The 60948-nt window shown below is 33.1% G+C and overlaps 3 long non-coding RNA genes across 5 annotated transcripts; 1 reads left to right on the forward strand and 2 right to left on the reverse strand.

Annotated features, from left to right (window-relative positions):
- Positions 1-7202: 7202 nt before the first annotated feature.
- On the forward strand, positions 7203-12530 carry LOC143223021 (uncharacterized). Its single transcript, XR_013012614.1, has 2 exons — positions 7203-7748; positions 8681-12530. It is a non-coding gene; the product is annotated as an uncharacterized LOC143223021 (long non-coding RNA).
- Positions 11760-17390, reverse strand: LOC143223022 (uncharacterized). Its single transcript, XR_013012615.1, has 3 exons — positions 17140-17390; positions 16717-16895; positions 11760-11979 (listed from the first exon to the last, which is right to left on the reverse strand). It is a non-coding gene; the product is annotated as an uncharacterized LOC143223022 (long non-coding RNA).
- A 17331-nt stretch (positions 17391-34721) lies between these two features.
- On the reverse strand, positions 34722-54764 carry LOC143223023 (uncharacterized). 3 transcript variants are annotated; one of them, XR_013012617.1, is made up of 3 exons: positions 54604-54764; positions 46842-48620; positions 34722-34819 (listed from the first exon to the last, which is right to left on the reverse strand). It is a non-coding gene; the product is annotated as an uncharacterized LOC143223023 (long non-coding RNA). The 3 variants fall into 3 exon arrangements; XR_013012618.1 differs by lacking the exon at positions 34722-34819 and having other exon boundaries at positions 46787-47016; XR_013012616.1 differs by lacking the exon at positions 34722-34819 and having other exon boundaries at positions 46787-48620.
- Positions 54765-60948: the final 6184 nt, after the last annotated feature.

Raw genomic sequence — 60948 nt, forward strand, 5'->3', positions numbered from 1 at the left:
CTAAGTACAACATCTTAACTGTTTAAAAGCAAAGTTCTATCCATAACTAAATTTAAAGAACTTCGATAGAACAGTTCAATGAAAGAAAATATAACGACATATAAAGGAGAGTTCTATCAAAAATTTACATCTCAAGAGTTTAAATAGAACAGTTCTATGAATCATCTAAGGTTCAAAAGTTTATCTAAAACGGTTTTAATGAAGTACAACATCTTAATAGTTTAAATAGAACATTTTTATCAAAGTACTACACCTCAACAATCTATGAGACACAGTTCAATGAAGGTATCATATTGAACGGATTGGGTAGAAAAGGTCTATCATAAAATTACATCTCAACCGTCCAAATACAACAATTCTATAAAAGTAATACATATGAACGGTTTAAATAGAAAACTTCTATAAACGTACAAAACCTCATCTGCTTATTTGAAACACTTCAACGAAAATGGAACACCTGAATATTTTAGAAAAATTGGTTTTAGAAACCTACTACTTAAAAATATTTATGTAGAAAGTAATAAGAAAGTACAACATCTTAACTGTTTAAATAGCACCATACGATCAAAAACTAAATTTGAAGAACTTTAGTAGAACAGTTGAATCAAAGAACATATACCGACTTATAAAGAAGAGTTCTATCAAATATTTACATCTCAAGACTTTAAATAGAACAGTTCTGTGAAATCCTACTGTTCAAATGTTTACCTAGAACAGTTCTATGACAGTACAACATCTTAACGATTTAAACAGAACATATATAAGAAAGCACTACACCTCAACACACTAAATGGAACAGTTCTGTGAGAGTACTACACCTCAACACACTAAATGGAAGGTTGTATCAAATTACCACCTCTTTACGACTTCAATAGATCTGGCCTACAAAACATTACATCTCAATGGTCTAAAGACAACAGTTCTGTAAACGTAATACACCTAAACTGTTTAAACAGAAATTTCTATGAAAGTACCACACCTCAGCTGTTTATTTGGAACACTTCTAAGAAAGTACTGCAACTGAATAGTTTAAAAAAAAAACATTTCTATGAAACTACTACATCGTAACGCTAAAAGAAACAGTTCTTTAGAAGTAATACACCAAAAATATTTAAGTAGAAAACTTCCATCAAAGTACCACGATTCAGCTGTTTATTTGAAAGACTTCTAAGAAAGAACTACACCTGAATAGTTTAAAAAGAAGAGTTCCTCAAGAAATTACATCTCAACAGTTCAAATCGAACAGTTATATGAATCTTCTAAATTTCAAAAGTTTATCTAGAATGGTTCTAAGGAAGTTCAACATCTTAATGGTTTAACTAAAATATTTTTATGAAAATTCTACACCTCAACTGTATAAGACGAACAGTTCTATGAAAATATCATATTTAACGGTTTAAATAAAAAACTTCTATGAAAATACAAAACCTTATTTCCTTATTTAAAACACTTCTATGAAATTACTACACCTAAATAGGTTAAACAGATTGGTTTTATAAAACTACTACATCAAAAGGTTTAAATAGAAAGTTCTAAGTACAACATCTTAACTGTTTAAAAAGCAAAGTTCTATCCATAACTAAATTTAAAGAACTTCGATAGAACAGTTCAATGAAAGAAAATATAACGACATATAAAGGAGAGTTCTATCAAAAATTTACATCTCAAGAGTATAATTGGAACAGTACTTGAGTATATATGGTTCGAATGTTTACCGAAAACAAATCTGTGATTGTCCAACATCTTAACGGTTTAAACAGAACATATTTAGGAAACACTACTCCTCAACACTCTAAATGGAACAGTTCTATCAAAGTACCATATCTTATCTGTTTAAATAGAACTGTCCTATCAAGAAATTACATATCAACAGTATCAAGAATACAGTTTTATAAAAGTAAGACACCTAAACTGTTTAAATAGAAAATTTCTATGAAAGTACCGCACCTCAGCTGTTTATTTGGAACAATTCGAAGAAAGTACTAGAACTGAATAGTTAAAAAGAAGAGTTCCTCAAAAGTACTACATCTTAAACGATTAAATAGAACAGTTCTATCAAAAAATTACACCTCCACAGTTTAAATAGAACAGTTCTATGATTCTTCTAAAAATCAAAAGTTTGTCTAGAACGGTTCTAAGGAAGTACAACATCTTAATGGTTTAACTAGAACATGTTTATCAAAGCACTGCACCTAAAAATCTATGAAGCACATTTCTATGAAAGTACCATATTTAACGGATTGGAAAAAACAGGTCTATGAAGAAATTACTTCTCAACAGTCTTAATACAACAGTTCTATAAAAGTAATACACACAGACGGCTTAAATAGAAAACTTCTAAGAAGGTACAAAATCTCATCTGCTTATTTGAAACACTTCTAAGAAATTACAACACCTGAATAGTTTAAAAAGAATAGTTCTACAAAAGTACTACATCTTAAACGGTTAAATGGAACAGTTCTATCAAAAAATTACATCTTAAAAGTTTAAACAGCATAGTTCTATGAAAGTATAAAGTCTTAACGGTTCAAATGGAACTGTTCTTTGAAAAACTAATATTCAACAAATTGGAAATAAACTTTAAAATAACTTCTTCTCCAGGAGTCATATTTTCATCACCAGGAGATCTGTCTTCTAGATATTTCCGTTCTCTTCAGTGTTTTTCAACCCGGTAGAGACAACAAAAATGAAGCTGCAAAATCATTACAAAAATACGCGTTTCAAAACCAATAAAACACACATTCTTATAAAGTACACTAGGGATAATGGGTAACGCGTTTATTTATAAATTGGATCTAGCTGCAGATATAACTGTAAAAGCACTCTTATGTTTAAGTAATCAAGAATCACATAGTTGAAGGCAGTGACCCCAAATTAATACCTCGGCTAAAATTAGGGGTAATAACACAATATCTCATATGAAGGGAGGTATATGAATATACTCTCTCATATGAAGAAAGATGTTTCTGACAGTATTGTTGGTAAAGAAAGCAAAATTTATTGAAAGTAACATAAATAAGAATCTTGTACAACAAAACGAGAGATAAAAAAAACGTTATTTTCTTCCCTTCAATTTCCTATATAAACACAATGCTGATAACTATTCGTTCTAAATAGCTATATGTTTTGTTGTTTATTCACTTTTAAAGATCCACAAAAATACTTGAAAAAATCATCATATTGATGTTTTGTAAGCAGTAATAACTACAAATACCAACTTGTTTCCTCCTTATTCGTTAGTTTCATTAAATATATTTAACCTTAGTAGGCTCACATTGTTATTTTCACACGTTATATACAAAGGGTGGTCAAATTGTGGCTCTTTTACACATAGTGTGTGGCTCGCGGAAATATGTTTGCTGAGCTCCTTTTTCCATCACAATTAATATAAAAGGTAAATAAAAATTTTCAAGATTTATAATTATGTATCGGGTATAAACCAAGAGCTCGCTGGATTAAAACGTAAGTTTGATATTCATCATGGGTAAATATAGTTAAGAATTTAAATCCTAATTTTAATACTATATTTAAGTCAGACATTAAAGAATTTTTGGATCCGCAAAGATTACAGAGGAATTGTGCTGGAGAATCAGTAATCGTACAAGCCGGTGCTGACAATGTTAGTTTTAGTGGGCGTCATTATGGCGTGTGTGGCTGTGTTGCGAGAAATTAAATTAATAGAGAGTTAATGTGATACTGGTCGCTCTATAGTTTGATTGCGTGGCGCGTATTGGAACTTGTTGTTTTTTTTCACAGGTAAAATGCAAATTATTTTTAAAAATTCCCTTGTTGAAGCTACAGACAGAGAAGACAAACCATGACTGACGATATTTATTCGTTACGTTTCCTCTGATATAACTGTGAAAGAAGACCTCTTGTTGGTCATTTCCTACCCTGTTTAGGACTTCCTTTCGATATGGTCTTCAAATTTTAACCAGCTAGTATTCAGGCTAATTTCATAGTGTTCACATTTGCCCTATTAAATGCTGAAAAAGTTTTAATTTTTACTTTCCCTTTTCTTATTTCTATCTTTCGAAGTTCTACTCAAATAAGCGGTTGAGTCTAACAATGCAAAATGGATATTTTTTTCTTAATGGTCATTGGCCTTAACATTTTGGCCAGCAGTGTATGTGTACTTTATGATTCTTGTAACTAATACAAATTAACAGTTTACAAACTACATACATGAATAAATATTTTTACGGGCATGTTTTTTTTAAATATTTATATTAAATGCATGTAACAAAATGCGCATGTAACAATAAAAACGTGTGTGTAAAATTTGTTCATGTCTGGTGGCTCTCAAACATCTGAAGTTTATCACATATGGTTCCTACGTTAAGCAAGTTTGGCCAATCCTGTTATATATTAAAGGGCCACTCAACAAACATGACATTTTCAAATGTGGTAGCGCTGTAACTGAACACCCAATTCCAATATTCAGTTCAAACATAATTGGGTATTGAGACCAGGTACTCTCCCACCCCAATATGATCAAATGATTAATTCTTGTGTCTGAAGTTTATCACATATGGTTCCTACGTTAAGCAAGTTTGGCCAATCCTGTTATATATTAAAGGGCCACTCAACAAACATGACATTTTCAAATGTGGTAGCGCTGTAACTGAACACCCAATTCCAATATTCAGTTCAAACATAATTGGGTATTGAGACCAGGTACTCTCCCACCCCAATATGATCAAATGATTAATTCTTGTGTTCTACACACATTAATTATAAAAACTGGAAGATAACACAAACTTACCATAAAGCAATAAAACAGATCAAAATGACTGATATGTCTTTCACCCACCCAGGATATTTTGTAACTGCAGGTGTGAAGAAGAGGGGAACGTAAACTCGAGAACCACTTCAGTTTGATCTTGAGAGGGAACGTCGTATGTAAACGAAATTTACATATCGTATCGATTACGCAAGACCGAAAGAAAATTTCTAATGGAAGATAATAATAATGGAAAAGTGGTACAATTCTGTATGTTCAACGATAATTTAGAGTTAATATTTTACGTGAATAAGCATGATATTTCTTACATTTATAATGCAGTTTCATACCTAAAATTGATAATGTTTAAAATTCGCCAATTTATATGTTTTTACAGTTTAAACTGGTGCCTGGAAAAATAACAACTATTACGTTATTTGAGCTCCTCACTAGTAGGATTATTTCAGTGAACAAAAATCTCACTAATTTTTTAACTTACTATACAGTTCAGTATGACACAATTAATTAAATTAACTTCGACTCTAGTCTTAAACTGCATAATTAGGAACGACTAGCATAGATAGCCCTTGTTCAGCTTTGCGAGAAAATCAAAACAAACCATATACTTACAACACCTGTCAGCATTTTTTCTGAATCTTCGAGTGCAGGCGAGGTTCTTCACTGGAGCATACACTGGAAAAAATATCAACAAAGCATTAATCTATATAGCATCTTTACTGTTACCGCTGGAATATAAGGTTTCTCTAGGATAAGTGCAAAAGAAAAAAAAATCTTGAAACAAATGAAAGTTAAATTAAACGTTTTAATTAAAATTTGTTTTGACACACTCAGTCCAATACAGACATAAATCAAAGAGCGTGTAAAATCATTTTAAGAGAAATATGGTAAAAGGACATCCTCGTTTGAAGTGATTTTTTAACTCTTTTGTTAACCAAAGAGCTTTATTGCTTCACCAACTTAAACATTTTGAACCCATACTATATATTTTTACGATGCATAAAAAATATTTTTGGTTGCTAAAGTGAAGCCCTACTGAGAAGTTCTAACATTAAAGAAAACATCAGACCTGAAACGTCATATTCGCACACTACTGATGTAAAGTTCATAAAGAGCTGAGAAAAATAATGCATAAATAACTACAAGCAAGTGTGATTTTAAGCATAATTATTAGACTTCACCAGCCTCTCCATCAAAACTTTATACGAGTAAAGAAACATTCGTTTATGGTAAAAATTAAGTTTAAAATGAAAATATCTCATTTCTATAGATATAAATGTGTGTAGAGCTAACCTAGAGAACAAGACTCGTAAGAAAGTAGTATTAACAGACTGAAACCACATTTATCAATGTTAACCAAAACGCTTCATCAGCTTACAGCATGGCCACGTGGGTTAAGGCGTTTGACTCGTAATCTGAGGTACGCGGATTTGTATCCCGGTCGCACCAAACAAGCTCGCCCTTTCAGCTGTGTGCGCGTTATAAAGTTACAGTCTATCCCACTCTTCGTTGGTAAAAGAGTAGCCCAAGAGTTGGCGGTGGGTTGTGATGACTAGCTGCCTTCTCGCTAGTCTTACACAGCTAAATTAGGGATGGTTAGCACAGATAGCCCTTGTGTAGCTTTGCGCTAAATAAAAACACATACAAACTGTGATGACAAATACTTAAGAGAAAAGTGATACTATTTTCGTAATATTCAAAATCTTTTGTATACATCGGCAATAGGAATTATTTTGTAATAAATACTCATGGTGGGTGAAAATTCAAAGTCAAACAAAAATGTTATGGTTGCAATACATTTAAAAGAGAGTTGGGCAATTTTCATTCAAGCGGTTTTGCTGTTAAATTAATATACTTTAATAAACGAAAATAAGATCTAAAACCAAAAAGTTTGAATTAACCTGTGACATCATGTTTCTGCTCTCCTTCATTGTTTTCACATTTGTATCTTCCAGAATCTTCAAACTGTATATCTGTTAACACTAATTCGCCATCTTACCCTTACATTCGCTTCTCACTGCTAATCACTATTTCACAAAGAGGCGTATACCAAGTAATTTTCATTTGAGCACAAAAGTGTGAGTAGAACCATGTTCAATTTTGTCGATTACTTTATTCCCTGAAACAAGATTGAACTAACGTAAATATGAAAAACTCCGTAAAAATAGCAATAACCAGTCCTTCTTGTCTCCACTGTATATTCTAGGTCAGTTTTTATTCGATTCTAAGTAAAATACCATTGTTACTATGCGCACAAGGTATTGTTGCGTGTGTGACGTCAAGAACTGTTAAAACATTGTTAGGTGAAAAAGACTTACTGACAATAGTGATTATAAATTCAATTGTTTTTTTTATGGTTAAAAGTAGTAATCAAACGTTTCGCAGGGTGCAAGACACGTCACCTGGAAAAATACAAAGTGGGTGGAGTTCCAACTCAAGTGAATTAGATGTAATAAACAATAAGGAAACTGCCTTAAGATTTCAGACTGAAGCTCAGATGAAAACAAATGTAATACTTATTTAGGTTCACTTTACAATTTCTTTCGACAATACTAGTCTTATTAGGTAATGTAGATAGAATATTGTTTATGCAGTACTGTTAGACGACAAAGGTATTGTTGCCTCGATAATACTGGAGCAGCTTGCTTATTTAATTGGTTAAAAAATCACATACTTATAATATAATGGATGTCTTTACAAAACTAGCTTCTCTGGGCTGTATTCCTCGCAGTGGGCAATTCGCAAAGAGCCCACTGTATAACTTTGGACTTAAACTGATAAATCCACACGACAAAATAAAAATAATGGTGTCAAATAGATCAATTACCATAATTTATGAAGTCTCTTAAATACTTTTGACAAAAATTTCGAAATCATTTTATAATAATACGTAGTTGTGTTTGTCCGATCCTACGTTATTCTCTCGTATGCTAACATCGTATCAGGAACTCATTTCTTACTGCAGCGTAATCGTAGTACTAAGAAATAAAGTTGTATAAATTCAAAGGTAAGCGAAAAGGTTTTTTATAATAATTTATTCTTGTTTGTAGGAAGGCTGCTAATTTATAAAAGTTTGAGTAGGTTTTATTAGTGAGGTGTTCCATGATTATTCCAATTTGATGAACATGTTACATTCGGTTAATAACGAAAATTACTAGAATTAGGTTGGGGGTGGTTGAAAAAGCCGAAAATACAACCAGTAGTATACGTTTTACAAGGTTTAGTCTTTTCCCTTTAAAAGAAAAATATAAATAAAGAGCTGCAGGAACCGTATTTTGTGTTAAAATTTAATGATGAAAGGAAGCGGGAAAAACTGATACTCGTGTAGTTATTTGACTATCTTGTTATAAAAAATATATTGTTTTCTTATATTATATACTAAACCTTTTGTTTTCCACATGATAGTTTAGATGTATTAATTTAGAGAGCATTGTGGAAAAGAGTAGATATTTGTAGGTTAGTTTTTGAAAAACTTTTAAAAGGTATTTGATATTAATATTACACACTTTGTAGGAAATCGAATAAATTGCAAAGGAATAACTAGATTCAGAGAGATTGGTAAATAAATGTAAGATGGTTAAAGTTTGAAGTTAAATTTTTAAAGTTTAAATTTTACTTATCCTTCAAATTAAGTTCAGTTCATGCATCGGAATTTTAAGTTTTCGTGTACTGGTAAATCGTAAAACAGGCTTTTATTCTTTAATTAATAACGGGTGTACATCAAAGACTAGTTATTGTCACTACTAATTAAGTTTTATATACTTATAGATAATCTTCATTTACTATGAAGACACACTGGTTAAAAACAACTTATACTTGAATTTTAGGCTTAATAACAACAGTTTTGACAATAAGTCTTCTGTTCGTTATTTATTTTCTACTTTAGTATATGTACTTTTACTGAATCTGGTGATAAAGATGTACAATTTTTATATATAGTTTCTACGTTTGAAGGCTAGAGGATATCACAGTTAAAGGCAACAGATAAAGAGAAGTGAAGACGGTGGGAAATGGAAACAGGATTACAGGAGGAGTTTAAGCTTTTATATACAAGTGATACCTATGTTAACAATGATATTAAGAAGGTAGTACGAGTACCAACAGAGTAAAAGTGGTGAATTTAGTTGTAATTAGCCCATGCTGTTGTGCAACAAATGTCAGCCTTTATCGTCCAGAGAAGAACTACTGGAGTGAAGAAAACCCCAGAGAAGGATGTGGGATGACAAGATTATTTTTGTAAATGATTCTTTGATAAGACGTGTGGATAGACTAATCTGTAGGGCAGATTGGAAGAAAAGAATCAGATTATCCTAAAAAGCACAGTTGAGGATAATAATAACATAATAGGAGGAATAATAATGGAACTAGAAGAGATGTAGTTTTTGTGGTGCATGTATTTGCTGATGATGTTGGGAAAGGTAGTTAAGAGGAGCTTATCACACATGAGTTAGTTAGATAAATGGATTTAAAGAAAAATTCCAAAACTTCATTTTTAGGGGATTCTGCCAAAAGTGTAAGGGTAAAGTTGTTAGTACATCAGTGGGGTTAAATACTGGGATTAGATTAGTTATGTAAGAATGAGTAGATTGGTTTGTTTTGTAGAATTAGTTCAAAGGAAGCCCTTTGATTAATTCAGCTGTAAGGGAAGCTATAAACAAGAGGTGAGGGCAAGGATAAGCTTAATGCAAAAAGAATAAGTCTGAGAAATGTTTAGCAGAAAAAATAAATTTATTAGTAATTATTAGGGTAGGCTTACTTGTTACTGTAGTAATGCTAGAAGTTTGAGATATGGATTTGGTGGCTGGTACACTGGTACGAATGGATTTTTTATGCTATGGAAAAAACTGAAACATCATTAAATATATGCGATTTTAATAACAGAAAATTTTGGGTTAGTGCTATTTAATATGGACACATTATTAAAGGGGGAGGAGAGGTTTTACATGTGCAACGTGAGCTTTGTCTCATGGAAGTTAAGGATATCAAATACAATGGTAAAGAGATTGAATCCATTTGGGTTTCTATAAGTGAATATAAAGGGAAAATGTTCTTATTCAAAATGTGTTACAGACCATTAATTGATACTGATGAAATTAGTGAAAAATTTTACACTGAGATTAAGATTGCAGCTTTTAATGAAGTTAAAATTACAGATAATATTAAGTTCAGGTGTATATATATAGATTTAGAATGTTGAGATTTGAACTGTTAGGAATTAAGGTTTTTGGAAACTTTTTATGATGGTTTTCTTCACCAATTAGTCAAGGAACTTACCAGTAACATTGCTATTTTGGATTTATTCTTAATTTCAAATCAATAAATGATTAGTGGCATGGAAATTGGGGAATATCTGGGTGCATATGAACTTTTTTCTCTTAGGTTTAGTATCGTTTTGCTGCATATGGAAATAATGATATTTTGGTTACAAATTTAATAAAAGCAAATTTTCAAGGTGTACAACAAGAATTGTCTACTGTAAATCTGGCAAATGAGTTATTTGGAGATGCGAGTCCTTATGCTCTCTCTGCTTGTCCAGTAGTAATTTTATGTGCTTGGTGTTACTTTGCTACAGCCTTGTGCTTTCCATGGAAGTGTCCTTCATATTTTGTTTTATTAGCCCTTATTATGGTTTTCACTCAGAAGAAAGTTCCTGATGGTGCTTTCAAAAAAGTCAGTGGTTAGGACTGTAATCAGAAGTTCGTTACAATAAATAATAAAAATGCCTACACGACTAGTAAAAGAAATGTTGAGTTGTTTATATGTAGACTATGGTGGTCAAAATTCCACTATTTATGACATAAAGCAACATGAAAAAATATGTTTGGCTTTTATGCTAAGAGTGAATCAAACAAAGGCACAGATCTTCACATGGCACTGTATCAAGCAAAACTGTTGGATCATTTTGAGGTGTTGTATGAATGGATTTGAGGCCTGCACTGAACATGTTCCCATTTTCATCCAATGATAATTTTACAGCTAAAGTTTGCCACGAAGCATTAAACTTGAGTCAAGAATGTTCATATTCACAATGTTGGAATCAAATATTTAAGATTATACATGGTATGAATATGTGAACAGCTCACAGCGAGAAACTTTCTGCCAATTATAAAGTAGGAAAGACTTATGTTACAGACCCTACTAAGTAAATAACTGATGAAAAGCTCAGTCCAAAACAAATATACAATAAAAATGAGACATGTTTACTGGAAGTGCCAAGGATAGGCTTACACTCCTTATTTATTTAAGTGTGGCTGACATACATAAGTGCATGTTTCTTGTGAAAAGGAAGAGGGCAAAACCTAGCACTATTAAAAGCATAAAAGTTCTTCCTGTGATCATCAAGTGTAACAGACAGACTAGGATCACTGAAGAAAAACCTTAGAAAGGTTTAAACAAAATACTTTACCAGAGGCTTGTGTCCATCGTCATAAGATGGAACCACCAGCTAATTGCCCCAGCCTTTGTTACAATGATTAGTACATCTTACCTGTTGAGCTGATGGATGTAGTTAATATTTTGCTCAAATACTTCCATCCAAACTGTACTTTAACCCATGAATCAGGGAGTCATCAAATATCTTAAGATTATAAGTGTAACAAAAATTTGATTTATCATCTGTTAATTGCTATTGAAGTAGTAAAGAAATAGAGGAATGTAAAAAAAAGTAGTTTACTCTTAAAAATGTGCTGTGGCATCTGTCTGTGATGTATGGAGCAAAATAATAAATATTGAAAAATTGTATTGAACAAACTTTGTCCATCAGTGATATCTAAAGGAGAAAATGACTGAATTGAAAAGTATGAGGGTTTCCACAGCATCCAATAGCGAGCAGTGATAACAGAACTCTTGAATAATAAAAAACTGAATAGGTAACCTGTCTTATCTTTCATCAGTGACTGCAGTTCATATTCCAATAAAGATGTAATTCTTCAGTTGTCACCTACAATGTTGTAGTTTGGAAGCAGAAAGAAATCATTTGTGTGTATTTATTATATTAGGTTGAGGAATAATTCGTGAGCGTTTTTAAATAATTTCATTCAAGCATTACATGCAAGACTATACAATACTTCAATGCATGAACACATCACACCCAAAACATTCATTATGATACTTGATTTCATGTAATACCTAGGTATATAGTATGCATTGTTTTAAACGAAATTGCAAGAAATTAAATGCGAAAAGCAGATGGTGTCGAAAATGCTCGATTTTGTCCACTTGACATTCCATTTAATGAGCTGAAAATGAAAGCAAAAATTAAAGACATATGAAAATCAAACACACCATTTATTAGAGCAAAAAATTATCTACCAAATGACATGAAATATTTTGCGAAAGCGTTTCATTTATGAATATATGTTTTTAACTTGAAAAAACGCTCACGAATTATTCCTCAACCCAATACATATGTTTCTATGATTAAAGGGCTAGATTGAGTTACTATTACATTTAATGTGCTGATTATAATTTTTCTTTCTCTAGCTAAGTTATATGATATACTTTCTACAATTTTTTGAAATTTTATAAAGAAAACACTCAAGTAATTTGTTTCTATAATTAATATATTTTATACCTATTTAACCTGATAGGGATTCTTGCATAATTCTCTAAATAATGTACAAATATTTTCATGTTTAGCATTATAAATTGATTTGTTATGCTAAAGTTTACAGGATATATGTAAATAACTGATAAACCTTTGCTATTGTAGAAAATTATAATTCTTACCTTGTTTTTATATTATCATTTTGGAAGTTAAATAAACTATTAGATACAGATGTTCTCTTCACTTCTAGTTCATGTCATTAATAGTTAATGTAAAGTATGAAAAGGTGTATAGACAACATAACATCAGCAAAGATAGGGACACTTAAACCTAATTGCATGTGTAGGCTGACTTGCCACAGTTCAGGTACATTAGCCTTTCACTGAGAGGTGAGGAGGCTCATAGAATTCAAATTTTAAAACATGAAAAAAGAAAACTTTATGAAAACAAAAGTAAAATAAGTTAGTTATAATACATAGTATAAGTCTCTATGATTATACATTCATTACTAGCACATAAACCTTATACATATATTTATATTGTATTTAATATTGAAAATAAGTTGTTCAAACTACATAAAAATATAGTTTTTACATACGTTATGAAATAGTAGATTTAATGTTTCCCATACTTTCCTTTATCTAGAGATCATCAGTTAATGTATATCACTGATTTTAAAAATCAGTAAAAATCATTTACTCATTCCTTCACCTTACCTAGTGATTTAAAAAAATGAAATTGATATTAACAATAGTTGGCAGAACAAGTACATTTAGTTCTGGCATGGCCAGGTGGGTTAAGGCGTTCGACTCGTAATTTAAGGGTAGCGGATTCGAATCCTGGTCACACCAAACATGCTTACCCTTTCAGCCATGGGAGCATTATAATGTGACCATCAATCCCACTATTCATTGGTAAAAGAGTAGCCCAAGAATTTGTGGTGGGTGGTGATGACTAGCTGCCTTCCCTCTAGTCTTACACTGCTAAATTAGGGACAGCTAGCAGAGATGGCCCTCCAGTAGCTTTGTGCCAAATTCAAAAAACAAACAAACAAAAAAACAAGTGCATTTCATCTTGTGTACAATGTTGTATACATTCAATTGGATTAGACTCTGAAAAATGATTATTCACATTTCTAAGTGCAAGGTTATTTACTGTATTATTTAGGGTAACCCATAGAATTACAACTCTAAAATCATGGCTTTGATTCCCCTTCCTGGACACAGCAGATAGCCTGATATGGCTTTGCTATAAGTAACACACACTCAAATGTGATTCAACAAATAGGCATGATATAATAAGGTTACAGTTTTGATATGTTTACTTTTATATAAGCAGTTCCAGTCCACATTGTTACTTGAATACTTCTATTTATTGTTACTTTCATTAATTGTGTTTGCTGTGCTACTTAATATAGCAAGTGTCATTAATTTATAGTTATCTAAGGTATTTTGCACTGTTAGATTAGTGCATGCATTTAGGACTAACCAAAATCTCATAAGCTGGCCAAATCTTATGAGATATTATAAGTATTATGGTTGAAAATATTCTTAAAAGCAACAGTTATCCAATTAATCAAACAATCACTTACTTTTACGGTTTCCATTAAATCAATTTTCTCTTTAGTTTTACTAAGAAATTTGGCTAATTTTGATCATTGGCTTATATATCAAAAAAAATTTTCTTTGCTAAATTTCTTTGTTATTCACAAGATAAACCATGTGTAAATGATAATACTAAATCTTACTGGTTATAGCTAAATGCTTTTATTAGTTTTTCACAGCTCTGTCAACAATACCATAATTAAATTTTGTTTCTGGTGCAGTATACTTAATTAGTAACTCCTTTGTAATGTTTGTATATTAACAGCATAATTTTAGTATCCTATCTATATAAGAATGAAAAAACAGCACTTTTTTTAGGTTTTTTGTGTGGTACTTTTTATGCTGTGTCATGTTAATAACGTTTTTAATAAATGGTACTTTTCATATTAACTTTGACTCATGACATTCAAGAAATGTAAAGATATTTTTAATATGAAAATTTGATAGAATTGGCAGCTTTTGTGGTAATTAACAAAACAGGTAATTTCTCTTTAATATGCTGCCAAGTAAATAATGTGTCATCAATATATCTTAACCAAACTTCAGTATTTTATCAAATATCTCTAATGGTTGAGTTTCTAAATAAATTTAATAATAATGAAGACAAAAAAGATTCCACAGCTAAACATTTTTTCTGCTTATAAAATATTCATTGGAAAAAAATTCTTTAAAACATACTTATAGAATGTCAATAGTATGGATGTAAAAGTAAATTCTTAATTTCTTTCAGTTTCTTCTTGAAATATAAAATGGCTGTTTTATCAGGCACTTTAATGAACATTGAAATATCAAAAGCTACTAAAATATCTTTGTGATTTAATGTTTAATTCTCCCAACAAATTCATGACTGTGTATTTATTTTTATCCATTAGAAATGAATTTTAGACATTATACATTGAACACTCAATATTTGACACGAAGTATAATATTTTTAAATATCATAAAGAAATAAAAGCAAACTATAGTCTGGTGAAATACTTGCACAAAGTTAAATTTTGCTTTTCACGAGGTGTTAAACTTGTACAATTTTTACCTTTTTCTTTAACCATTGCATGCAGTTTATTTATAGGATTAATGTCAAGATCAAAGATAAATAAAATTAACACTGATTTCAAAACACAGCTCTCTCCAAAGCAGCTGTAAGACATCAAATGCTAATTCTGGTAACAATACAAAATACCATTTACAGGATAAAACTCAGTTTTCTAAGGAAAATACACCTTATGATTTTGTTAACATAATTAATATTCACTTATTTGTACATTTTTTTCTAACTAGGAATGTAAATATATAGGCGATGTTTTGACTGAATGATTGTCAGGAGAATGTAAAACAACTGAGCTTTATTTCAATATTCATGTCATTTTGAGATAAAATCTTGATATATAAGGAAACTAACACATTATTCTACATAAATATTTTAATCAATTTGGCAGCATGTTGTAGCAATTTGGGTTTTGAACTACATATTACCAAAAGTTTAATTTTTCCTTTTGGAAGAGGAAAAAATTAATTTTGTAAGTTTGAGTATAATATCTACAACTAAGCTTAACATTATTACTTGGTTTTGTGAAGAAATAAAAAAAATTTTTGAAGATATATATGAAAGGTTAGGTTATCCATTATTAAAATTCCGTTGCACTTATAAAGGTTTAAGTTAGCACTTTTAGTTCTATATATCTAGGATATGTTTCACTAGACAACTAAAACTTGATCAGATGAGATTGGTGGTTTTGGTACCTGATGAATGCAAGTAAAGCAAGAAAGGGATAAAGTAATTCATACAAGTTTAGTGACATAATAATACTGTGGCCAGTGGAACCTTGAGCCATTACTGATCTGAAAATCACCCAACTCTTGTCCAATCAGCTTACAACATTCATAAATTTAGCATCATAAATCTTCATCTTCACAGTTTTAGCCCATATCAACCCACAACTACATGCATCATACAGTATTCACAGAAGTATCACACGTCAAATACCTTCATACAACACCCCTGATAATGTTCCACCACTGCATTATATTGTCATTATCAGTTTTGATTTATACAACCATGCGACAATTCAGTTGACTGTTTCTCATCATGTGTTGACTATTGATATAATTACTCCAAGTACAGGTCCTTTATAGACCTGGAATTTGCTTATGTTCCTCATTCCAGCATTACTACTTAAAGTTGCACACGTTTCTAGATTCACAAATTTACACAAAAATCAAAGGTAACAAGAAGATAGTGTTTAGCTGTGCATTTTCTTATATCATGAGAATATACTGTGTTTATTAATCAACATAAATTATAAGATGCTGCTTACCTTTCTGGCACAGTGTTCTATTTATAATCATATAACATTTCACATGCTGGTAGAATTTAGTTTGGTTTGAATTTCCCGCAATGCTACTTCAGGGATATGTGCACTAGTCATCTCTAATTTTGCAGTGTAAGAATAGAGAGAAGGCAGCTAGTCATCACCATCCACTGCCAACTCTTAGGCTACTCTTTTACCAACAAATAGTGGGATTGACCATCACATTATAATGCCCCCACAGCTGAAAGGGCAAGCATGTTTGATAGGGAGGGGATTTGAACCTGCAACCCTCAGTTTATGGGTTGAGTGCCTTAAGCACCTGGCCATGTTGATAGAAAGTGTGAAGATCGACAAAACCTTATATTTTCATTATTTGACAGAAACAAAATGTATAAAACCAGTTCCAATGATATTTTAATTCTAACCATTGTACTTGGAATTGTAAAAGATAAGTTGCAATCTAATATAATACTTTTAAACAATCGAAATTAAAATTAATATGCATTTTTTGGTCACCTGTGTAAAATTTTTCCGATCTTTCTCGATTTGTCAGATCATCCTTCACTTCGTTTTTTCTCTTTCTAATCACTGAGCCAATGTGTTTTTTTTTACCAGCTGTTTCCTTTCATAATACTTTTCAATTGGTAATATTAACTTTTCAAGATCAAAAAGTCTCAGAAGACTACATCAAACAACTATAAAAAATATAAATATAAAAGTGTTAACCTTGTCACAACGAGTAAAGTGAGCCTACAGTATTACTTTTATCATACTTAAGCCTAAAGTGAAGACGTGATGTAGGATTGCAATTTACAAAGCCTAGACCAAAGTGCATAGTTTTCCGAAAATAAAATTAGAAATTTTAAAACTAATTTGTTTTGAATTCAGCTTCTTCACTGCTACACGCACAATTCTTTAAAATATTTACATAAAACAAACCTTTTTAACCAACACAGTCAACGCATTTGTTTTCAGTTTCGCTGTGATGATATTTAATTTTACTATTTTTAAAATTTCAGTATATCGAAGAACAATATTAGATAGAGTAATAAACAAATTAAATGGAAAATGAAATTGTAATGTATAAAAATTGTCTAATAGCCTAAAGAGTAAAGACTTCAACCAAAAATCCCCATCCAGTCTCCACCGAGCTTTAAACCGTTATAAGAATAGTTTATAGTCAAAATTAAAAATAGAACATATAGCACGTGACTGGAACATCGAAATCTCGTGATGACGTTTACCCAAAACGAGATAACTAAATTAACGTACAAAACCAAAAATATATTATTTAATTTATGTTTTTTATTGGTGTGAATAAAATATTTTAATAGCAGAAACAAAGGATCTTTTAACACTAATTTATTATTTTTATTTAAATTGATAAAGGGATGTTTCCACTATAAGTCAAACTAAAATCGTCCTATATTTTAGTTCCATTATTTTTTTCTCTCTTTCAAAACCAACCATAGGTTCAGTGGAGCCACACAATTTTCGGTTAATGAATAAAATATTTAAAACCTCGTCTCTGGAATGATAGCTATTACAATTAAAGTAATAACTGTATAATCATTAATCTGCACTGGATATGAGATGTAAAATGACATGAGCCCTTAAAAAAAGTAACAGTATCGTTTAATTTATTTTATGCTATAGAATTAATAGATTCTGTTTTTACAGAGGTCTTAAAGTTCCTGTAAAAGTGGTGTCTTTCATCACACTCATTGCATCTCATTGTTTGCTTAATAAATATTTTTCTGTGCAGTAAAAAACTGGATTCAGTCTCTTTTATCCTTAACAATTTATTCAAGTCCAAAGAATATGTATAATATCCAGCTGTACTATTAAACCTGTTTAATTACTCTAAGTGAAATTAATGTACCTCAGATTAGTGAAAATACTACAGAGTACGTAACTAGCAGAAAAGTTTAGTGCCAAATGCATAGAATTTGTTTGCGTAGGGTTATGTATATTTCTTCTGATAAATGCTCTTTATTCGATTAAGTCTAAGATTTTGTACTTAAGAATAATGTATGTTACACTTGTGACCAGAATAAAGATAGTCACTAAGGGTAAATAACTGTTTGAGAAAGTTGTGGGGCTTCAGAAAGTATTTTCTTGAAAATTAAACTTTTGTTAGTTATTAATGTTCTATGACTTCTTTCTTAGTGTAGCTATAGACTGAGAAAAAAACCTTTTAACAACTGGTATACTCATAACCTTGATCACGTTACTTCCATAAAGATCAACTTAAGTGCACAAGATACGTGGTAAATTGAGAGTCATCTCATAGAACTATGGTCTAATGAGCTTGAGACAGAGCTTTCATACATTTGCTGATCAGTGTATAGTATTGAAGAAAACTGTCAGGACAAGAGAATATTTTATTGTTCTTTCAATTTTATGGGTCGAAATTTTCCATGGCATATACGTAGTTTTGATTATATAATGTTAGTTAAGAAAACAATAAATGTCGTTTCGTCCTAATTATGTCTTATCTCTTGTTGTGGGTCAAACCTACAGTATCATGTGTGTCCTATTACTGAAAAAAATTTCTACAAAAGTAGACTGTGAAGTTTTCCATTCTGAGGTCAGGCGATACCTCAAGGTTATTACTACCAATGATGCTTTGAATGGAATGGCCAACAAAAACGTTGATAATATATGCAAAAGAATAGAATTATGATTTCGTTCATACAATATCCTGTTTCCACACTCTGGAGTGTATTCTTCTTCACATAACTATCTGAAACCTTTACTAAAAATGTTGTTCTACATAAATGTGTCACTAGTGTTTCCAACTTTAACTTATCCTTCTTTATTAGTAACTTACACTATCTATTCTCAAATTTATTTGCAGGCCACATACACAACTTTGAATAAGGTTTATCATTAATTTAATTAATTTGGTGTTAAACATTACATCAGAGACAAAGATTAGGTGGCCCGACATGGCCAAGCGCGTTAAGGCCATGACTCATAATCTGAGGGTCGCGAGTTCGCTTCCCCGTCGCGCCAAACATGCTCACCCTTTCAGCCGTGGGGGCGTTATAATGTGACGTTAAATCCTACTATTTGTTCGTAAAAAAGTAGCCCAAGAGTTGGCGGTGGGTGGTGATGACTAGCTGCCTTCCCTTTAGTCTTACACTGCTAAATTAGGGACGGCTAGCACAGATAGTCCTCGAATAGCTTTGTGCGAAATTCAAAAAACAATGAAACAACAACAAAGATTAGGGTTCGAAAATGTCAATATATATACTCTATCTGTACTTTTGTCGACAGTGACTAAAGACTTATGCCTACAAAATTATTTTATTCCTAGCGATGTGAAAGTATCACAGTCAAATATTTTGTACACATCATAGACTTAAAGACCTGCAGCAAACAACTTAAAAGGAATAGCTATATAAAAGTACGACAATTAACAGTTTAAGTAGAACAGATGCCACACTATTAAAGTACTGTAACTCAAGTTAGATAGAACAGCTGAGGAAGTAGTGGAATTGAACACGTTAAATAGCACAGCTACTTGAAACTATTGTAGCTCAACAGTTTAAATAGAACTGTTGCATGAAAGTACAGCACCTCACGAATTTAAATAGAGAACAATTCTATGAAAGTACTACTTGTCTTCATGTCAAACTTTGATTTGTTTTAAGTAATTCAACAGAATGACGAAATTTTCAAGCTACAACTATCAAACCATTTACTAACTAAGACTTACGTTAACAAATAATGTAGGAGTAGAAAATATTTTATTATTCAACTTATAAAACTGATTCTTAACTTTGATAATTACGAAGCTTATACAAAGAAAAATTTACGTAACATATTATTTTAATTCTTCATTGAATAATAATTTAGAAGAAGGAAAAATTGAAAGTCGTGTTTTTAGAAGATATTGACTCTGGTTGCAGGTAAAGACTGTTGTAGTTTTCAAAATGTAGTTATAGTTTCAAACATTAGTAAACATTAAAACATTCATGACTTCAGTGGAGTTGTGAGAGTTGATATGAATTAGAAGCTCGGTAATACCATCGCACTCAAGTCACAAGTGATAACAATACTTTCTAATTCACTTCCTTTTCTCCTTAATTTATTTATTAAAGCTCTAAAGTATGTGTTTGGTTCATCAGATACCACATGTCAATTTCTCATGCTGCATCGGGTAATAACACACTACATATATACGTCTTTATGTGCACGATATAGGTAGAGCTATTTCTAATTAAGTGTGTGGGGATGTTTCTTCTTGTAGTAAAGCCACATCGGGTTATCTTCTGAGTTCACCGAGAGGAATCCGAAAATTTATCGCTGTTCCAGCGGGGAACTTCTAATTTAGTTTGTGCAGGTAATTATTTATAACGTAGTTTTGCCATTAATAAGATTTAATATACGTTTTTGAAATATTCATAAGAGACAGTTAAAATATTTACCACTTCACGTCTGCAGTGTATGACGCACAATGTACTAGTGATTGTTTGAAAACTACATTTGAAATATAAAAGCTTAAGTGAATCCGTCATAAATTAGTTGAAATATCGTTGGTAAACAAATATTATAAAAAATACCAACATATTTGTTTACAAAGGGTTCTTATTAATAAGGTGTGAAATGAATGAAAGGGAATGCTGTGACCAGAGTTTTGTTTATATTGAGCAATGCAAGGTTTATTATTGTGCTCGTTTATACAGGTATTCATTTTTCTCCCTGTTTCTCTCATGTGGCTTTTTCTACTACACTGATATTTGTATTAATAAACAGCATTACTAACAAAGTTGTTCTGACGGACTCTAGTGATGTAGAAAAGGCCTCGTCGTCATTGATATGGTGGATATTGTGTGGTTGATACATTATGAGATTCCTCTTTACTTTCATCCACAAGTTCCCATACTTGGAATTTATTTGGTAGAACACTGCCCCAGTTTTGTGCCAGGAGTAAATACAAATTTAACATTTATATTAAAACTGTGAATTTTACGTAGACAAAACCATAATATTTCCAATAGATGAAAAATACCGTGAATGTTTGTAAATGTTGGTCATTGTGTTTTTGGTGATAGTTTTAGGAAATATGCATATGCAAAGAAAAAAGCGTTTCAGATGTTGGGTTCCTGAACTCAGAATATCTTAGAAATTACAAATGGCTGTAGCATTAAAAATGATTATTTTTAAATGGATGGATTTGTTTTTTTTAGTTGGGTGAGCTGATTTCCAATGTATGCAGATATCAGTGTGGGTGACCTTTAAAATACTCATGGAAAAGCCTATATATGGCCAATGTATACTGACATTCTTTTACATTGAATATTTTAGAAGGGAGTTGTTTGTTAAGGGTATTAGAAAATTGTTTAACTTTTTATTCTTCGCACAAACGTTAAACGAGTAGTTCTCTAATCCAATATATTGGAGAAATCAAACATTATATATCGTAACCAAATAGGAGAAAATATATAAATTATAATATTTTTCCCCTTAAAATCTCACAATGTCTCTTAATCGAAGATTAAATCGTATACTAAATTATTCTACACTTATTAAACTGTGTTTTTTTTTCTGTTTCTATTTCTTCTTTGCGAATATGCACTCTACTTAAACCAAACACACGCCTATAGGATTTGAATTTAAATGCATTCATAAAAAGTGTAGAAAACAACGCATTTGTAAGTCATTGAACCACGAGAATAAAAAGATAGACGAAAAAGAAAACTAGTTATAACAAATGAAATTTTAATTTAAAGTTTTAATTAAAATCCTTTTTAACCACACAAGATCTTAGGCCGTGTTTCGTCCAATTCAGACTTTAAATAACAGGGTGTGTAAAATCATTTTGAGAGGAATGTAGCCAAAGAACATCTTCATTTGAAGTGATTTTTTTCAACTCTTTTGTTAACTGAGAAGCTTCAATGCTTCACCAACATAAGGATTTAATACCCATGCTATATATATTTTACAATGGATAAAGGAAATATATTTCTGGTTTCTACAGTAAAGCCCTACTCATGGGTTCTGATATTGAAGAAAACGTTAGATCTAAAACACAATTTTCGTAAACCACTGATTTAAAATCCGTAATGAGGTAACTGAGAAAAATGAAGCAGAAATATCTGCGTCTAAATATAATTTTAAGTATAATTATTAGGTTTCACCAGCCTCTGTACTCTTCATCAAAACTTTATACTATGAAAGAATTATCCGTTTATGGTAAAAATTCAAGTTGAAAATAAAAATATCTAATTTTACATGTAAAAGTGTATGTAGAGCTAATCTAGGAAAGAAGACTCGTACGGTATTGGTTTTAACAGACTGGCACCACATTATACAAACTAAGATCGATTGAAAATGAAGTATAATCAGTAAAATATCTTATATGTTTACGTTCACAGTTTTTTTTTTTTTTATCGAAAACTATGGATTCCTGAGGTTGATTTACCAGGGTATAATTTGTTTACCTTGAACCTCGTTAACTCCTGAATCTTCAAACAGAAGAACCAGGAATTCCATAATTTTAACCAACGAATGTGAATTAACTTAAACATAAATATCAGAAATATATGGTTAGATTGATAAAATATTTGTTATCGAATTTTTTGTAACAGTTAAACCATATTTGTAATGCTCTCCAAACAATAAATAATGACAAAATTCATTTTCTTTTTCTTTGTATGTACATCCGGCTTGATTGTTCACAAAAAGTAAAACATCAGCGTAAAATTTTCTATATTGTGAAATAATTAAGATAAAAGTGATACTACTGCCATAATATTGATAACCGAACTTATACATAGGCAATAGAAAATTTTTTTAATCAATACACATGGTGGGTGAAAGGTTAAAGTCAAATAAAAGGTTTATGGCTGCGATACATTTAAAAGCGAGTAGGATGATTTCCATTGAGTGGTTTTGCTGATAAATTACTATACTGTAATAAATGAAAATAAAATCGAAAATAAAACTTTGAATTAACCTGTGACAACATGTTTGTTCTCACCTTCATCATTTTCACATGAGTATATTTCCGCGTCTTCGAATTGCACGTCAGTTATCAATAGTTCACCATCTTTCCTTTGCATTCGCTGCTCTCTACTACTCCCTACTTCACCAAGAGGCGTATACCAAGTAATTGGTTTCCCATTTTTACTATGGTCTTCTGAAGAACACCCAAGTGTGAGAGTGGAACCACGTTTAATATCGTGGACAACTTCATTCCCTGAAACAAGCAGTACACAAATACAAATGCAGAATAATTCGGTATAAATATGAACAAATAATTCTTCTTGTCTTCACTGTACGTTTTATACGTAACTTTTTTATCCGTTTCTAAGTAACATACCATTGTTACTATGTACACAAAGTATTATTATTTGAGTGACGTCATGAACATAGGTGAAAAACATTTTAGTAACAATAGTGATTGTAAATTTCATTTTTTATGTTTAAAAGTAGGAATCAAAATTTTTCCAGTATGTTAGACACCTGGACTTGGAAATTATAACGTGGTTGCAGTATCAATTTAAGTAAATTACACATAATAAACAAAAAGAGAACTTCCATAAGATTTGAGGCTAAGTTCAAATAAAACAAATATAATTGATACGAAGGTTCGCTTTACAACTTCTTTTGACAATACTAGTCTTATTAGGTAATGTAGATAGAATATTGTTTATACATAATTTTGAATGGAAGTTTGGCAATTAGGTTCTTTCTTTGGAGGCCTGGCATGGCCTAGTGGTTAGTGACCTCGTCTCGCTATCTGCAAAACACGGGATCGACTTCCAATCACCAAACATGATCGTCATTTCAGTCGCATGTGGATAATAATGTGACTATATGTTGGTAAAAGAGTAGCCCAAGAGTTATTAGGAACGTTTGACATAGATTGCACTCGTGTAACTTTCCACGAAATCCCAAACAAACCAATCATGATTATGAAAATTCTGGTCTTGATAGCAGCCCTTGTGAATTACATGTGAAAAAAAAAGTCATGAAAATGTTCAAAAAATTTAATTAAAGTGAATGTTATGTGGTCAAACATCTTTTTCTACAGCATAACTTTCATGTGCTGCTTCTCCAAACTGGTTATAGTTTTTACTTATGTTTGATCAGAAAGTATTTCGCATGCTTGGGAAGTTCCTTACATTACACTTTGCAACTGAAGTTAAGAAGATTTGTTTTATTTGTTTCAAATTTCGCGCAAAGCTAAACAAGGTCTGTCTGCGCTAGCCGTATTCCTCGGGGTCTTTTAAGAAATTTGCAACAACAGTTTTACTACACCAAATCTCACCACCGATGGCACGTTGAGAGAGACTTTGCTTTTTCAGGTCGACAATTTTGCCACGTTCAATTTCTGTCAACTTTTTATCCTTTGCCATGTTTTTACCCAATGTAACACAGGAGATGTCAGTGGGAGATATTGACAACACTAATGCTTGGACACAAATGACTAAATTTCGTTACGTGTTTAGCGATTAACGCTTCGTTTCAGTATGGTCTTAAACTTTTGACCAGCTAATAATTAGGCAAATTTCATAGTGTTCACATTTTCCCTATTAAATGCCAAAAAAGTTTTAATTTTTATTTTCCCTTTTCTTATTTCCTCTTTCGAAGCTCTACTGAAATAATTGGTTGAGTCTAACAACGCAAAATGCATATTTTTTCTTCATGTTCATTGGCCTTAAGATTTTGGTCAGCAGTGTATTTTGTTGACGGTTCACGAGATGTATATTACTTTTATGCTGATACAGAGATGCACTTAACTTGATGTGAATGCTAGTTAGGTCTATTCTTCACACGTGAGTTTCTTTTCGATGAAAATATCTAATGTTCTCGTAAGTATACTAACGTGCGAAGAAAATTCACTGATGTTTGTGAAGTTTGAAATCTATAAACGTTCCTGTTCAAATATCTGTAGATTTCCAGTTAATAAGAATTTGTCATAATCATAGCTTCCGAGGCTTATAATATATTGTTCTTTCTTAGCGTGTTGATTTATAATCTTTAGGCGACATTTTCGAAACTTTGCTTGACCCAACAATATTAGAAATACGCTGGTACATCGTAAAATATATATAGTTGTTTCTTATTCTCGAGAATCTTTTACAAATGTACAGAACAGGCACGAAAATATTGAGTACAATAAGTAGCTGTGCTGCTCATAACTATATACATATATATCTTATATAACAAAGATAGGGGTTCGTTTAAACCCCTTGAACCTCCCTGAATACGTGTCTGATATATATATATATATAGTTTTACATTTTGAAAATAATACAGTTTATCACAATTGTAACAAAATTAAGATAACAATGGGAATCGAAATAACACTGATTTGGAAATTTCAACTTGAATGGACTAAATAGCTAGACCAGAGACTAGGATTCAGGTACAACCGTCCCTGATTTTGAACTACTGAACAAAATGGACGCAGCTAGACAGTATCACCTGCTGATACAAGAACTTTATAGACGAGCAGGATTGCCTGTCAGTTTACATATCCAGCTCATGGTGCAGGTCCAGGAGCATCACGTCCTGAACCTTATGTCTATTTGACATCACTAACTAAGATTTGTTTCATTCTAAACTGTTTTACAATTTAGGAAGTACATGTGAAGAGTTTTCCGAGGTCATAAAGTAGCGAAGTATAATTAACGGTTACACATTAAGTATCAATTATATTTGAAACAATGTTATTGGTTTATCATTCTAGGCCACAATCGAAATTAAACAGTCACCATAGTTTTCATTTATGTAATATAGTTCTACAAGATCAGTCATTGCTCCACTGAACACACAGCCCAAAATTAGAATTAACAGCACACACTTTTATATGTAATTTCATCATTTCTAATATAAAATGTTGCTAGTAATCTGCACACTATTGTTAAATGTGATTGTAATTGATGTTATTTCGCTCAAAAAGTTATGAACACATATCCTATTCTCCTATAGTATGTAGTTCATATTACCCAAAAACGTTCAAGAAAATCAAATTATAATAGACTTAATATGTATGATGAATATATTTATATCAAAGGGCAGAGCATGATGAGTTCAAATATTAGTCATTCTACTATTAACCTATCCTGATTTGTACAACATATGTCTGAAGTGGAATGATCCTTTCTTCTTACACATTCTTCAACTGGGGTAGATTCCAGTGCCTAAACTTATGTCTGAAGTATGGCTTATCCCATTTCTACCACATATGTCTGAGGTATAACTTATGTATTTCTTTTCACGTGTCACTCACCTTTCACTGATTCTTTTCTTTTAATGCGTGTCTAACCTGTAGTTTATCCCATTCTCTCAACACTAACTTGAACTTAGAATTATACAATGGTCTTTACACTTGAGTGACGTGTGACTGATCCTAATCTTAACATGTATCTTATCTGTGGCTCATCCTATTTACTGCACATGCAAGTGTCCTGTGGCTATTCCCAGATTCTTCATGTGCGTCTTAACTATGTTTCATCAGATCCTATTAAATAATGTACGTTCCCGTTCTGTTCACACGTGTCTGACCTTTAGTTTTTCCTTTCTTTTCTCGCGTGTTTAACCTGTCGCTAATGCCATATTCTTCTCACTTGTCTGACGTGCACCTTAATGTAATTTATACATAAGTATATCTCACCTCTAGATACTACCATATATTCCATGAGTGTGAACTGTGAATAATATCAAACACTTCACACGTGTGTAACTTGTAGCTAATAACATTATCCCCACCTCTGTCTTAACTGCAATGGAACCTTACATTTTTAGATATATACTGCTCATCCAATTCTCTTTACAGATGTTTGACCTGTAACTCACCACATTCTCTTCAGAAGTGTTGAACCTGTGGCTGTGTATAATGTCTTCATGCATATAAGTCCTTTGACTGATCTGGGCCCGGCATGGCCAAGCGTGTTAAGGTGTGCAATTTGTAATCTGTGGGTCGAGGGTTCGCATCCCCGTCGCGCCAAACATGCTCGCCCTTTCAGCCGTGGTGGCGTTATAATGTGACGGTCAATCCCACTATTCGTTGTAAAAGAGTAGCCCAATAGTTGGCGGTGGGTGGTGATGACTAGCTGCCTTCCCTCTAGTCTTACACTGCTAAATTAGGGACGGCTAGCACAGATAGCCCTCGAGTAGCTTTGTGCGAAATTCAAAAAACAAACAAACAAACTGATCTAATGTGTTGACAAGTACCTTACTTGGGGTTCATTTTAATCTGTTCATAATTGTCTAATATGCGACTTCAGAGGACACTACAGAAGAGAGAAGATATAGAAAAGTTAAGCTCTTACATATTCTGCAAATTTATTTAATATTAATGTTATAATTTGTAGGAATTTGGGTTAAATAGCCCAGGACTAACTAGAAGTGAAAAGATTAGTAAATGAATGTAATACGGTTATAGTTTTAAGTCAGAGTTTGATCATGTAAATTTTACTTGTACTTTAAAAAAACAGTACGTGCATCGGAACTTTAGGCTTATGTCTACTGGTAAATAGTAAAACTTGCCAAATACATTGCACTCTTATTTAACGGCGGGTGTACATCAAAGACTAGTTATTGTCACTTCTAATCACGTTCTATACAACTGAAGGTAAACATTATTTAAAGTGAAAAATTCGTTATAAAAGAAATTGTTTTTAAATGCCACCTTAACAGTAACAGTTTTGACAATAGTCTTCTGGTATTTGCTGGAGTATTTTTTGTCAACTTCAGTGTTAAGTACTTTTACTGAATCTAGTAATGAAGATGTACAATTTGTGTATAGTTTCTACTTTTCAAGATTGGAGGCTATCACAATTATAGTAGAGACAATGTATAAAGATAAGTGCAGGCTGTGGGAAATGGAAGCAGGATTTCAGGTGAAGCTTAAGCTTTTATATACAAGTGATACATTTGCTAACAATGATATTAGAAAGAAAGAGTACTAATGGAGTAAAAATAATTAATTTAGTTGTAATTAACCTATTCTGTTGAGCAACAAATTTCAGCTTTTGGAGAAGAATTTCCAGAGGAAAACCTAGAAGGGTCAGAAAAGAATGTGGGATGATAAGATTACCATTGTAGATGATTCTTTGATAAGAAGTGTGGCTAGAATAATCTGTGGGGTAAATAGAGAGAAAAGAATTAGATTATGTTACTCAAGGGCACAGGTGGAGGATATAAATGACTCAACAGGAGATATAATATAGGGGACTAAAAGAGAACTACAGCATTGGTAAAGCTAGGTGGAATGTTTAAATTATCTACAGACTGGTACCACTACAGCATCGATAAAGCTAGGTGAAATGTTTAAATTGTCTCATACAAAGTTACCAAGAAAGAAATAGGTCAGAACTTTTGTGTAGTATCAATATGAAAAGAGTGTTTAAAGGTGTAAGTAAGAAGGCTGCTGATTTACTGGCTTTATCTGTAACCAATGAACAGTGGTTTGGGTTCTGGTTTTGAGAATTAGGAAATGATCAAAGAAAAACACATTTATGTCAGATGTACAATCAGGTAGTTGTGTACACTACTTGGAAGATCGTAGGAATACCAGAAAACCTTGTATAAAAAACTCATATTTGAAGTTGAAATTCATTTGAAAAGTAAATAAATAAGTTAAATTCACTGTCAGATTAGCCAGTGGAGTCTCTGAAGCCTATAAATCAATAAGATGAGAGAATGCTGACTATTGATTGCAAACAACTATGGATTTGCCAGGCTTTTAAGTGTTATTATCAAATGAAAAACTACTTCCAAACCAATGATGTGAGTTTTTAAATAAAGGAAACTTTCATCTACAACATAAGGAGAGACTACTAACTCTTGACTGTGACTTTCTACAACTATAATAAACATGTTCTGACACTGAATCAAATTTTGACAGCTAAAACACGTTATTTCAGACAGAAGCTTTATAGCCTCTTACGCTAGACGCTCAGTAGTGCAAATATTAATTCCTGCAAAGCACAACACAGTTCACTAACAACTGTGAGACGAATGATACAGAAAAAAAAACATTATTTTACAGATGAGTATATTATAATCCTAGAATCAAATAAACTAATTCAGAGATAACCTGGAACAACGTCATTATTTTTTGTACAGTGATGTTATCCATATACTAGAAGTATGGTAGAGGTAAGAATAAGCATTAGTGGTTGTATTGACATTTACATCCTATGGAATGGTGACAAAAATGCTTCAGAGGAACCACATCCTACAGCCTGTCTTATGTGATATAGCTGGTTTTGATTTTAACTGAGTGATTGATAACACTCACCTTCGCCATCTACACTGATCAGTGCATTCTTTGAAGAGGGAGAGATTAGCAATGAAGTGCATTCTCTCAGACTTCATTCCTATCAGCCATGTATGGGATGTTATCAACTGACTAAGGACACTAAGTATGTTGTGGAAACAGTTCTTTGAGAAACTGACTGAGGATATGTCATAATTTAACTAAAATACTCATTTTTTTATGTTAATGCTCTTGATAACTACACCTCATGTAAAAGTGAAATACCGTGAATCTGTTAAACCATTTCTTAAAAATTATAACAGCTTCCTATCAGAGAAAATTACATACTGGAGCGAAATTCCACACGAATCTGGCCATCAGTGTAAGTTAATTACATATACTATTTTTACGTTTTTACTTGCAAAGTTAGAAGACATTGTTTCATTAATTGAATATCGTTGTTTTTAAGGATATTTTCGACCGTAATCCCAATAATATCTTTTGAGGTTTGGGCATCTTACGAGATTTACGTTAGTTCTAAATACATGTATTAAGCTAACAATCCAAAATAATTTAGATAATAATAATAATCAGTTAATGACACTTGCTATATTAATTTGCATAGCAAACGCAATGAAAGAAAGTGACAATAAATAAAAGTACTTAAATAACCCTGTCGACTGAAACTATTTAAAAAAAGAAAACGTGTCGAAACCATAACCTTATTACATCATGCATATTTTTTCTCCCTAGATATGTTTGTGTTGTTTTGCTTATAACAAAACCACAACGGGCTATGTACTGTGTCCACCTAGAGGAATCTAACCCCTGATTTTACAGCTGTAAATCTATACACTAACCCTTGGACTTTCCATAAATTATATACTAAATCATCCCTATAGTAAAACGTCAAACGTTAATTACATATGTGACAATTTAAAACACACATTATAGTTAAAAATGTGTCGACTTATTAAGAGTAATTTTAACATAGTAAAAATGTTTATGAATATACAGAATAATAAGTAAATGATAAAATAACGCCTAAACTGTTCTTGAAAACATAACAATGTCAAATGTAGTGCAGAAAACAATGATAAAAAAATAAAACATGCTAAACATAACACGTAGTATGTCTGAAATCTTTAGCATTCTCACTATAACTGTCAACTGTTTAAGTCCTCTAGTGGCACAGCGCCATGTCTCCAGATTTCTACCAGTAGAAATCGGGTTTCAATACTCGTGTAGCTTTCTGTTTAATTAAAGACAAAAACAACGATCAACTGTTACAACAAGTAACAAATTTAAATAATAATATAGGAAATAAAGTTACAACACTCGTTCGAGTAATAAAGAAAACAATCTTAAAAGACAGTTTAAGAAAACTAATAGCTCAATGTCATAGAATACATGAAAATGTTTTATAACTTATATTAACTATATATATAATAGTAAGTTAAACTAACGGAAAGGAGCCTTTGTGCCATAGCAGTATGTCTGCGGAGTTATATATGCTAGGAACCATGTTTCAATACGCGTGGTACTCGAAACAAGTTAGCCCATTGTAGAACTATGGGCTTACCTAAAGACAAACTAATGGAAGGTAAAAACAATAATGTTCAATATGTCAAATTGTTTCTCCATAAAACGATATTCAAAGGAAGTACTGGGTATACATCAAAGTTTACAAAAGTATGTAATAGTCTAGTAATTACTGAACTCATAATGAGTTTAAAAAACATTTTCCAGTGGATATAATATATACCTTTATTCTAAACGCATCATGAGAAGTTTTATTATGAAAAATGAGAGTGAAACTAGGGCTTTATTCACAAAATATTTTGATAATGAAAAATATTCTGTTCTATTTAATAAGCTAAGAATAGTAAAAATATAAACATAATTTGCCTTAGGGTGGCCAAATGTCCTGTTTTTGTCAGGATAATCTTATTATTTGGTATTTTTTTCAACTATTCCAAGAAGTTAACGGATGAACAAAACACCCCAGTTTTACTAGATGCATCAAAATGTCAGTCACACCGAATCGCAAGTGTCACGGTTCTACTTAACTTGCTCATTATTGTAACATTCGAAAAATTGCTTCCATATACATATATGTATTAAAAGGTGAAATGATTTAATAAGATGAATACATATATGTATATGGAAGCAATTTTTCGAATTAGATATCTGTTGGTCATAATTAATTTTGTCAGATTAATTTTTAATTAATTGTTCTTACATTTTACCCTCGTTTCTTGGTAATTTAAAGTATTTATTTAAAGTTAGTACATGGTAAAACTCGTTAGAGAGAGAGAAATAACCAATCACCGAGAAGATCTGTATTCATGGTATTTTTCAATCTACTCATTCAATATTGACTTTGGCCAGAGTAAGCCAAAACCTGAAACGGTGTGAGATAAAAGTACTAAGCTCTTACTATCGTAATTTTACAATGTCTCGTTTTTTGTTTACATATATCATTACTTGAATAACCAAAAATAGTTCGTTTGACTACTAACTTTGAAGATACATTTAACAGACTGAGCATACCTGACTCTGGAATATCCACATATTTTGTAAAGAGATGCCAATGATTTTACAAAGAAAAATGTTTTTTTTCAATTACAACATAATAAAGAACATATAACTGAAAACAGTAAGGCAATACATGCTGTAGAAAGAAGATATTGCTCAACTCAAAGAGAATTATTTTGTGTTGTTTGAATATTCACTTAATAAGAATATTATGTACATAGACAATAGTCTATGGAGCAGGATAGGCGATTCAAGCTAAATGTCATTCACCAGGACCATTCTTGGAAGTATGTTGTTGAAAGAAGAGTCAAAGGGATGACTAAGAGAAGAATTTGTTAGAGGAAACTCAAACTATGCTTCCTGACAATCTGTAGTGTCTAATGAAGGTCACACTTAGAGAGTAAAATTGAAGGTTTTCTTAATCTATGCTTATCAATGTTTTAATTTAACTAAGATGAAATAGAACACATATATCAGGATCAGGAGAACAGTTGTGGAAAAACCCTGGGAGACTAAAATCTACAGAATTTCAACAGTATTCAATTGTTAAAGAATGGAAGGCATTTGTCGACATTTATAACTTTATTATATTCGTAATGACTCGAAATCCACTTGAAGTAAAAATCTATTCTCAAGGCTGCTGGTATGGGTATTAGCACTTTAATTAAAATAAAGTACAGAACAACGTTTCAATCTTTTTAGGTCATCTTCAGGTTTGTTAAAAACTGTTTATTTGTTCGATTTTGTAATTAAATACGATTTGTATGAACGTGATGACAAAGGAGTTAGATTACAGAAAACTTAACAAACTACACTTACGTAATCACAAGCTCTTCAATCCTGAAAAGGAAAGCGAGAGAGCAAACAACTACTACTCTCTCTTACTTCTCTTTGTTTCTGTTACAGATTATTGTAACGTACTTCTTTACATGGAAACAGCTGAAAAAGCATTCCACCAACTATTGACAATAAATTTTTGCTGTTTGTTTATCGTGATAAAATGTAGAAAATGTTGGCAACTCAGTCTAATCTTAAGTCAGTCACTGAAGTCTGGCAGGCTTAGTGTTAAAGAAGATAATAACGATCCACAATTGAATGGCGAAATATTAATACTGATCAGAGGTGTGTCTTTGACAAAATAAGTGCTCGCCTTCATCATCAACAAATGCATGAAAAGAAGTATGTCAGTGCAACAAACGTAAGCCTCTTAGAAAATATTTGTTGTTTCACTTTGTTCGTAGTATAATTCTTTACTGAAATATTTATTTTCCTTTGTTGACTTATTGTGTACACAATATACTGCTACTCTTGGAGAAATCTAATGAACACACTTTGTTAACATACTTTTGATAGAGCGATGCTGGCTTTGTAAACTGCTTCTTGCAGGCCTTTTAAACAGGTGTATGGGAATATTCAATTTTTGACGCATTAATGAGCTTTGAGTAGGTGTTTTATTATATTGCGAATTATACTTTACCTCAGACGAGTCTCTGAATTACGATTCGAGTGCTTTAACCACCTGGCCATGCCGGGCTACCACTGCTGTCGGACAAAAATCAAACTTGAAGTTTACATGTTTTAAAAAAGAATGAGTATTTAATTCACAAAACAACGGAACACGGGGGTAATTACAATTTGTTATTTATACAGTTTGTTATCTGTATTATTAATGAAAATAGGCCCAGTATGGCCAGGTGGCACTCGACTCGTAATCTGGGGTCGCGAGTTCGAATCCCCGTCGCACCAAACATGCTCGCACTTTCAGCCGTGAGGGGTTTCTAATGTGACGCTCAATCCTCCTATTCGTTGGTAAAATAGTAGCCCAATAGTTGGCGGTGGGTGGTGATGACTAGCTGCCTTCCCTCTAGTTTTACACTGTTAAATTAGGGATGGCTAGCGAAATGGTTCTCGTGTAGCTTTGCGCGAAATTATGAAAAACAAACAAATTATCCGCTGTTGTTAAAGGATGTTCCAATCCAAACACGAATTTCGGAACAATTTTTATAGTCTGTAAATATCCAACAGACTGTAGCCTCAAGAAACCACACATTCTGCTGTTGTTACGTAAATAACATAACGCAAGCATCAACACGTTAACGTATTTGAGTAAGAAAATGGCTCCAATTATGCCATTTGTAACGTCGAAATCAAACAAATCAGACTACACAACTCTGCAGTATCTTTTTCTTATGTTTTGATATCAGGAACACAAGTTTTGTTTGTTTATTTCTTAAGTGGCCAACTCCATACTTTTCCACAGTAAACTACTAATGAATATTATGTAAGACTAGCAAAACATAGAAGTTAAATATTTAAGGAATATATTCGTTTCCTGTATGGTTTTGCAAGAACTATCGACAAACACGATGTTCACCGTAATTCAACACTCTTCTACTAACACAACTAGCAGGTGCGTAACTCTCCCTATACTTTAACCAGGACTTCTAACCGCACCTCTTGTTCCTTCGCCTTTGAACCCAGGTTTAATATACACGGTAGATTGCAAAACAATGTGATCGGGTTGTCAAAATAACCAGATGTGGCTTTAGCTTGTACAGACAAGCTAAAACCAATGAACTATGTATAAATTAATGGTAAATTCAACTGCCTAAAAGTGATAATTAGTTCTCAAGGTTTAGAAAATTATCTTCTTAATTATCTTAAGGAACTTTACCAATCATGATATAATTACACTAAATTACATTAGGGTATTTAATTTTCAGAAAAAAATAATAACATTTGTAACAGACTTACCAGCCCTCCGCTAGTACAGCGGTATGTCTCCGGATTTACAACGCTAAAATCAGGGGTTCGATTCCTCTCGGTGGCCTCAGCAGATAGCCCGATATGGCTTTCCTATAAGAAAAACACAAAACACACAAACGCAATAATACGTTACAACTGCCAATTTGTTGGTGATGTAATTTTGTTTTTCATATTTTGTATACAAAAATTAACATACGAAACGAATGTACTTTTATTTTTTTATATTTCCGACATATTATAATCTATGGTAGATTACTTATTTGTAAAGCAAGTTGGTAAGTCTGAAAGTAAAACTGTAAACTAGAACAAAATAGTAACTGTAAAACTAAACTATAACAAAATAGTAACTGTACACTAAAAAAAATAGTAACTGTAATCTAGAATAAAATAGTAATCATCAGCATAAAACCATAAAACAAAACAGCAACAGTTACTGTAAACTGTTAGAGCGACATAATAGTTTTCAGTGTTTAACCGTAAACTGCACAAACTAAGCGTTTGTTTGTTTTGGAATTTCGCACAAAGCTACTCGAGGGCTATCTGTGCTAGCCGTCCCTAATTTAGCAGTGTAAGACTAGAGGGAAGGCAGCTAGTCATCACCACCCACCGCCAACTCTTGGGCTACTCTTTTACCAACGAATAGTGGGATTGACCGTCACATTATACACCCCCACGGCTGGGAGGGCGAGCATGTTTAGCGCGACGCGGGCGCGAACCCGCGACTCTCGGATTACGAGTCGCACGCCTTTCGCGCTCGGCCATGCCAGCACAAACTAAGTACTCTCGGAGTAAAATTCTTCAAACTAGAATAACTTAGTAACTCTAAAAATATATATATATATTGAAAACTGAAACAGTTCAATATAACTTGCACAACAACTCAAGCCCAAAATAAACCAATACAAAGAAACATTTTGAAACCTATATTAAAAAATATATTCAAACATCTAAGCACGCACTTTACATTCCTACACTCAGTTACACAACCCCTTTCAAACATGTGGTCAGCTATCGGTCAGTTACCTCTTTCTTTCTTTGTGAACCTGACCACAACCAAAGAAGGTCGAAACGTTGTTTGCTCCTCATCGTAAAATATTTTCTCAAACCAAACCAGCCTTTTTTACATATATATTTTTTCTCTACAAGTGGGTTTTCTCGTCATCACTTATTATTAATTCAATATAAAACTGTAATCTAGAACAACATGAAAATCGCCACTGTAATATTCTCGGGTAGATTCATATTTCGTGCAAGTATCAGGTAGCCCCACTTTAAAACAGAAATATGGAAATCGTAACGCATATCTTAATTCAGATAAATGACTTAAGTTTGAAGCTAAGAAGTAAACATGATGTGAAGTTTAAAACCAATGTTTCTTATATTCAAAACAAAAAACACTGGACTTGCTTGCGTTAATGCTGAACACTCGCCTTCCTACTGGACATGGACACTCGAAAGCGATATCCTTTAAACTATTCATATCTATTACCAAGCAAGAATTAATAAAACTAATGCTTTATGAAACAGACGCTTAAATGATGTATGCGATCATGTCTTACGTTTAGAGACGAAAGGTTGCACAGAAATAAATTTACTATGCTGGAAATAGTTATTTCAAAATTTCATATTGTTCGTAATTCTCGTGAATACACCTTAAAAAATACTAACATTTCTTACAAAAACAGGTAACCTCAATTTCAGTCTGAAGAGATATACTTTATCACATGATTGGTCGTTCTCATATAACATTCAAAGGCTGTAACCTCTAGATATCATCTGTGTGGATAGTAAATAATAACGACTTATTTAGACACAAAGAGTGACGTAGTAGTTACATCCTCGTGGGCAAAGCAGATATTATTTGCTAGAGAACAACAGTGACTCGAAGACAACCAGAACAAAACAGATTTACTGTTTATTTCAAAACTGTACAGAAACAAAATAACTCTCTTTTTTCTTAGTTTAGATATTAAGAAAGCAGCTAAAACTTTTACATTTGGTACTCCTTTATATCACACTATTAAAAACACAAGTGAAAAATCTTGAAAATTAGTACAACGTAATAACTTTCATCGTGGGATTACAAGTTTGTTTAGTTGTTTGGAATTTCACGCAAAGCTACACGAGGACTATCTGCGCTAGCCGTCCCGAATTTAACGGTGTAAGACTAGAGAGAAAACAGCTAGTAATCACTACCCACCGCCAACTCTTGGGCTATTCTTTTACCAACAAATAATGGGATTGACCATCATACTATAACGCATCCACGGCTGAAAGGACAAACATGTTTGGTGTGACAGGGATTAGAACCCGCGACCCTCAGATTACGAGTCGAGCGCCCTAACCATCTGTCCATTCCAGGCCTGAGATTACACGTACATCACCGGATTTTTTAAAAGAGGGATGAGTCATTTCTGACATGATTGCCATATGTAGGCTTAAGTTAGGCGTAATCCAGTAACATTCCAGTTTATGGTCCTTAGATAGCTCATGGTAGATTGAAGAAACACTATAGCGTTATACGTAGAGTTACGTATTACAATTTGAAATAACCTATAACGAAAATCTGAATTTATAAGTTAATTAAACGTCGATATGTGTCAAATTTATGAGATTTTGCTAACAAGATTAATACACACAATTTTGTTTCTTAATGCAAATGTATTGTGATACACAAACAACAATACAATTTATAATAATGGTTAATGCAGTTACTTATTAAAATAATGATTTATATACAAAAATTTTATAAACTTCAAACAATATTGAGTCTTCTATCTGTTATGAAACTGGATATCGTATACGGTTCACGATGAGCGAATTAATTTGGAGTTGATATGGGCACAATTCATTTAAGAGAGAGCTAGCTACCTCTGCGTTCTTCCCCCATCCTTGCTGGTCACACGTCGACTTTTTCCACCAATAAAGTTATATATTGATTATGTAAAAACACTAATTTCCGAAGTGAATCAACAGAAATTATATGGTTTGTAACGTTCGAAATCTATAAACGTTCATGGTCAATATATCTGAAGTTCCCAATTAATAAGCAGTAATCACAGTTATAGCTTCCGAGGCTTATAGTATAGTAGTATAGCTTACAGTAAAGCAAATCAATAATATATAGTGTTTTTGGTGCATCGCATTGGTCACATTTATAGGTGTGAGGAAAGTTTCTAGAAATTTCAGCCTGCACAACAATATTGACGGTACATACACACACACATATATTGTTGATTCTCGCACCTGAGATCCTTTTACAACTTCAGTGAATAGGAAGGAATTTTTGTATTACAGATTCAACAATTTAAGAGACGTACATTTCTAAATATAAATTTAACTTAAACACACATCGATTTTAAAATAGATATATCATAGTAGACTTAAGTGAGGAGGTAAGGTGCGAGCTAGTAACTGTCCAGTACACTATCCTTGTCAAACTCATGGCAGATTGAAGAAATACTATGGCAAACAAAAAGTTATAAATGCAAAATTATAATGCATGTTCAGCAGTTTTGTAGTGTAATATCTAGGTGTATGATATGTCTTCTACCTGCTTTAGTTACACAGGAATTTTAAAAATCGTTTACTCTGCTTTTAGGCAGTTCTAGTAAAAACACGTAGTCCAGAAGTCATTCAGGTTACCTTCTTCAAGTTGCTTTGTTTGTTTGTTCGGCATAATAGATAACGCCTTTTCTTTCTGTGGTTATTTTGCAGTAATATAATATTCGTGTTGAAAAGATAGGTAACTGTAATATATTTTGTTTGTCTAATTTACTATGCCTGTATACTACAGCTGACCAACGCTGTAAGATAAGAGAGGTTACGAGGTGGCACTGTCGACTGGACAAAGAAACTGAGTTTACATGATGGATTCAGACTGCTTTCTTAGTTCAGTTATAGTAAGAGATCATTGAATGAAGACATGATACAAAAACCACTGAGATTTATTTCTACAGAAGCAGATCCTGAAATAGTGAAAACTCAGGGACTAAAACAGACTAATGGAAGTGTCAACTGCAATCCAATCTGTTTGGCCATGCATGTTGTGATTTCATTTGGTTTTATCGTAATAATAAAAATTTTGTTCATTTCACTACACTTCTCTAGTGTCCTAATTTTATCAATACCAAGAAATTCAGTCAAATTATTAAGCAAAGTACTTCACACCCTTTCTAGTTCAACCTACTGTTATTAGCGGGCATGTCTGGAATTTGTAAGGAAATTGTTTAATTTCAAAATACTGTAGTGGCGCTATATTTAACTTAAATACTTTCACGGTAAAACTGTTCTAAACTAAACTAACATACTTACCCTCGTTACACAATTTTATAAATCAAAACACATTACTAGCTAAAAATAGAAAAACTCTGTAAACTATGTCAGCATAATGACTGTGGGAAGGTTTGTTTGTTTGGTTTGTTTCTGAATTTCGCGCAAAGCTACCCGAAGGCTATCTGCATTAGCCGTTCCTAATTTAGTAGTGTAAGACCAGAGGGACGGCAACTAGTCATCACCACCCACCTCCAACTCTTGGGCTACTCTTTTACCAACGAATAATTGAATTGACCATAACGTTATAACTCCCCCACAGCTGAAAGGGTGAGCATGTTTTGTGTGACGGGAATTCGAACCCACGACCCTCGAATTACGAGTCGAGTGTCTTCCGGACCCTGTGGGAAGGAAAGTGCAAACTAGAATAATATAGTAACTGTCAGTGCAAACGTGTATGAAACAATAATTTAGTAAATATCAATGTAAACATCTGTTAACTAGAGTAACAAAGAAACTGTCTGTAAAAAAAAGAAATCTGTAAAATGTAGTAATATAGTAATTGCCAAACTAAAACTGAAAACTAAAATAATAAAGTAACTGTCATTGTAAACAACTGTAAACTAAAATAACTTAGAAACTGTCAGTGTGAATCTCTATGAACTGGAAGAAAATTGTAACTGTCTGTATTCAGATTTAATATTTAAAGTGAAACAAGCTGTATTTATTGTAACTGTCTATATTCAGATTTAATATTTATATTAAAACAAGCTGTATTTATTGTAACTGTCTGTATTCAGATTTAATATTTATACTAAAACAAGCGGTATTTATTGTAACTGTCTGTATTCAGATTCTGCTAACTATAAATTATTTTCCACTGTTCTCGTCATTCGTCGCTGTGAAGAAGGCTACAATCGATTATAAATGCCAATATTTGTATTAAAATGTATTGTAATCATTTTCCATACAACTGAGTATTTAACAATATTAATCTATTAAATTATTTTGGAAACCTGCATGATTATTTACCAGAATATCTAAACATGACAGCTAGAACTTTACCTGACAACTCAGATAGAGGTTGTGTGAAATCCCTTTCTGTGAAAGCTCGTGGTACCATGAGTCTGCTGTTTTACCCTTAAGAATAAGGACCTGTCATTGACACTTAGTATGTTAGATAAGTGGCTCGCATATGTGGGTTCTCGCCCCGAAGGAGCGGAACTTACCCTGAAAATACGTGAGAAAATTCAGGAAGAAGTTACTATACTGTATTTACTGCAATGAATAGCACGACTATATTGAAAACAGTATGGTCAGCATTAGTATATCCTACCAAAAGAAGAACTGGGGGGCCTGGCATGGCCAAGCGCGTAAGGCGTGCGACTCGTAATCCGAGGGTCGCGGGTTCGCGCCCGAGTCACGCTAAACATGCTCGCCCTCCCAGCCGTGGGGGCGTATAATGTGACGGTCAATCCCACTATTCGTTGGTAAAAGAGTAGCCCAGACTAGCTGCCTTCCCTCTAGTCTTACACTGCTAAATTAGGGACGGCTAGCACAGATAGCCCTCGAGTAGCTTTGTGCGAAATTCCAAAAAATAAAAACAAACAGAAGAACTGGGGATGGGGATAGCGATTTTGAAAAGTCTGAGAAAAGTGGATTAAATTTAAAATAAGACAAATAATGGATGAAACATTCAGGGCGTGAATGTTTAGGTTTAGGTGACTTCAAACGACTGCACACGTAAAAAGTAGAGAAGACAACAAATAATGCATTTGATTCTGTATATACCTACATTGTTTGTTTGTTGTATAGCACAAAGCTATACAACGGGCAATCTATGGTCATATAGTAGTGTGAGCCACCTTTGTATTGGTTTTTTAAAGTTGTTATAACATTGTCCTTCAATTGGCAGGTTAATTTAATTTGTGTGGTAAAATTATTCCAAGTCCAGTCCATATAAACTATAACAACTTACTTCATTTTTTCCTTAAGGTTTTAAAAAATTATTTTCACTGTATACAGTTGTAAACCACGCTAACAAATGGCACTAGTTGTGCTACATTGACGTAAAATTTAAACTTCCTTGTGCTACGTCACGATTTAAACTAAAACATTGCATAATTCGCTCTAACATCTCGATATAATTTTAGAGTACTCTCGACACTTCTCTGAACCTCGAATTTACAAGAAATTGTGACGTCAAATTATAGACTAACTCCTAAAAACTTTCTTGATCATTACGTCATGCTCCCAGTAGCTAACAACAAATTACAAAATTGATAATACTGCTTATAAAAATACACTGTTTTATTAGAGAATTAATGCATTAAGTTTAAACTGTTGAATCCATTTATAAATGTACTTGTTTATCATGACGACAGTGATACAACCGAACCGTTGTGAGGGCTTCAGCCATTATTTCTGCTATGTAATTAAAAAATTGTCCCCCGCTAGTACAGCAGTATGTCTCCGGATTTACAACGCTAAAATCAGGAGTTCGATTCCCCTCTGAGAAAAAGGTCCTCCTGGTTGGGGGTTGTGCAGTAGGCTAACAACCTACTCACTTAAAAAAAAAACAGCCTGTTACAGAAACCGCGGCGATTGCGGCCCTATGTTCCTTAAGGAAACCAGAGGCACATGATGATGGTGATGAATTAAAAAATTAGTCATCCAATTAATACGAATTATAAAAATTTAGAAAACTGACTAAACGTACACACTACATCTATATTAAATTGCATATTTTTTTTCTAAACTGTAAGAAGCAGAATTTATCTTCCCCCCGATAAAGGGGGAATGGTAGAATAACGAAAGTTAACGTTACATTAAGTTGTTGTGATAAAGCAATCATAACGCGTGGCGAACAACCCGAAATTAATTTACTGGAAGGTTCATCGTACACGCATTAACAGGGGTGACACGGTTAACAAGGGTAATATCGTTCATTTTGTTTGGTGGCATAGAACCGTCTGTACTTGTTATTTATACGTTTTAATGTAGTCTCTTAGCTGACCTTTCTAACGCGGGTCTTAAAAATGTCCTTCGTTCGGTTTTGTTGTTCATTCATTATTTATCAGATGCAGGGGCGTAGATTTTTTACACCCAATGGGGGGATGATTTTTGCAACCACTTATGTGGACTGTTCAGTTTGCAAATTGGTTGTCTCTGATTACGTGAACCTAAAGCTGTAAACATGCAGTCACAGAGTAATCTTGTTGCCACGATACTTCAAAGTTTCCATGTAGGTTTGTATAAGTGAGGTGTTGTGAACAGTTTTCAAAATGTTAAAAGAATAAAGAAAAATGTGTCACAAATTAACTGCCACATGAATTTATTCCTGCACACTGCACAGTATAAAAAATGGCCATTATACTTGACAAGGTTACTAATAACTTTCATTGCATGAATTACGTTTTCAAATATTAATAAAATTAGTAATTACCCTTGATAAGTTTATATCTACTGAAAAGCTGTTCATGTTGTTTGATAAAAATAATTAAAATGTCTTTGCGAACTCTTGAAAATTACACATCAATACAATGTAGCACATAATTATTCATACTTTTCATTGAAGTAAGATTCATTTAGTCCTCTAGTCTACACGTTCCCAAACGTAGACTTTGTGATGATCTGTTTATGAATTCTTTCATAAGCTCTTCTATATTTATATTGTCGACCTCATCTTTGTGAGTGTGACAAACTGCCACATCGTTGAGGCGGCATTGAGACATAGTTAACCTTAACCACGTCTTCGACCGTCTTAATACAGAAAAGCTGCGTTCACATTCGCAGCTGGATACTGGACATACAAGCAAAATTTTCATGAGAAGAAACACTTCACTAAACATCTGCTGGCTTGTTTGATGCATTTTACAGTAAGCATCTTTCACACCTTTCAGAGATACTGCTTCTGTTGTTCTTTTGAACAGGGACAACTGAAACTCGAGCCATTGTGCGGAGATTTCTGGATAGAAGTTTATAACCCAGTCAATCTTGCCAGATGTGATCATGTTCTCAAGTGCCAGATATTGCCTCAAGTCATTGTTGTCTGCATTAAATATAGTGGTCAGATGTTCTATGACTGTGTCCACAAATTCAAAATATTGGCTTCTGTAGTAATCTCTAGCTGTTGCAGAATGGTGTGCTGAGCCATCACCTGTGATCCTTCTGGGAGGTCTGCGAATGCGTGGTAGTTCAACAGGCATCAGATCTATGGAAGTTATCTTTTTCTCGGCTTCATCAAATATCTTGTTGTAATTTTCCTCTGTTAGCAATACCCGCAATTGCTCAACTGTCATTGCAGATGCTTCAATCATGCCAGATACTGTCGCTGATTTTGCTTGGAATGCACGGTTTAGTTCCTCTAATGCAGCTAATGAATGCTGAGCCATCAACAATCCGAAAACTGTCTTTCCTTTGTCAAATCTGTCCAGCAGACCTCATGCTTTTGCTGCTACATCTGATTTTTCATTTGCTAATTCAGACAAAGAATCAACAATGCCACTGTAGTGATCATTAGCACATGTAATTGCAGATAGGAGGCACAACCAGCGTGTTGGACACAGTGGGCGGATGTATTTAACTGGACCATTGTGGCTGTCTGACGATACAATCTTTTCAAAGATTGTCTTGTATTTGCCTGACCTCTGAAGCAAGACACCAAGTTCATATACCCACTGAATAGAATCTCGAACACATTCACAAGCTTCAACTGCATGTTGCATTATTAAATTAGCCTTGTGTGCTCTGCAGTGAAAAAACAAAGCTGATACTTGCTTCTCTTTCATTTTTGCCTGGCATCCACTGTACGCACCACTCATGTTAGCGGCTCCATCATAAGTTTGTGCTCTTAATCCTGACAGTGGTAAACTGAGTCTAGTCAGTACATCAAGTATAGTCGAGGATATTGTTTCCCCAGTTGTATTGGAAACACTGTACAAACCAAGAAATGTCTCATGGACGTCAAGATTTTTATCTACGTATCGTACACATATTGCTTCCTGTAACATCTTAGATGCCATCAACCATTAATGCAAAGATTTTACTTTGCTACACTTCGTGTGCTATGTTCCTCAGTATTTGATGGCTGAACATCTCCATTATTTCATTCTGAGCCTGGGGTGATGTGAATGTGGTTTTCTTTGACAAGTAGGCTGTCTTCCTCTTCCAGGAGCTTTATTAACTGCAGGGAGTTCCTCTCCGTGTCAGTATGTCCACGTAATGCTAAACCTTGACGCAGTAAGAAACATAAACTTCTGAATATTTTGGCTAGACTTCTTTTTATGAAGGTATACTCCACTGGCCTCTTCAATTTCCCTGTAAAAGGCCTCTATTGTCCTCCTTGGCACAATGAAAGCATATGACTTTTTGAGTCTGATTGTTGAAGTGCTGCCATGGTAACTCATCAAACCACTTGCCTTGGAAATTGATATTTTGAGATTTTGCTTTCTGTTGTGGTATTAGTTGTGCGTCTGTATGATATGGCTTCCCACACTGTATCTGTGGAGTGTCAGAATTTTCATTACTGCACAAACTTGTTTCACAACTATCTGGTGGTTCATGGTATGCAATAGTTGCACAAGCATTTTCAGACTCGTCCTCTGATGAACATGGTATTTCCTCTGTATGGCATGTTTCTATTCCTTTGCTTGAGGTTGTTGGATTATCTGCATCTGCATTGTTACTTGTAGTACCAGTAACTAGCTTGCAGAACTGTCTAATATCGGAAAGTTTCAGACGCTTGCTTGTCATAATTGGAATCTGTTTCCAAGATGACTCAACAGACTAAAATTTTTACTTTCATTCATATTTACTTCCTGTATTCTATATTGAAACATGTCTGTTAATAAATATATAAGTGCACAGTGACTTTTCAAACACCCTGTATATTTGCTACTGCATAATGCATACTTTTTTATTCTCCAGCTTATGGGTTTAGATAATAGTTATTGCCTAGAAGATACACATTTCTTGAATTTGATGCTTTCATCAATGTTTACTTGGACCAAATGTAATGCTTTCTGGAACATTACTGATATCCAACATACATATATTTTATGGAATGAATGAAATCCAAGCTGACCCAATTATGTTTGTCTAGACCACTGTTTGTAAAGTGGAGAAAGGAAGTTATTAGCTCAAAATTATTTCTAGACATTACCGAATAAACTGAAGGTGAGCTGAAAGGTTTCTATTTGTCTGCAGGCTGATTTTTTTAACACATTTCCACTGAAATCTGCAATGCTACATAAACTTTTAGTTTGATGCAGTGTGAACTCAATTGTTGATACACTCTTTGACTCTACTTTTCTTCTCTTGTGAACTAAATTAGAAAGCTCCATCTTAAAAAAAAAAAAATCAACAGGTTGCAAGTTTGTAGTATCCACAAGTACACCATATTGACAACTATATTGTGGTAACCAGTCATTTTCAGGTAGATTTAATTATCATATCCCTGTAGTCATCACTTGCAGGGGCTGTGGTACAATTGCAGAAGCTTGCTGCGGTTGGCCAGCTTTCCTCCCCTTTCCATTCATCTTTATACAGCACTGGAAGGTGTTTGAGCATGCTTCTTGGTTTTTGAATGAGCAGATGGCTGGACTTCTCTCCATCCTCTTCATCTTGTATTACCCTGCATACATGGTTATGGATAGTGCTGGAGAGCTCCTCAGTTGCTGAGGGCATTTACCTGACAATCAATAGCAGTCTCATCTTTACTCTCAGTTTCAAAGCTTAGTAGTTGTATACTATAACTGCCATTTTTTATATTTTGTGTTTTATTAGCTCTGAACACCTGCAGTTTGCATTGTTGTAATTATTACCAGTTATTTTCATATACGTATATTTTATATGATCCTGAAATATCAATGAATTTAATCTACTTATGCAACTATATAAATATTCAAGCAAGTTTAATTAATTTGACAAATTTCAACTATCCTTTATCCCTGTACACTATTCCAGCCATTTTTTATTCTAAGTAATATTACTGTGAAGTGTGGGTATTATAGTAACTTGTGAATGAAAGTAGAGAAGAATATGTCAACTATATCTGCTACTCCCAGTGTTATTGAGGTCTCTCATGCGATACCAGGATTTTACAGTTTGACTGGTATATGACAGATCTAGTAGTTGTTGAAACACTATCCATACTGTCAAATTGACTTCAACAATAATTATTTGTGTAAATCATCATTTTTATCAGTTTCATCTGAGTTATTAGCCATTAACACAAAGGTAATTATTTATCAATATAACACTGTTTATTTAAATAAATACTGATCGTCTCTCATAAAATTTAAATTTACGTAAATGTATTATGACAAATTTTTTTGTAATTATTGTTTTTAGTTTAGTTACTTTGCCCCGAACATAGAATCAATCCTGCTGATAAAGTCACTCAAGAAGCAGGTCCTGGGCCTTAAAAGAACAGCCAAGAGTTCTCTCAGAAGTATTTTTAGCAGAGAACATGTTTATAGAGATGAGAACATGAAAAAAGTCAAAGGAGACACTCTCACCCAGACTGACTCCAGGTGTCACAACTAGTGAGTACTAGGGTTTTATGATTTAAGTAGGAGACCAAATTTCTAACTGTATATACTCAATGTAATGCATTACGAGAAGCAAGTTTTAATACATACATTCCAGCTATGTAAAAGTGGTCAGGTTATGTTGAAACACTACTAATACTGTCAAATGACTGAACAATAACTGTTTCAGGGTGAATCATGATATTTATCACTTTTATATAGGTTGTTAGCCATTAATACTAAGGCAATGATATACCAATGTAACACCATTTATTTAAATAAATATTGATATTCTTTCATAAAATTACCTTTTCTGTAAATACAGAATACAGATTGGGAAAAGTAAAACTGCTGTTGCAAGACCCTGAGGGATAGGGAATGAGAATTTCAAGTGGTTGGCCCAAGAAAATTTCACTGGCAATGAGCAGGAGGATTCGACGGGTTGTCCAGCAAGACACCAGCTGATCGAACCAGATTAAGACCCTTAAAGGTGATTTTTACAGAAAAAGAAAACTTTGCAGTCAAAAGAACTACTCATACTGATTAATTTTGCAGGTTCACATTTTTTATAAAACGTGCTCATAAATGAAACATAGAACTTGGTGCAGAAAGAGCTCTTTCTGAGCAGCAATCCGAACGTTTTAGTTTTTACGTTTGCTGCTAGGAAACGTACTGTGATGTAATAGTTGCCAAACAAACTGCCAACACCAATGCATTGAATGTAAATAAACATGGCCAGTGCATATGGAGAAATAGTGGTAAGAAATTTCATTAACTAATACATTACTATTTTAAACTGCCTGTATTAATTATATTCATGTTGGAGATCAATTTCTTATAATCTATTGATTCTTTGTTAATTTTTTTTATTTAATTTGTTTCCAACAGTGGTTTGTATTTATTTAAAGTACTGTCAGCCATTAAGGCATTATGCAAAATATTACCCAGCCCAAATCCTATCCTCTATGACCATAACACACATGCAATATTGTATCCCACAAATTTTACCATTATTCTTTTGATTCATGGCATGCACACATTTTACTAACATCACAGCAGTACAAATTGCAATGTTAAGCATCCCTTATGTGACATCATTATAGTGTCTACTAATTGACAGCCACAATACACACTACTGTATAGTGGTGCAAATGGTTAAAGCAGGTGATCTCTCCAGGTCATCTTTTACTTTAATAATAATAGTAATAATAATAATAGAAATGTCATTCTGATACAAAAATATATTCATCCTCTTATTGCTGAAAGTGACAATCCAGAAACTTTTGTCTTATGTAGAGTGAAACTGGCATCCAGTATAGATTCTGAATATTCCTGATTTGATCTCATATTGAAAAGATGAAGGAAATATTTTCTTTGTAATTCTTCTATTCCAAATGTTTTTAAAAACTATGACAAAGACATGGGTATAATATCTTAACTGTAAATTTTTCTAATGCTGAGGTTTTTGACAGCCATAATCATACTTTTCCACCATTTATGATAATTTTGGGCTTCATTCTTTGAGGAATAAGATAACACTAGGGAACACTCATTTTGTTGCATTTAAAAAAAGACCTTTCTATAGTCAATTTGAGTGTGTTGATTTCAAATCTGAATTCGGTTTTTGTCTGCAAGCTACAGATTTTATGCAATTTGACATTTTTATTTATTTTTTAATTTTTCGTTATTATAGGAAATTATAGGAATAGCAGGCCGAATAGCTGAGGGAATGTTCGGATACGTAATCTTATGTCGGTTTTTCTTCCGTTGTGTTTACCATGCATAAATAACAGTCAGTTACATGGTTGGTGGGTTCGCGCCAAATCATTGGAACACCAAAAGGCAGACCATTGCGTTTTCCTTTGGTCCAGTCTCGAAGCATTTCCTCACAATTGTGGCACACAACATGAGGAGCCCATTGCTTGTCTTGATCATCAAGATGAACTTCAAAATATGCCTTGTAGGTACGCTTGACGAACGAGGATATGTTACGTCTTTGACGATTGAGTGTGTAGCATCCACATATGTAGCAGAAGGCATCAGGCTTGTTTCTGCAATGATATCTATTTTTGGAAGCCATGTTTGATCTGAAACAAAAGAAGAATGATCAAAATATTCGAAGCTATCTATATATATGAACGTGAAAATGCTTATACATGGTTTACGCAAGTTCACATTTGTACAATTTCATTAACCTCAAATTGCATACAAACTAGAGCTTGTAGAGAAAAACTAATTTCAGATTTGAAATCAGCGCCTAAAACTCCTTCAGAATCAGTTAAAATATCCAATGCAACTCAAAGTTACTGAAAAAGTGTTCCCCAGTGTAATTGAAGATAAAATTTCTGTCTAAATATTTCACATTATTTGCTATGGCTGTATAATTTGTATGTTCTTTGTAAAATAAGAATGAATTAGAATACAAATTTACCTCATGATTTAGGCTTCCTGGTGTGTGTAAAAAAAAAACAACCAAGTGTTTATGTGATGAATCTTTGAAATGGTTATTTTAAGAGAAATGATTTACAACCCACACATATGATTTGCCATACTGCTGAACTTCATAATTATATTTTGTTTTGTTCTGTTTTTCTGTCAATAACGACAAAATTATTTTAATGTTGGCAAAAGCTATCACACGTAGATATCATTTGCTTATCTTTCTTTGATTCGTGTCTCTTGTAATATTCTGCAGAGTTGCAGAATCTGTTGCAACCACTACAAAATATGGGTTGAGCTTTCGAACCTTCATCAGTACAACAAAGATTATAATACTCAGAACAATTATGCTATTTAAATGCACAAATGCATTGTCACATTATGAACAGTAATAATTTACACCAAAGAAACTTTTAATTATAATTTTGAAGTAATGAACTAGCACTGTATAAAAATTTTTTCTTAATATGAAGAACCTCCAACATTAGATGAAGTATGCAAGTCTTTAGCCCTAAATGTCAGTAGTTGTTATTGCTTATTTTAATATTATGCTATGATGTGAACATCTTTTTTCAAGTTTGCAATGCATGACGTAATTAATTTACTTGTTATCACATATAAGTATTAGGTATATCTTTTTAATAATGCACTTTATTGATGAGTGATATGCGTCGTATGCAACAGATATGTTGAAACTGATGTGATGTGAACAGTTATTGTACATTGTTCTAGATATAGAATATAGTATTATGAATGTAATATGTTTAACATTTATATCTGATGGCAGGTAGATTGATTGTAATCGTGTTTTGCCAGCTTGATCCATAAGTTAATTCACTTTTTTTTTTATGATTGACGTTTATAACCAACAAGAAGTTGAGTAAACTGTCATCACATAAAACCATCACTTAAATTCAGATTAATACAATTTTAACTTCTTTATCTTTACTGTAAAATTTTACTGTGGTTTATTTTTTCATACCAAGTAATGCTTTCTGTTAACATTTTACATTGGACAGTTCAAAGTTATTCATTCGAACTTGTATGGTGGACTTAATATTTTGGAAGCATTATAGGAATTCACCTATTAGATAGTGGTGGTGATTCCAGCATTGTGGTTGTTAGCAAGAGAAAAGGTATATGTGTTACAATTAGACTGACTATATTAAAGACAATATGTGGAGAAAATCCAGATAGTGACACCTTCCCACACTCACAATACCTGAAGTTCTTATTTGTCTTTGTTCTGTAGTCTAATTATTTGAGTTTATGTACACCCATAAAACAGAGGAAGAAAAAAGGAATTTTGTTTACTGAACTACTAACCTACCAGTACTTGTTGTTCCTGTTCTTATGTGTCCATGTTTCTCTTATTGGGCAGATCTATTGTGTGCTTAAAATGCACAGTGTTATTAAGAGTTAAGGAGAAACTGTAATAAATTTCAAAAGGCTTAGATATTTATATCCTAGTGGCCTGGAATACACCAGAAAGCCATGAAAGTTTGTGTTAGATACCGAATTCAGAAAACTGAATGTTGTATATTAGTCACTACACGCTACATGTTTAGAGATGCACACTATAAATGAAAACGTAGTATAATAATCATTTGTATAATTCCTTTTTAAATCATATGTTGAAATGTGTGCAGCCTGCACAAAGTTTCTGTATGATGTGCCTAATGGACAGATATCTACTAACACGTTCATTGATACCAGTATGTCTGTGCACTTATATGCTTCTAATGATAAACTAACAGGTCATGGAATTAGACTTGTTTTTGATAAGCACAAAACTGCAGAATGGATTATTTGTGTATTGCCCACCACCTGCTTCAAAGTTATAAGCCTTCAGATTTTCAACTGACAGGTGGTTTGTCAATTTTTTGAATATAAATGATGTAGTGCACAACAAATGTGTATGAATAAATAAACACCTTAACACACACACACACACACACATATATATCAAAACCATTATTTTTGGGTGTATACACTATGTTTGTCGGAGTTTATTTTTCGATGTTCCTCTTTACCTGCTTTGACTTGTATATAAACGGTTTTTATGTCTGTAATCATCATGTTCATTTACTAAGTAGTTCTACACTTCATCATATATCTAGTGAAGGTTCGTGAGGATATGTTTTTGTTACCATGTTCTGAAGAAAGTAGTGTTCCTCTTTAGGCGAAGTACAAAAGTAAATTATGTATTCTTTCTAAATTTGAAAACAAGTTTATTTCTTATTCACGGAATCTCTTGCAAATAAGAAACTTTTTCTATACTGATCCATGCCTTTGGTTGACCATAATTCAACATATAAATATTTATCTTCACCTTTTATCCGATTTCATAAAAATCTTCAGCTCACTCAACACAATGTTCACCTTTATTGCCGAAAGCTTGTCGCTTTCCTGTATGCTCAGTAAACTGTAGCTTTAAGTTCTGAATTTAGATATTTCTTTTATACATCTAGTGAAATGCCTGATGCTGCTGATTCAAATTTGCTCAAAAAAAGATATCCAGTCAAAACTGCAACAAATAATAGATTACTGGTTGGAAATGATAAAATCTTCATGAACCTTCTAACAGTAGCACACACTAAAGTTTCAGAATCTAGTCACATTTAAAATGTGTTACTATGTCTAAACCTGAGTGAAATTCAAGAGCTTTTCATGGCCTTTTTACTCGAAAGCAAAAGTTGTACAGCTGTGAAAAGCGAAACTAATTTACATACCGTGAAGATTTCTTCTTTGGATACTTATCTTTATCTAGGTCGATAGTAATCAAGTTTTAGACTTGAGTTCTTTTTATCAACCTGTCATTAAAATGACAATCCCAAGTTGCAAGATAGAGAGATTCTGACTGCATGCTCCACATGATTACAGTGTATTTTAGATTGATTTATGTGGTCTCAGAAGAAGTAAAAGAAAAAATGACACTTTCACATTACAAGTCAACTAAATGTATCTATCAATATCAGACTGTTCTCAAATATCTAAGTATGCACACTGCACCAGTGTTTGGAGATTATAGGGATTATTGGATATTTGATACTGACCATCAGATCAGAGAATCTTTATACCCTGGTAACAGGAGTACCTGGAATTCCTTCATCCAAAATTGATCATTTTCAAATGCAACACACACACACTACTTATGCATAATTCAGAGAGAGATAAAAATGTGGTAGGGGTGGAATATGACACAGGGGCAGGAAAAGGAAACAGCCCAGAATCTCATGACATTTTTCTTTTCAGTAACCAAGGTCGTCATCGTGTAATTTATCAGTAAATTGGTGGAAGACGGTAAAACTTCTTATACTTATTTGTTGTGCAGTTTACCTTCTTATTTGTATTATGTACAGACATATATACGTGTAAGTGAAGTCATATATTTTAATATATATGACTATGTATTTTTTTGAGTTTACAAGAAATAAAATCTTTGAAAAGCCATAAATCATATGTCTTAAATATATTCAGTTAATCCAAACTCTTATATTGTGAAAAATTGTAGCCTGCTTACAATAGTTTTACTATTTTTGTAATGCTTTCTGGTTACTGTGAATTTTTTTTTTTTTTTAAAGAACTTGACTTTCTGACATTGTTCAAAATGTTATGCTATATTGAGTTCATAGTTTTGAAACGACCTGTGTAATGTTGCATGTACCTATCAACTCTGGCGACAGTACGTTTTGTTTTATCTTAATCTAAAGTAAAACTGATCAAAACCTGTTGATGTTCGACTTGTAATATCGTAGTTCTGACATTGTCGCGGGGTGGCAGCACAATCGAGAGAGTCTAAGTACCATATTTGTCTGTGCATTCCTCTGGTTGTTTACAGTGTTTGACAATGTCAGTTTAACAGAAAACAACAGTATGCCACAAACAGAATGTTGTATTTCTTTGTGCAAAAATCATGGTGGGCACAGATTTCTGTCTAATACAGTAAGGAAAGAGAGAGTGTTCGAAAATGTTGGATTCTGGCCATAAGAAAAGCTGATCCTAAGGCTAAGTTTCATGTGCGAGAGCCTGGACCTAGCTGTGTCGTGTGCCATGATCACTTTGTACAGATAGATTAGAACAGTGAAACATCCTTTGGTAATTATCATTCCAGTATTTTAAAACAAAAAAGATGACACCCACTACTTCCCCCTACTACCTCACCCACCACAGAGGCCGAGGAACACACACATACAAACATCCACACAATAACACATACCTACACACACACTACTTGCCACCATCACTAATAATATTTTTTGCTTATAGAGCCTTTATGATTTCACATAAACCCATTTAAAAGTATGACAAGTTGTACATCATAACACATACGTGTACAGGTGGATTTTAGTGATACATATTTTTTTTATAAATAATTATCTTTCAGGTTATGAACCTCAAGCAAAACGTTTGCAACCAACCGCAGTTCCAAGTGTTTCCATGGACGGCTTCACAGATATCAGAAGCAAAGGAGAGGGAAGCTCACCAAACAAAATGCCTGAATTGGACTGCAATAGTGATGTAAAGCCAGAGTTCACCAGGATGTTGAGAATGCATGGAGTGCGAGGTACAATAACTTCTAAGCTGTGCACACTATGGCATCTTTCTCATGACATGCAATTTCTGCTTAAATTGAACTTTCAAACCTTGAGTAAAAAAAAAAATTAAGTGAACATACAACCAGATGTAACCTTAATCACCCCACACAGCTTCCTGTGTATCTGAACATGGACCAAGCTCAAGCTGAAGGGGAGGAATACAGGATGATATCAGCAAGGGATACTCAAGTTATACCAAGCATACCAAATAACTGTATAATTTGTGGGTGATAGATACAGTTACATTAAGACTAAACAGCTTAATCAATATATGTATTAGTAATAATTAAAATTGTAATTTTCTGCATTCCTGTATAAGTTTTTCCAAAAGAACTTTGCAGAAATGTTGCTCATAAAACACTGTCAATTGTGAAACCATTTTGCTAATAAATGTCTCATTTCTTTATATTGGAATGACTTTGAAATCTTTAAAATGTATACACAACAAATTTGCACACATCACTATTTCTACAAAAAAGTTTACCCTGCACCTGGTAGAATCTATACCCGGTATGCTACAATGAATTAATTATTTTCGTAATTAAAATAGTGATGACAAAACCCAAGACTTAGTAAGCATAAAAATCAAGGAATGTAATAAGCTCACTATCACCATAAAACTGACAGTTTTGTTTTGTCATGCACCTACTCTATACTTGTTTTTTTAGGCCTAGATGACATTGAAATCAATAACAAGGCCTACATTATCACCCATTTAAAAGTTCATGATTCACTTGAGAAAAAGAAAATTTGTCGTAATACACGAATACAATACACACAATGTATTTATATATTAGTTATTTCATGTTCCTAAGTTACATACGACATATAACGACCAAACGTTGTGTATTTATCCAGTAATAGTCCGCATCCACAGAAAGCAACAACAAGGTTTAAGGATCCTGATGATTGTGCTGCCACTGGGCGAATGCGGAAACGCGCTAGCTACGAGCTTCCCATTAATTAAAATAACACCATCCATCACCAACTACGTTTTTGTATTTTGAGTCACGGTATATTGAAAGGAACTCACCTTTAAATGGCTGAGCCATATTTCATCATTAAACTAATTTAATGTACAACTAATTCTGCTTATGCAAAGAGCTAACTAAAAGTTGATTGGTAGTTTTTACTTCAGACAACCGATCAATTAGAGCTGTTTCACTTTTAGTAAGCTCTCGGGAAATCATTGGCTTTTTGCTACTCTGGTGAAATAAACACAAAAATATATCAATAATATATTTCTCTGAAATAACATCGGTCACATAAAACAAGTAATATATTTATATAACAGAAAAACATTCGTAATTAAGTAGCTCAAATGTATTAACAGTGATGTGAAAAATACATTAAACTCATCTCTTTTTTAAGTATTAGATGTGTAGTTTTTAATATTTTCTCCTCGCAAATATTAATCTGTCCTTGACATAACTCTATAATGGTTTGTCATTTTAGGAATATAAAGAAATTTCAATGGGCATTAAAATACATAACGAAGGTAATTAATGTCAGATTATTTGATGAACTAATTCCTAAAGTCATTGAGTCAAACTTGAATCTCATTCAGAACAATGGTTTATCATTCGATAACGGTGGTCTTAAGCTTGTATGTTCAAATTATAATATAAATTAAATATGTGTTGTGTGTGTTTTTCTTATAACAAAGCCACATCGAGCTATCTGCTTAGCCGACCGAGAGAAATCGAACCGCTGATTTTAGCGTTGTAAATCCATAGACTTACCGCTGAACTAGTGGGGGGCACTTAAATATATAAGTATTTATTCAAGTGTAAGTACAATAATTATAAAGTACATCTTTTCCGGGTTTCACTCTGTGGTCAATGTATATTTTGTATCAGTAAATTTACTGTTTATTTAGGCACATGTCTAGATTATTTAGGCCAATTTGATTTAATCACTTGTACAGTGTATCTTAGCAGTTAGAGTGGGTTCACAGTTCGAATTCCATTACTGTGAATTTACTCTCTAGACTTTTCCGTCCATGAGTGTATTATAAAAGTGATGATGAAGTCTCATAATTCGATTATAGTTGTTCAATTATTTGTGACGGATGGTGTGTTGGCTAGCTGCTATGAATCAAACGACGAGTGGTACAGATAGCTTTTGTATCTGTTTTATTGTTTTTGTTGTTGTTGTTGAATTTCGTACACGTCTAGGGTTGTGTCCGCTATCCGTCCCTTATTTTTAAGTGACAGACAAGACATGACCTACTCTTTATTAATGAATAGCGAGATTGATCATCACAGTATAATGTCGATAATGTCTAAGGCTATAATGACAGTCATGTTGGATGACGAGATTTGATCTCGCGAATGTATATTTCAAGTATTTTCCTCCAGAACCTTAGTGTTGAATCTGAAGGCTTATAACGCTAAAAAATGGGTTTCGTTTAGATAGCCTATTGCGTAGATTTGTGCTTCACAATAAACAATAAAACAAACTACATTTTTGCATTAATTATATAATTACTTAATATGATCTTAAACTAAATTTGTTAACACTCACGTCACAAAGTTCTGATAAATTTTTCGTTGTGGAACCTCTTGTAGTTTTTCTGCATCTTCCTTACTTTTAAACTAGAATCTCCAATTGGTGAATATTTTATATAATCGAAGTTTCTTTTATCTGCCTGAATTTCTGTCTTGACAGTACTGTGATACCTTGAGACTCTGTCGTTTACATGTTATAATACTGAAAAAATGAACAGTTTAATTTTTATGAACATGTCTATAAGTGTTAATATATTAGTATCAAAAGTAACATGAGTTAACCGATAAATAGCAGCAATCTTAATGTAATCTAACTTTAACGTCATTACACTATAAAAGTTGTACAACTGACACGCTTCATGATAAGATTCTTAATTGCTTTAATCAACATCGCAAATTTCCATTCTTAGAGAACAATTTTAAATTATATTCTAGATTAGGGAAGAAATAAAAATTAAAATATTAATTGTATATTAAATGAATAAATTGATGAGTAAATAACTGTAACGAACACTGACAATTACCAGTTAAATCTAAACTGTTTTACCTACTGTAAGTACTAGTTAAAAATTAAAGTTTAATTACATAGTTTTAAAACTTCACACCTTCCTTACCAGTAAGCCTATTACGTGTTAGAAATATTTAATCACTATAAGACTCGTAAATGTTATTTAAATTTTCTTTATAAGATATCAATTTCAAAATCTTGATAATAAACCATACACAGATTGAAATATTTCTAAAATGTTACCCTGTCCAACCAGTTAGCGATACACTTGAGGGTTAATAACACTACAGTTAGGAGTTCGATCCTATTGGATGCCTCTGTGCCTAACAATAAAGAAATTCAACCATCAAAAATATTATGCTTACCCTAATAAAAGTATTAAAAGTGGTATTCCCACCGTGGCAAACACAAGTGGAGGCGTAAATATCGTTTGTAGCGTGGGTGCTGAAATTAAAACAATATTATCATTGTTTAACATTAATATAGGCCTGGTATGGCCAAGCGTGTTAAGGCGTGCGGTTCGTAATCTGAGGGTCGCGGGTTCGCATCCCGGTCGCGCCAAACATGCTTGCCCTTTTAGCTGTGGAAGCGTTATAATGTGACGGTCAATCAATCGTTGATAAAAGAGAAGCCCAGGAGTTGGCGGTGGGTGGTGATGATTAGGGTCAATCAATCGTTGATAAAAGAGAAGCCCAGGAGTTGGCGGTGGGTGGTGATGATTAGGTGCCTTCCCTCTAGTCTTACACTGCTAAATTAGGGACGGCTAGCACAGATAGCTCTCGAGTAGCTTTGTGCGAAATTCAAAACAAACAAACATTAATATTGTTTCTTAATAAATATTTTCAAACCGCACCAGTTAGGTGGTGTTTAATATGTGAAAAATATTTAGTTTCAACTCATTAAAAATTTCAATACATATAACTAGGCTTACCGTAATTTTCTCAAACAGGGAGAGTTTTCAATTTTTATTATAGTTTCCGGCACTGGTATAATGAAGAAGTGCTTTCATAACCTAACTCCCCTTAAGCTTTAATGCTGCCACAAAAAGGGAATATTGGTAGTTTATACCTTTAGCTTTTATTTAAATGCAGCAAGGCAAAGAACATCAAAATCTCATTAATTTTTCACTTAAGACTTTTTCTTCATAACCATTCGTCTTGGCCCGGCATGGCCAAGCGTGTTAAGGCGTTCGACTCGTCATCTGCGGGTCGCGGGTTCGCATCCCGGTCGCGCCAAACATGTTCGCCCTCCCAGCCGTGGGGTCGTTACAATTCTACGGTCAATCCCACTATTAGTTGGTAAAAGAGTAGTCCAACAGTTGGCGGTGGGTGGTGATGACTAGCTGCCTTCCCTCTAGTCTTACACTGCTAAATTAGGGACGGCTAGCACAGATAGCCCTCGAGGAGCTTTGTGCGAAATTCCAAAACAAACAAAACCATTCATATTTTTCACTTGAATGAACTTTCTTCAAAAAATCTTTATTAGTTTTTATTTATTTTAAAGAACTCGCTGGAACTCAAGTCAATATTGAGTTTACAATGCAACAGTCCTTTTACTCTTAATTAATTCATTAGACCTCTTTCTTGAGACCAAATGCTATTTATTTTTCACTGAAAATACTCTTTCAACAGGGGCAGAAATGCTTGGTAAACAAAAAAGTACTCCATAACTCGCCTGAGATTAGGTACAGAAATACTTTGATCTTTGAAGTGGTTAAAAAGTTCAACCCACTTTTCTTCACAACTTATTTCTTTTACTTTCCATTCGCCACATTTTGATGTCCAGAAGGATTTAACAAGAACAACTTCATTAAACAGATCATCAACATGAACTGCAGCATTTCCAAGCGTTTCATTAATTGTTTTTCAGCACTGACTTCTATGTCAGACCACAAGAAAACATTGTTTTTTACTCAAACAAAGTATTTCCCACCACCAAAACTGTTTTCCCACAGCTCAATATAAAACGGGCAGCAATCATAAAAACTGGTAAATTTCTTCCTAATCAAGTCTACCTGGCATCCTCCCTCTTCCTCTAGTACACTGAGTTTTTTTTCTTTTTGCACCAAGGGGAATAAAATTATTATCTCGTCTTTCTTTCAGGTTGGTTTTCAACTTAAGTTCTGCAACAAAAGCAACTGCAAGCGATATTTTCTCCATGGCTAAAATCACTTTGTTGAACAAGCCTAGTTGTCCATGAACAAACCATAGATACATTTCTCCACATTTACTCTCAAAAAATCTTTTTATCAACAATGAGCACTATTTTTGTGTACAAAAATATGACCTCAGTCTTTCATAAATCCGAAGAATTCTCTCAACAGCTGGTAATAAAGACAGAAATCGTGTATTTTCGTATTGGAAAACCTTCTTGTACTCAATTTCTACAAACTCGCAGAATTCTTTTAGGTGTGTAACAAGCAAAGTGTAAATATAGAAATACTTGTAAATATTGACTACCAAACTTTCCACTTCAATAGGAAGGACATCAACTGCAATTTGAAGTCAGTTATGTACAATATGAGCACCACAACCAACACCCACAATGTTTCTGACATGTTTCTTCTTCAATCGACTATATACATTGCTTTTCCCCTTTCTCTTTACACCTCCAAAATTTGTGTTGCAGTTGTCACCACAATAATCAACAACCTTTTTTAATAAATCATATTTCTTTAAAGTAGACACCAATCAATTCGTCAAAATTTCTGATGTCACTCCAGGAACCGATTGAAAATCTAATAAAAGTTTCACTTTCACTTTTTCCTCTGGCAAAAAATATTGCACCGTGATATGTATCATTTTGGCATCCCTTTGGTTTGAAGTATCTGCTGTAAGTGCAACGAATTGGAATTTCTTTAAGTCTCTTTTCAATTCTTCTGCTGCTAAAGGAAAAATTACATTCAAAATAATAGCCTCATTCTTCGTCCTGGCAGAATAGAACTTTGGTTCAAATAACTTTGCTTTTTTAAAGTTTTTTTTTAAAGCTGTTTTAAAGTTTATGTTATAGACCAGCACTGTGATAAGCAAAGGTTGTTTCTTTGGCAGCTATCGACAAGTCACTCTCTTCAGGCACAGTTTGACACTGTGCAGCAGTGCAGTACTCAAAATAACTTTGAGCAGCTACTGAAAGACTAGCGGTATGTTTAGCACTTTTCAAATAGTCTTTTATGTCTGAGTGGCCATCATGCGAATGAAACAGAGAACTCAGATGAACACTGCAAACTTTTGACTTTGTCCTCCTTGCCACAAATTTTTCAAGTATAAATATTCTTTTTGCAATTCACTGTTGAATTGCACTTTCTTTTACCAGCTTTGGACATTATGACGAGGATTAATTCCTAAAATAAAAGAAAGAAAATAATTCAGCATGTACCGTATGACTAACATAATAAATACTGTAATAAATAAAGCAATCACAAAGCACAAACACTTGCTCAAAGAAAATTTTGCATGTGCTGCCGCTCGACGCTTGTGCAGTTGCCGTTACGCGCGTACCTTAAATAGCTTGTTTGTTTGGAATTTCGCGCAAAGCAACACGAGAGCTATCTGCACTAGCCACCCCTAATTTAGCAGTGTAAGACTAGAGGCAAGGCAGCTAGTCATCACCACCCACCGCCAACTCTTGGGCTACTCTTTTTACCAATGAATAGTGGGATTGACTGTAACATTATAACGCCCACACGGTTGAAAGGACGAGTATGTTTGGTGCGACAGGGATTCAAACCCGCGACTTTCGGATAACGAGTCGAACGCCTTAACCCACCGGGCCATGCCCCCCCCCATTCCCCAATAGCAGCCTACTGGTAAATCATTATACTTGTACAGGTACCATAACAGCTGTCTGTGAATTTCGTCTGATGTCATAGCTTTGAAAATGTGCATGCTACAGCACTATGGTTCCCTCTACCCATCAACTAATAAAATGAAAATTTAAAAATTATTTTTTGTCAACACCAACTCAGGACTCTATCCGTTTATCCTTTTTAGAGTTTATGCCTTTTCATCATAAACCAGGACATTCCAAAACAATTCAGTGTCAACCAGGACAAATTAGTAAACCGAAAGGACACCGAGACAGACCCCTCAAATCGGGACTGTCCTGGCTAAAGCGGGACGTATGGTAAGCCAACTTATAACTAAAGGTAATCAACGAGAATGAAGCACCGAAACCATTCGTTTTAAACCTATTCATAACTTACGTTACAGATGTCTCTATTAAATCAGATATATAGCTTCTTTTTAAAATAAATTTGTCAAAGAGACATCTATAAATACATATCATTATAAAAACATTTATATAAATACTTATTTATGGAGTTTTACTAAAGTTCATTATGTACCAAATGAGTAAGATGAAA

This window comes from Tachypleus tridentatus, chromosome 8, assembly GCF_004210375.1.
Source record: "Tachypleus tridentatus isolate NWPU-2018 chromosome 8, ASM421037v1, whole genome shotgun sequence".
Lineage (NCBI taxonomy): Eukaryota > Metazoa > Arthropoda > Merostomata > Xiphosura > Limulidae > Tachypleus > Tachypleus tridentatus.